This window comes from Triturus cristatus, chromosome 8, assembly GCF_964204655.1.
Source record: "Triturus cristatus chromosome 8, aTriCri1.1, whole genome shotgun sequence".
NCBI classification, from domain to species: Eukaryota; Metazoa; Chordata; class Amphibia; order Caudata; family Salamandridae; genus Triturus; species Triturus cristatus.
Genome location: NC_140591.1, coordinates 57,156,616 through 57,228,123, shown reverse-complemented (window position 1 = coordinate 57,228,123; position 71,508 = coordinate 57,156,616). Strand labels below are relative to the sequence as shown.

At 37.6% G+C, this 71,508-nt stretch overlaps 12 non-coding genes across 12 annotated transcripts; all 12 read right to left on the bottom strand.

Moving 5' to 3' along the window:
• Positions 1 to 2,284: 2,284 nt before the first annotated feature.
• TRNAF-GAA (transfer RNA phenylalanine (anticodon GAA)) lies at positions 2,285 to 2,357 on the bottom strand. The gene has a single exon. It is a non-coding gene; the product is annotated as a tRNA-Phe (tRNA).
• An 8,680-nt stretch (positions 2,358 to 11,037) lies between these two features.
• TRNAF-GAA (transfer RNA phenylalanine (anticodon GAA)) lies at positions 11,038 to 11,110 on the bottom strand. The gene has a single exon. It is a non-coding gene; the product is annotated as a tRNA-Phe (tRNA).
• Positions 11,111 to 12,786: 1,676 nt separating this feature from the next.
• On the bottom strand, positions 12,787 to 12,859 carry TRNAF-GAA (transfer RNA phenylalanine (anticodon GAA)). Its single transcript has one exon. It is a non-coding gene; the product is annotated as a tRNA-Phe (tRNA).
• Positions 12,860 to 16,871: 4,012 nt separating this feature from the next.
• TRNAF-GAA (transfer RNA phenylalanine (anticodon GAA)) lies at positions 16,872 to 16,944 on the bottom strand. Its single transcript has one exon. It is a non-coding gene; the product is annotated as a tRNA-Phe (tRNA).
• Positions 16,945 to 24,455: 7,511 nt separating this feature from the next.
• TRNAF-GAA (transfer RNA phenylalanine (anticodon GAA)) lies at positions 24,456 to 24,528 on the bottom strand. The gene has a single exon. It is a non-coding gene; the product is annotated as a tRNA-Phe (tRNA).
• Positions 24,529 to 36,106: 11,578 nt separating this feature from the next.
• On the bottom strand, positions 36,107 to 36,179 carry TRNAF-GAA (transfer RNA phenylalanine (anticodon GAA)). Its single transcript has one exon. It is a non-coding gene; the product is annotated as a tRNA-Phe (tRNA).
• Positions 36,180 to 50,688: 14,509 nt separating this feature from the next.
• Positions 50,689 to 50,761, bottom strand: TRNAF-GAA (transfer RNA phenylalanine (anticodon GAA)). Its single transcript has one exon. It is a non-coding gene; the product is annotated as a tRNA-Phe (tRNA).
• A 1,095-nt stretch (positions 50,762 to 51,856) lies between these two features.
• On the bottom strand, positions 51,857 to 51,929 carry TRNAF-GAA (transfer RNA phenylalanine (anticodon GAA)). The gene has a single exon. It is a non-coding gene; the product is annotated as a tRNA-Phe (tRNA).
• A 1,676-nt stretch (positions 51,930 to 53,605) lies between these two features.
• On the bottom strand, positions 53,606 to 53,678 carry TRNAF-GAA (transfer RNA phenylalanine (anticodon GAA)). The gene has a single exon. It is a non-coding gene; the product is annotated as a tRNA-Phe (tRNA).
• A 9,208-nt stretch (positions 53,679 to 62,886) lies between these two features.
• TRNAF-GAA (transfer RNA phenylalanine (anticodon GAA)) lies at positions 62,887 to 62,959 on the bottom strand. The gene has a single exon. It is a non-coding gene; the product is annotated as a tRNA-Phe (tRNA).
• Positions 62,960 to 68,118: 5,159 nt separating this feature from the next.
• On the bottom strand, positions 68,119 to 68,191 carry TRNAF-GAA (transfer RNA phenylalanine (anticodon GAA)). The gene has a single exon. It is a non-coding gene; the product is annotated as a tRNA-Phe (tRNA).
• Positions 68,192 to 69,285: 1,094 nt separating this feature from the next.
• TRNAF-GAA (transfer RNA phenylalanine (anticodon GAA)) lies at positions 69,286 to 69,358 on the bottom strand. The gene has a single exon. It is a non-coding gene; the product is annotated as a tRNA-Phe (tRNA).
• Between the last annotated feature and the right edge of the window lie 2,150 nt (positions 69,359 to 71,508).

Here is a 71,508-nt window from a genome sequence, read left to right as displayed (position 1 = left end):
TCTCCCAACTGAGCTATTTCAACCAGCTGGCCATTTTGGCTTTCTGTTGTATTTTTGATAATTGTTAAAGATAAATGCAGACCCTGGTCATTCTATCTGCATGTGCAGTTATGTGTTAAATTGTCCAATATTATTCAGCAGCTAAATTGGTCTGATGGGTGAATTTCCTTTTTAGGAGCCAAGTTAGTTAGAAGATGTTTGTAAACTATGAATGGACTTATACTCAGACACACAGACCTATATGGCGAGGGTAGGCAAACTAGGTCATCTGACTACTAACAGTTTTGTATAAGGGGAACTCGAGGCTGATGCAGGCAAAGCTTTACTTTCAATTAAAGGAAGAATTGGCAAATAAAGCAGGTAAAGTTGAATACAAGAGAGGTGGAAGCAAGTTTGACAGAAAGACAGAATGTAAAAAATATGTTGAAATGGTTGTCTTATCGATCAGCTTGATAAAAGGTTTTGATCATTATAAACAACGTCAATATGAGTTGACTCCAGATAGCATTTGTGGCATGCAAAGCAGAAGTTCAAAATGTGCCTAAACCCGGTATTGAACCAGGGACCTTTAGAACTTCAGTCTACTGCTCTCCCAACTGAGCTATTTCATCCAGCTGGCAATTTCGGCTTTCTGTTGTATTTTTTATAATTGTTAAAGATAAATGCACAACCTGGTCACTCTATCTGCATGTGCAGTTATGTGTTAAATTGTCCAGTATTATTCAGTAGCTAAATTGGTCTGATGGGTGAATTTCCTTTTTAGGAGCCAAGTTAGTTAGATGATGTTTGTAAACTATGAATGGACTTATACTCAGAAACACAGACCTATATGGCGAGGGTCGGCAAGCTAGGTCATCTGACTACTAACAGTTTTGTATAAGGGGAACTGGAGGCTGATGCAGGCAAAGCTTTACTTTCAATTAAAGGAAGAATTGGGAAATAAAGGAGGCAAAGTTGAATACAAGAGAGGTGGAAGCAAGTTTGAAAGAAAGACAGAAAGTAAATAATATGTTGAATTAATTGTATTGTCGATTATCTTGATAAAAGGTTTTGGTCATTATAAACAAAGTCAATATGAGTTGACTCAAAATAGTCTTTGTGGCATGCAAAGCAGAAGTTCAAAATGTGCCGAAAACCGGGATCTTTCGATCTTCAGTCTAACGCTCTCCCAACTGAGCTATTTCGGCCTGCCAGCAGCTATAGTATTCAGCCTCTTTTTTTGAACAATCCCAGAACAGAGATGCAGAACCTGGATTTTCAATCTGAGGTTAGAGCTGTGTTTTAATGTGTCCTGCATTGTTCAGCAGCTAACTGGTGAAATGGGTGAGTAGCGTTTTTGGGATAAATGTTAGGTCGTTTTTCTTTTAAAACTCTGAGTGGACCAGCACTGTATTACACAGACGTATGTTGCCTGAGTAGGTAAGCTATGTCATCTCAATACTGACAACTTTGTTCAAGGAGAAGTGAAAGCTGATGCAGACAAGAGTTTACTTTGAAAAAAGTATAAAATGGGATAAATTCGTCATCAAAGCTGATGGAAAGAGAGGTGGAAGCAAGTTTAGAAGGAGGACAGAAAGACAACTTTTTGTTGAAGTTATCATGTTGTTGATCAGTCGATAAAATATTTTGAGAAATAAAGAAAAAAAAACTAGAGCTGATTTCAAGAAATATTTTGCAAGAATGTAGGATCCCCTCGCACTGTGCTGAAAGTCAGGATTGAATCAGGTACCTTAAGCTCTTCAGTCTAACGATCTCCCAACTGAGATATTTCAGCCAACAAGTCCCTGTGGCCTCCTGATGTATTATTAATAATTGTAGACGAGACATACAGAACCTGGTCATTCTATTTTCGTTTATAGTTATGTGTTAAAGTGTCCAGTATCATTCAGCAGGTAACTTGGTCTGATGAGTGAATATCCTTTTTAGGGGACAAGGTAGGTAGAATATTTTTTTTCTAAACTCTGAATTGACTTATACTCTGAAACACAGACCTATATGGCCAGGGTGTGCAAGCTATGTCATCTGACTACTGACAGTTTTGTATAAGGGGAATTGGAGGCTGATGCAGGCAAAGCTTTACTTTAAAATAAAGCAAGAAGTTGCAAATAAATGAGGCATAGTTGAATACAAGAGAGGTGGAAGCAAGTTTGAAAGGAAGACAGAAAGTAAATAATATGTTGAATTGATTGTGTTGTTGATCAGATTGATAAAAGGTTTTGATAAAGAAGAGCGTTGATTTAACTCCAAACAGCTTTTGTGACATGAAAAGCAGAAGTTGAAATTGTGCCGAAACCCGGGATTGAACCAGGGACCTTTAGATCTTCAGTCTAACGCTCTCCCAACTGAGCTATTTCGGCCTGCTGGTAGTTTGCGTCTTCATCCTTTCTTTTAAACTTCCCAAGAAAATAGATGCTCAACCTCATGCTAGAGCTATGTTTTAAGATGTCCTGTATCATTCATCAGTTAACGGGTGCAATAGGTAAATAGCATTTTTCGGATCCAGGTTAGGTAGCTTTTGTTTTTTACTCTGAATGGACTAGCACCATATTACACAGAGGTATTTGGCCTGAGTAGGTAAGCTATGTCATCTGAATACTGAAATCTGTGTTCAAGGAGAAGTGGAAGCTGATGCAGACAAGAGTTTACTTTAGAAAAAAGCATGAAATAGGAAACATTTGTAGTCGAAGCTGAATGCAAGAGAGGTGGAAGCAAATTTACAAGGAGGACAGAAAGACAATTCTATGTTGAATTGATCATGTTGTCGATCAGTTGATCAAATATTTTGATAAATAAAGAAAGAAAAACTTGAGCTGATACCAAGAAATATTTTGTGAGAAGCAAGAAACCTCTCAGACTTTTCCGAAACCCAGCATTGAACAAGGGACTTTTAGATTTTCAATCTAACACTCTCCCAACTGAGCTATTTCATCCAGCTGGCCATTTTGGCCTTCTGTTGTATTTTTGATAATTGTTAAAGATAAATGCAGACCCTGGTCATTCTATCTGCATGTGCAGTTATGTGTTAAATTGTCCAATATTATTCAGCAGCTAAATTGGTCTGATGGGTGAATTTCCTTTTTAGGAGCCAAGTTAGTTAGAAGATGTTTGTAAACTATGAATGGACTTATACTCAGACACACAGACCTATATGGCGAGGGTAGGCAAACTAGGTCATCTGACTACTAACAGTTTTGTATAAGGGGAACTCGAGGCTGATGCAGGCAAAGCTTTACTTTCAATTAAAGGAAGAATTGGCAAATAAAGCAGGTAAAGTTGAATACAAGAGAGGTGGAAGCAAGTTTGACAGAAAGACAGAATGTAAAAAATATGTTGAAATGGTTGTCTTATCGATCAGCTTGATAAAAGGTTTTGATCATTATAAACAACGTCAATATGAGTTGACTCCAAATAGCATTTGTGGCATGCAAAGCAGAAGTTCAAAATGTGCCTAAACCCGGGATTGAACCAGGGACCTTTAGATCTTCAGTCTACTGATCTCCCAACTGAGCTATTTCATCCAGCTGGCAATTTTGGCTTTCTGTTGTATTTTTTATAATTGTTAAAGATAAATGCAGAACCTGGTCACTCTATCTGCATGTGCAGTTATGTGTTAAATTGTCCAGTATTATTCAGTAGCTAAATTGGTCTGATGGGTGAATTTCCTTTTTAGGAGCCAAGTTAGTTAGATGATGTTTGTAAACTATGAATGGACTTATACTCAGAAACACAGACCTATATGGCGAGGGTCGGCAAGCTAGGTCATCTGACTACTAACAGTTTTGTATAAGGGGAACTGGAGGCTGATGCAGGCAAAGCTTTACTTTCCATTAAAGGAAGAATTGGGAAATAAAGGAGGCAAAGTTGAATACAAGAGAGGTGGAAGCAAGTTTGAAAGAAAGACAGAAAGTAAATAATATGTTGAATTAATTGTATTGTCGATTATCTTGATAAAAGGTTTTGATCATTATAAACAAAGTCAATATGAGTTGACTCAAAATAGTCTTTGTGGCATGCAAAGCAGAAGTTCAAAATGTGCCGAAACCCGGGATCGAACCAGGGACCTTTAGATCTTCAGTCTAACGCTCTCCCAACTGAGCAATTTCGGCCTGCCAGCAGCTATAGTATTCAGCCTCTTTTTTTGAACAATCCCAGAACAGAGATGCAGAACCTGGATTTTCAATCTGAGGTTAGAGCTGTGTTTTAATGTGTCCTGCATTGTTCAGCAGCTAACTGGTGAAATGGGTGAGTAGAGTTTTTGGGATAAATGTTAGGTCGTTTTTCTTTTAAAACTCTGAGTGGACCAGCACTGTATTACACAGACGTATGTCGCCTGAGTAGGTAAGCTATGTCATCTCAATACTGACAACTTTGTTCAAGGAGAAGTGAAAGCTGATGCAGACAAGAGTTTACTTTGAAAAAAGTATAAAATGGGATAAATTCGTCATCAAAGCTGATGGCAAGAGAGGTGGAAGCAAGTTTAGAAGGAGGACAGAAAGACAACTTTTTGTTGAAGTTATCATGTTGTTGATCAGTTGATAAAATATTTTGAGAAATAAAGAAAAAAAAACTAGAGCTGATTTCAAGAAATATTTTGCAAGAATGTAGGATCCCCTCACACTGTGCTGAAAGTCAGGATTGAATCAGGTACCTTAAGCTCTTCAGTCTAACGATCTCCCAACTGAGATATTTAAGCCAACAAGTCCCTGTGGCCTCCTGATGTATTGTTAATAATTGTAGACGATACATACAGAACCTGGTCATTCTATTTTCGTTTATAGTTATGTGTTAAAGTGTCCAGTATCATTCAGCAGGTAACTTGGTCTGATGAGTGAATATCCTTTTTAGGGGACAAGGTAGGTAGAATTTTTTTTTCTAAACTCTGAATTGACTTATACTCTGAAACACAGACCTATATGGCCAGGGTGTACAAGCTATGTCATCTGACTACTGACAGTTTTGTATAAGGGGAATCGGAGGCTGATGCAGGCAAAGCTTTACTTTAAAATAAAGCAAGAAGTTGCAAATAAATGAGGCATAGTTGAATACAAGAGAGGTGGAAGCAAGTTTGAAAGGAAGACAGAAAGTAAATAATATGTTGAATTGATTGTGTTGTTGATCAGATTGATAAAAGGTTTTGATAAAGAAGAGCGTTGATTTAACTCCAAACAGCTTTTGTGACATGAAAAGCAGAAGTTGAAATTGTGCCGAAACCCACGATTGAACCAGGGACCTTTAGATCTTCAGTCTAACGCTCTCCCAACTGAGCTATTTCGGCCTGCTGGTAGTTTGGGTCTTCATCCTTTCTTTTAAACTTCCCAAGAAAATAGATGCTCAACCTCATGCTAGAGCTATGTTTTAAGATGTCCTGTATCATTCATCAGTTAACGGGTGCAATAGGTAAATAGCATTTTTCGGATCCAGGTTAGGTAGCTTTTTTTTTTACTCTGAATGGACTAGCACCATATTACACAGAGGTATTTGGCCTGAGTAGGTAAGCTATGTCATCTGAATACTGAAATCTGTGTTCAAGGAGAAGTGGAAGCTGATGCAGACAAGAGTTTACTTTACAAAAAAGCATGAAATAGGAAACATTTGTAGTCGAAGCTGAATGCAAGAGAGGTGGAAGCAAATTTAGAAGGAGGACAGAAAGACAATTCTATGTTGAATTGATCATGTTGTCGATCAGTTGATCAAATATTTTGATAAATAAAGAAAGAAAAACTTGAGCTGATACCAAGAAATATTTTGTGAGAAGCAAGAAACCTCTCAGACTTTTCCGAAACCCAGCATTGAACAAGGGACTTTTAGATTTTCAATCTAACACTCTCCCAACTGAGCTATTTCATCCAGCTGGCCATTTTGGCTTTCTGTTGTATTTTTGATAAATGTTAAAGATAAATGCAGACCCTGGTCGTTCTATCTGCATGTGCAGTTATGTGTTAAATTGTCCAATATTATTCAGCAGCTAAATCGGTCTGATGGGTGAATTTCCTTTTTAGGAGCCAAGTTAGTTAGAAGATGTTTGTAAACTATGAATGGACTTATACTCAGACACACAGACCTATATGGCGAGGGTAGGCAAACTAGGTCATCTGACTACTAACAGTTTTGTATAAGGGGAATTCGAGGCTGATGCAGGCAAAGCTTTACTTTCAATTAAAGGAAGAATTGGCAAATAAAGCAGGTAAAGTTGAATACAAGAGAGGTGGAAGCAAGTTTGACAGAAAGACAGAATGTAAAAAATATGTTGAAATGGTTGTCTTATCGATCAGCTTGATAAAAGGTTTTGATCATTATAAACAACGTCAATATGAGTTGACTCCAAATAGCATTTGTGGCATGCAAAGCAGAAGTTCAAAATGAGCCTAAACCCGGGATTGAACCAGGGACCTTTAGATCTTCAGTCTACTGCTCTCCCAACTGAGCTATTTCATCCAGCTGGCAATTTCGGCTTTCTGTTGTATTTTTTATAATTGTTAAAGATAAATGCAGAACCTGGTCACTCTATCTGCATGTGCAGTTATGTGTTAAATTGTCCAGTATTATTCAGTAGCTAAATTGGTCTGATGGGTGAATTTCCTTTTTAGGAGCCAAGTTAGTTAGATGATGTTTGTAAACTATGAATGGACTTATACTCAGAAACACAGACCTATATGGCGAGGGTCGGCAAGCTAGGTCATCTGACTACTAACAGTTTTGTATAAGGGGAACTGGAGGCTGATGCAGGCAAAGCTTTACTTTCAATTAAAGGAAGAATTGGGAAATAAAGGAGGCAAAGTTGAATACAAGAGAGGTGGAAGCAAGTTTGAAAGAAAGACAGAAAGTAAATAATATGTTGAATTAATTGTATTGTCGATTATCTTGATAAAAGGTTTTGATCATTATAAACAAAGTCAATATGAGTTGACTCAAAATAGTCTTTGTGGCATGCAAAGCAGAAGTTCAAAATGTGCCGAAACCCGGGATCGAACCAGGGACCTTTAGATCTTCAGTCTAACGGTCTCCCAACTGAGCTATTTCGGCCTGCCAGCAGCTATAGTATTCAGCCTCTTTTTTTGAACAATCCCAGAACAGAGATGCAGAACCTGGATTTTCAATCTGAGGTTAGAGCTGTGTTTTAATGTGTCCTGCATTGTTCAGCAGCTAACTGGTGAAATGGGTGAGTAGCGTTTTTGGGATAAATGTTAGGTCGTTTTTCTTTTAAAACTCTGAGTGGACCAGCACTGTATTACACAGACGTATGTCGCCTGAGTAGGTAAGCTATGTCATCTCAATACTGACAACTTTGTTCAAGGAGAAGTGAAAGCTGATGCAGACAAGAGTTTACTTTGAAAAAAGTATAAAATGGGATAAATTCGTCATCAAAGCTGATGGCAAGAGAGGTGGAAGCAAGTTTAGAAGGAGGACAGAAAGACAACTTTTTGATGAAGTTATCATGTTGTTGATCAGTTGATAAAATATTTTGAGAAATAAAGAAAAAAAAACTAGAGCTGATTTCAAGAAATATTTTGCAAGAATGTAGGATCCCCTCGCACTGTGCTGAAAGTCAGGATTGAATCAGGTACCTTAAGCTCTTCAGTCTAACGATCTCCCAACTGAGATATTTCAGCCAACAAGTCCCTGTGGCCTCCTGATGTATTATTAATAATTGTAGACGATACATACAGAACCTGGTCATTCTATTTTCGTTTATAGTTATGTGTTAAAGTGTCCAGTATCATTCAGCAGGTAACTTGGTCTGATGAGTGAATATCCTTTTTAGGGGACAAGGTAGGTAGAATTTTTTTTTCTAAACTCTGAATTGACTTATACTCTGAAACACAGACCTATATGGCCAGGGTGTACAAGCTATGTCATCTGACTACTGACAGTTTTGTATAAGGGGAATTGGAGGCTGATGCAGGCAAAGCTTTACTTTAAAATAAAGCAAGAAGTTGCAAATAAATGAGGCATAGTTGAATACAAGAGAGGTGGAAGCAAGTTTGAAAGGAAGACAGAAAGTAAATAATATGTTGAATTGATTGTGTTGTTGATCAGATTGATAAAAGGTTTTGATAAAGAAGAGCGTTGATTTAACTCCAAACAGCTTTTGTGACATGAAAAGCAGAAGTTGAAATTGTGCCGAAACCCGGGATTGAAGCAGGGACCTTTAGATCTTCAGTCTAACACTCTCCCAACTGAGCTATTTCGGCCTGCTGGTAGTTTGGGTCTTCATCCTTTCTTTTAAACTTCCCAAGAAAATAGATGCTCAACCTCATGCTAGAGCTATGTTTTAAGATGTCCTGTATCATTCATCAGTTAACGGGTGCAATAGGTAAATAGCATTTTTCGGATCCAGGTTAGGTAGCTTTTGTATTTTACTTTGAATGGACTAGCACCATATTACACAGAGGTATTTGGCCTGAGTAGGTAAGCTATGTCATCTGAATACTGAAATCTGTGTTCAAGGAGAAGTGGAAGCTGATGCAGACAAGAGTTTACTTTACAAAAAAGCATGAAATAGGAAACATTTGTAGTCGAAGCTGAATGCAAGAGAGGTGGAAGCAAATTTAGAAGGAGGACAGAAAGACAATTCTATGTTGAATTGATCATGTTGTCGATCAGTTGATCAAATATTTTTATAAATAAAGAAAGAAAAACTTGAGCTGATACCAAGAAATATTTTGTGAGAAGCAAGAAACCTCTCAGACTTTTCCGAAACCCAGCATTGAACAAGGGACTTTTAGATTTTCAATCTAACACTCTCCCAACTGAGCTATTTCATCCAGCTGGCCATTTTGGCTTTCTGTTGTATTTTTGATAATTGTTAAAGATAAATGCAGACCCTGGTCATTCTATCTGCATGTGCAGTTATGTGTTAAATTGTCCAATAATATTCAGCAGCTAAATTGGTCTGATGGGTGAATTTCCTTTTTAGGAGCCAAGTTAGTTAGAAGATGTTTGTAAACTATGAATGGACTTATACTCATACACACAGACCTATATGGCGAGGGTAGGCAAACTAGGTAATCTGACTACTAACAGTTTTGTATAAGGGGAACTCGAGGCTGATGCAGGCAAAGCTTTACTTTCAATTAAAGGAAGAACTGGCAAATAAAGCAGGTAAAGTTGAATACAAGAGAGGTGGAAGCAAGTTTGACAGAAAGACAGAATGTAAAAAATATGTTGAAATGGTTGTCTTATCGATCAGTCTGATAAAAGCTTTTGATCATTATAAACAACGTCAATATGAGTTGACTCCAAATAGCATTTGTGGCATGCAAAGCAGAAGTTCAAAATGTGCCTAAACCCAGGATTGAACCAGGGACCTTTAGAACTTCAGTCTACTGCTCTCCCAACTGAGCTATTTCATCCAGCTGTCAATTTCGGCTTTCCGTTGTATTTTTTATAATTGTTAAAGATAAATGCAGAACCTGGTCACTCTATCTGCATGTGCAGTTATGTGTTAAATTGTCCAGTATTATTCAGTAGCTAAATTGGTCTGATGGGTGAATTTCCTTTTTAGGAGCCAAGTTAGTTAGATGATGTTTGTAAACTATGAATGGACTTATACTCAGAAACACAGACCTATATGGCGAGGGTCGGCAAGCTAGGTCATCTGACTACTAACAGTTTTGTATAAGGGGAACTGGAGGCTGATGCAGGCAAAGCTTTACTTTCAATTAAAGGAAGAATTGGGAAATAAAGGAGGCAAAGTTGAATACAAGAGAGGTGGAAGCAAGTTTGAAAGAAAGACAGAAAGTAAATAATATGTTGAATTAATTGTATTGTCGATTATCTTGATAAAAGGTTTTGATCATTATAAACAAAGTCAATATGAGTTGACTCAAAATAGTCTTTGTGGCATGCAAAGCAGAAGTTCAAAATGTGCTGAAACCCGGGATCGAACCAGGGACCTTTAGATCTTCAGTCTAACGCTCTCCCAACTGAGCTATTTCGGCCTGCCAGCAGCTATAGTATTCAGCCTCTTTTTTTGAACAATCCCAGAACAGAGATGCAGAACCTGGATTTTCAATCTGAGGTTAGAGCTGTGTTTTAATGTGTCCTGCATTGTTCAGCAGCTAACTGGTGAAATGGGTGAGTAGCGTTTTTGGGATAAATGTTAGGTTGTTTTTCTTTTAAAACTCTGAGTGGACCAGCACTGTATTACACAGACGTTTGTCGCCTGAGTAGGTAAGCTATGTCATCTCAATACTGACAACTTTGTTCAAGGAGAAGTGAAAGCTGATGCAGACAAGAGTTTACTTTGAAAAAAGTATAAAATGGGATAAATTTGTCATCAAAGCTGATGGCAAGAGAGGTGGAAGCAAGTTTAGAAGGAGGACAGAAAGACAACTTTTTGTTGAAGTTATCATGTTGTTGATCAGTTGATAAAATATTTTGAGAAATAAAGAAAAAAAAACTAGAGCTGATTTCAAGAAATATTTTGCAAGAATGTAGGATCCCCTCGCACTGTGCTGAAAGTCAGGATTGAATCAGGTACCTTAAGCTCTTCAGTCTAACGATCTCCCAACTGAGATATTTCAGCCAACAAGTCCCTGTGGCCTCCTGATGTATTATTAATAATTGTAGACGATACATACAGAACCTGGTCATTCTATTTTCGTTTATAGTTATGTGTTAAAGTGTCCAGTATCATTCAGCAGGTAACTTGGTCTGATGAGTGAATATCCTTTTTAGGGGACAAGGTAGGTAGAATTTTTTTTTCTAAACTCGGAATTGACTTATACTCTGAAACACAGACCTATATGGCCAGGGTGTACAAGCTATGTCATCTGACAACTGACAGTTTTGTATAAGGGGAATTGGAGGCTGATGCAGGCAAAGCTTTACTTTAAAATAAAGCAAGAAGTTGCAAATAAATGAGGCATAGTTGAATACAAGAGAGGTGGAAGCAAGTTTGAAAGGAAGACAGAAAGTAAATAATATGTTGAATTGATTGTGTTGTTGATCAGATTGATAAAAGGTTTTGATAAAGAAGAGCGTTGATTTAACTCCAAACAGCTTTTGTGACATGAAAAGCAGAAGTTGAAATTGTGCCGAAACCCGGGATTGAACCAGGGACCTTTAGATCTTCAGTCTAACGCTCTCCCAACTGAGCTATTTTGGCCTACTGGTAGATTGGGTCTTCATCCTTTCTTTTAAACTTCCCAAGAAAATAGATGCTCAACCTCATGCCAGAGCTATGTTTTAAGATGTCCTGTATCATTCATCAGTTAACCGGTGCAATAGGTAAATAGCATTTTTCGGATCCAGGTTAGGTAGCTTTTGTTTTTTACTCTGAATGGACTAGCACCATATTACACAGAGGTATTTGGCCTGAGTAGGTAAGCTATGTCATCTGAATACTGAAATCTGTGTTCAAGGAGAAGTGGAAGCTGATGCAGACAAGAGTTTACTTTACAAAAAAGCATGAAATAGGAAACATTTGTAGTCGAAGCTGAATGCAAGAGAGGTGGAAGCAAATTTAGAAGGAGGACAGAAAGACAATTCTATGTTGAATTGATCATGTTGTCGATCAGTTGATCAAATATTTTGATAAATAAAGAAAGAAAAACTTGAGCTGATACCAAGAAATATTTTGTGAGAAGCAAGAAACCTCTCAGACTTTTCCGAAACCCAGCATTGAACAAGGGACTTTTAGATTTTCAATCTAACACTCTCCCAACTGAGCTATTTCATCCAGCTGGCCATTTTGGCTTTCTGTTGTATTTTTGATAATTGTTAAAGATAAATGCAGACCCTGGTCATTCTATCTGCATGTGCAGTTATGTGTTAAATTGTCCAATATTATTCAGCAGCTAAATTGGTCTGATGGGTGAATTTCCTTTTTAGGAGCCAAGTTAGTTAGAAGATGTTTGTAAACTATGAATGGACTTATACTCAGACACACAGACCTATATGGCGAGGGTAGGCAAACTAGGTCATCTTACTACTAACAGTTTTGTATAAGGGGAACTCGAGGCTGATGCAGGCAAAGCTTTACTTTCAATTAAAGGAAGAATTGGCAAATAAAGCAGGTAAAGTTGAATACAAGAGAGGTGGAAGCAAGTTTGACAGAAAGACAGAATGTAAAAAATATGTTGAAATGGTTGTCTTATCGATCAGCTTGATAAAAGGTTTTGATCATTATAAACAACGTCAATATGAGTTGACTCCAAATAGCATTTGTGGCATGCAAAGCAGAAGTTCAAAATGTGCCTAAACCCAGGATTGAACCAGGGACCTTTAGATCTTCAGTCTACTGCTCTCCCAACTGAGCTATTTCATCCAGCTGGCAATTTCGGCTTTCTGTTGTATTTTTTATAATTGTTAAAGATAAATGCAGAACCTGGTCACTCTATCTGCATGTGCAGTTATGTGTTAAATTGTCCAGTATTATTCAGTAGCTAAATTGGTCTGATGGGTGAATTTCCTTTTTAGGAGCCAAGTTAGTTAGATGATGTTTGTAAACTATGAATGGACTTATACTCAGAAACACAGACCTATATGGCGAGGGTCGGCAAGCTAGGTCATCTGACTACTAACAGTTTTGTATAAGGGGAACTGGAGGCTGATGCAGGCAAAGCTTTACTTTCAATTAAAGGAAGAATTGGGAAATAAAGGAGGCAAAGTTGAATACAAGAGAGGTGGAAGCAAGTTTGAAAGAAAGACAGAAAGTAAATATTATGTTGAATTAATTGTATTGTCGATCATCTTGATAAAAGGTTTTGATCATTATAAACAAAGTCAATATGAGTTGACTCAAAATAGTCTTTGTGGCATGCAAAGCAGAAGTTCAAAATGTGCCGAAACCCGGGATCGAACCAGGGACCTTTAGATCTTCAGTCTAACGCTCTCCCAACTGAGCTATTTCGGCCTGCCAGCAGCTATAGTATTCAGCCTTTTTTTTTAACAATCCCAGAACAGAGATGCAGAACCTGGATTTTCAATCTGAGGTTAGAGCTGTGTTTTAATGTGTCCTGCATTGTTCAGCAGCTAACTGGTGAAATGGGTGAGTAGCGTTTTTGGGATAAATGTTAGGTCGTTTTTCTTTTAAAACTCTGAGTGGACCAGCACTGTATTACACAGACGTATGTCGCCTGAGTAGGTAAGCTATGTCATCTCAATACTGACAACTTTGTTCAAGGAGAAGTGAAAGCTGATGCAGACAAGAGTTTACTTTGAAAAAAGTATAAAATGGGATAAATTCGTCATCAAAGCTGATGGCAAGAGAGGTGGAAGCAAGTTTAGAAGGAGGACAGAAAGACAACTTTTTGTTGAAGTTATCATGTTGTTGATCAGTTGATAAAATATTTTGAGAAATAAAGAAAAAAAAACTAGAGCTGATTTCAAGAAATATTTTGCAAGAATGTAGGATCCCCTCGCACTGTGCTGAAAGTCAGGATTGAATCAGGTACCTTAAGCTCTTCAGTCTAACGATCTCCCAACTGAGATATTTCAGCCAACAAGTCCCTGTGGCCTCCTGATGTATTATTAATAATTGTAGACGATACATACAGAACCTGGTCATTCTATTTTCGTTTATAGTTATGTGTTAAAGTGTCCAGTATCATTCAGCAGGTAACTTGGTCTGATGAGTGAATATCCTTTTTAGGGGACAAGGTAGGTAGAATTTTTTTTTCTAAACTCTGAATTGACTTATACTCTGAAACACAGACCTATATGGCCAGGGTGTACAAGCTATGTCATCTGACTACTGACAGTTTTGTATAAGGGGAATCGGAGGCTGATGCAGGCAAAGCTTTACTTTAAAATAAAGCAAGAAGTTGCAAATAAATGAGGCATAGTTGAATACAAGAGAGGTGGAAGCAAGTTTGAAAGGAAGACAGAAAGTAAATAATATGTTGAATTGATTGTGTTGTTGATCAGATTGATAAAAGGTTTTGATAAAGAAGAGCGTTGATTTAACTCCAAACAGCTTTTGTGACATGAAAAGCAGAAGTTGAAATTGTGCCGAAACCCAGGATTGAACCAGGGACCTTTAGATCTTCAGTCTAACGCTCTCCCAACTGAGCTATTTCGGCCTGCTGGTAGTTTGGGTCTTCATCCTTTCTTTTAAACTTCCCAAGAAAATAGATGCTCAACCTCATGCTAGAGCTATGTTTTAAGATGTCCTGTATCATTCATCAGTTAACGGGTGCAATAGGTAAATAGCATTTTTCGGATCCAGGTTAGGTAGCTTTTTTTTTTACTCTGAAAAGACTAGCACCATATTACACAGAGGTATTTGGCCTGAGTAGGTAAGCTATGTCATCTGAATACTGAAATCTGTGTTCAAGGAGAAGTGGAAGCTGATACAGACAAGAGTTTACTTTACAAAAAAGCATGAAATAGGAAACATTTGTAGTCGAAGCTGAATGCAAGAGAGGTGGAAGCAAATTTAGAAGGAGGACAGAAAGACAATTCTATGTTGAATTGATCATGTTGTCGATCAGTTGATCAAATATTTTGATAAATAAAGAAAGAAAAACTTGAGCTGATACCAAGAAATATTTTGTGAGAAGCAAGAAACCTCTCAGACTTTTCCGAAACCCAGCATTGAACAAGGGACTTTTAGATTTTCAATCTAACACCCTCCCAACTGAGCTATTTCATCCAGCTGGCCATTTTGGCTTTCTGTTGTATTTTTGATAATTGTTAAAGATAAATGCAGACCCTGGTCATTCTATCTGCATGTGCAGTTATGTGTTAAATTGTCCAATATTATTCAGCAGCTAAATTGGTCTGATGGGTGAATTTCCTTTTTAGGAGCCAAGTTAGTTAGAAGATGTTTGTAAACTATGAATGGACTTATACTCAGACACACAGACCTATATGGCGAGGGTAGGCAAACTAGGTCATCTGACTACTAACAGTTTTGTATAAGGGGAACTCGAGGCTGATGCAGGCAAAGCTTTACTTTCAATTAAAGGAAGAATTGGCAAATAAAGCAGGTAAAGTTGAATACAAGAGAGGTGGAAGCAAGTTTGACAGAAAGACAGAATGTAAAAAATATGTTCAAATGGTTGTCTTATCGATCAGCTTGATAAAAGGTTTTGATCATTATAAACAACGTCAATATGAGTTGACTCCAAATAGCATTTGTGGCATGCAAAGCAGAAGTTCAAAATGTGCCTAAACCCGGGATTGAACCAGGGACCTTTAGAACTTCAGTCTACTGCTCTCCCAACTGAGCTATTTCATCCAGCTGGCAATTTCGGCTTTCTGTTGTATTTTTTATAATTGTTAAAGATAAATGCAGAACCTGGTCACTCTATCTGCATGTGCAGTTATGTGTTAAATTGTCCAGTATTATTCAGTAGCTAAATTGGTCTGATGGGTGAATTTCCTTTTTAGGAGCCAAGTTAGTTAGATGATGTTTGTAAACTATGAATGGACTTATACTCAGAAACACAGACCTATATGGCGAGGGTCGGCAAGCTAGGTCATCTGACTACTAACAGTTTTGTATAAGGGGAACTGGAGGCTGATGCAGGCAAAGCTTTACTTTCAATTAAAGGAAGAATTGGGAAATAAAGGAGGCAAAGTTGAATACAAGAGAGGTGGAAGCAAGTTTGAAAGAAAGACAGAAAGTAAATAATATGTTGAATTAATTGTATTGTCGATTATCTTGATAAAAGGTTTTGATCATTATAAACAAAGTCAATATGAGTTGACTCAAAATAGTCTTTGTGGCATGCAAAGCAGAAGTTCAAAATGTGCTGAAACCCGGGATCGAACCAGGGACCTTTAGATCTTCAGTCTAACGCTCTCCCAACTGAGCTATTTCGGCCTGCCAGCAGCTATAGTATTCAGCCTCTTTTTTTGAACAATCCCAGAACAGAGATGCAGAACCTGGATTTTCAATCTGAGGTTAGAGCTGTGTTTTAATGTGTCCTGCATTGTTCAGCAGCTAACTGGTGAAATGGGTGAGTAGCGTTTTTGGGATAAATGTTAGGTCGTTTTTCTTTTAAAACTCTGAGTGGACCAGCACTGTATTACACAGACGTTTGTCGCCTGAGTAGGTAAGCTATGTCATCTCAATACTGACAACTTTGTTCAAGGAGAAGTGAAAGCTGATGCAGACAAGAGTTTACTTTGAAAAAAGTATAAAATGGGATAAATTCGTCATCAAAGCTGATGGCAAGAGAGGTGGAAGCAAGTTTAGAAGGAGGACAGAAAGACAACTTTTTGTTGAAGTTATCATGTTGTTGATCAGTTGATAAAATATTTTGAGAAATAAAGAAAAAAAAACTAGAGCTGATTTCAAGAAATATTTTGCAAGAATGTAGGATCCCCTCGCACTGTGCTGAAAGTCAGGATTGAATCAGGTACCTTAAGCTCTTCAGTCTAACGATCTCCCAACTGAGATATTTCAGCCAACAAGTCCCTGTGGCCTCCTGATGTATTATTAATAATTGTAGACGATACATACAGAACCTGGTCATTCTATTTTCATTTATAGTTATGTGTTAAAGTGTCCAGTATCATTCAGCAGGTAACTTGGTCTGATGAGTGAATATCCTTTTTAGGGGACAAGGTAGGTAGAATTTTTTTTTCTAAACTCGGAATTGACTTATACTCTGAAACACAGACCTATATGGCCAGGGTGTACAAGCTATGTCATCTGACTACTGACAGTTTTGTATAAGGGGAATTGGAGGCTGATGCAGGCAAAGCTTTACTTTAAAATAAAGCAAGAAGTTGCAAATAAATGAGGCATAGTTGAATACAAGAGAGGTGGAAGCAAGTTTGAAAGGAAGACAGAAAGTAAATAATATGTTGAATTGATTGTGTTGTTGATCAGATTGATAAAAGGTTTTGATAAAGAAGAGCGTTGATTTAACTCCAAACAGCTTTTGTGACATGAAAAGCAGAAGTTGAAATTGTGCCGAAACCCGGGATTGAACCAGGGACCTTTAGATCTTCAGTCTAACGCTCTCCCAACTGAGCTATTTTGGCCAACTGGTAGATTGGGTCTTCATCCTTTCTTTTAAACTTCCCAAGAAAATAGATGCTCAACCTCATGCCAGAGCTATGTTTTAAGATGTCCTGTATCATTCATCAGTTAACCGGTGCAATAGGTAAATAGCATTTTTCGGATCCAGGTTAGGTAGCTTTTGTTTTTTACTCTGAATGGACTAGCACCATATTACACAGAGGTATTTGGCCTGAGTAGGTAAGCTATGTCATCTGAATACTGAAATCTGTGTTCAAGGAGAAGTGGAAGCTGATGCAGACAAGAGTTTACTTTACAAAAAAGCATGAAATAGGAAACATTTGTAGTCGAAGCTGAATGCAAGAGAGGTGGAAGCAAATTTAGAAGGAGGACAGAAAGACAATTCTATGTTGAATTGATCATGTTGTCGATCAGTTGATCAAATATTTTGATAAATAAAGAAAGAAAAACTTGAGCTGATACCAAGAAATATTTTGTGAGAAGCAAGAAACCTCTCAGACTTTTCCGAAACCCAGCATTGAACAAGGGACTTTTAGATTTTCAATCTAACACTCTCCCAACTGAGCTATTTCATCCAGCTGGCCATTTTGGCTTTCTGTTGTATTTTTGATAATTGTTAAAGATAAATGCAGACCCTGGTCATTCTATCTGCATGTGCAGTTATGTGTTAAATTGTCCAATATTATTCAGCAGCTAAATTGGTCTGATGGGTGAATTTCCTTTTTAGGAGCCAAGTTAGTTAGAAGATGTTTGTAAACTATGAATGGACTTATACTCAGACACACAGACCTATATGGCGAGGGTAGGCAAACTTGGTCATCTTACTACTAACAGTTTTGTATAAGGGGAACTCGAGGCTGATGCAGGCAAAGCTTTACTTTCAATTAAAGGAAGAATTGGCAAATAAAGCAGGTAAAGTTGAATACAAGAGAGGTGGAAGCAAGTTTGACAGAAAGACAGAATGTAAAAAATATGTTGAAATGGTTGTCTTATCGATCAGCTTGATAAAAGGTTTTGATCATTATAAACAACGTCAATATGAGTTGACACCAAATAGCATTTGTGGCATGCAAAGCAGAAGTTCAAAATGTGCCTAAACCCGGAATTGAACCAGGGACCTTTAGAACTTCAGTCTACTGCTCTCCCAACTGAGCTATTTCATCCAGCTGGCAATTTTGGCTTTCTGTTGTATTTTTTATAATTGTTAAAGATAAATGCAGAACCTGGTCACTCTATCTGCATGTGCAGTTATGTGTTAAATTGTCCAGTATTATTCAGTAGCTAAATTGGTCTGATGGGTGAATTTCCTTTTTAGGAGCCAAGTTAGTTAGATGATGTTTGTAAACTATGAATGGACTTATACTCAGAAACACAGACCTATATGGCGAGGGTCGGCAAGCTAGGTCATCTGACTACTAACAGTTTTGTATAAGGGGAACTGGAGGCTGATGCAGGCAAAGCTTTACTTTCAATTAAAGGAAGAATTGGGAAATAAAGGAGGCAAAGTTGAATACAAGAGAGGTGGAAGCAAGTTTGAAAGAAAGACAGAAAGTAAATAATATGTTGAATTAATTGTATTGTCGATTATCTTGATAAAAGGTTTTGGTCATTATAAACAAAGTCAATATGAGTTGACTCAAAATAGTCTTTGTGGCATGCAAAGCAGAAGTTCAAAATGTGCCGAAAACCGGGATCGAACCAGGGACCTTTAGATCTTCAGTCTAACGCTCTCCCAACTGAGCTATTTCGGCCTGCCAGCAGCTATAGAATTCAGCCTCTTTTTTTGAACAATCCCAGAACAGAGATGCAGAACCTGGATTTTCAATCTGAGGTTAGAGCTGTGTTTTAATGTGTCCTGCATTGTTCAGCAGCTAACTGGTGAAATGGGTGAGTAGCGTTTTTGGGATAAATGTTAGGTTGTTTTTCTTTTAAAACTCTGAGTGGACCAGCACTGTATTACACAGACGTATGTTGCCTGAGTAGGTAAACTATGTCATCTCAATACTGACAACTTTGTTCAAGGAGAAGTGAAAGCTGATGCAGACAAGAGTTTACTTTGAAAAAAGTATAAAATGGGATAAATTCGTCATCAAAGCTGATGGCAAGAGAGGTGGAAGCAAGTTTAGAAGGACGACAGAAAGACAACTTTTTGTTGAAGTTATCATGTTGTTGATCAGTTGATAAAATATTTTGAGAAATAAAGAAAAAAAAACTAGAGCTGATTTCAAGAAATATTTTGCAAGAATGTAGGATCCCCTCGCACTGTGCTGAAAGTCAGGATTGAATCAGGTACCTTAAGCTCTTCAGTCTAACAATCTCCCAACTGAGATATTTCAGCCAACAAGTCCCTGTGGCCTCCTGATGTATTATTAATAATTGTAGACGATACATACAGAACCTGGTCATTCTATTTTCGTTTATAGTTATGTGTTAAAGTGTCCAGTATCATTCAGCAGGTAACTTGGTCTGATGAGTGAATATCCTTTTTAGGGGACAAGGTAGGTAGAATTTTTTTTTCTAAACTCTGAATTGACTTATACTCTGAAACACAGACCTATATGGCCAGGGTGTACAAGCTATGTCATCTGACTACTGACAGTTTTGTATAAGGGGAATTGGAGGCTGATGCAGGCAAAGCTTTACTTTAAAATAAAGCAAGAAGTTGCAAATAAATGAGGCATAGTTGAATACAAGAGAGGTGGAAGCAAGTTTGAAAGGAAGACAGAAAGTAAATAATATGTTGAATTGATTGTGTTGTTGATCAGATTGATAAAAGGTTTTGATAAAGAAGAGCGTTGATTTAACTCCAAACAGCTTTTGTGACATGAAAAGCAGAAATTGAAATTGTGCCGAAACACGGGATTGAACCAGGGACCTTTAGATCTTCAGTCAAACGCTCTCCCAACTGAGCTATTTCGGCCTGCTGGTAGTTTGGGTCTTCATCCTTTCTTTTAAACTTCCCAAGAAAATAGATGCTCAACCTCATGCTAGAGCTATGTTTTAAGATGTCCTGTATCATTCATCAGTTAACGGGTGCAATAGGTAAATAGCATTTTTCGGATCCAGGTTAGGTAGCTTTTGTTTTTTACTCTGAATGGACTAGCACCATATTACACAGAGGTATTTGGCCTGAGTAGGTAAGCTATGTCATCTGAATACTGAAATCTGTGTTCAAGGAGAAGTGGAAGCTGATGCAGACAAGAGTTTACTTTAGAAAAAAGCATGAAATAGGAAACATTTGTAGTCGAAGCTGAATGCAAGAGAGGTGGAAGCAAATTTAGAAGGAGGACAGAAAGACAATTCTATGTTGAATTGATCATGTTGTCGATCAGTTGATCAAATATTTTGATAAATAAAGAAAGAAAAACTTGAGCTGATACCAAAAAATATGATGTGAGAAGCAAGAAACCTCTCAGACTTTTCCGAAACCCAGCATTGAACAAGGGACTTTTAGATTTTCAATCTAACACTCTCCCAACTGAGCTATTTCAGCCAGCTGGCCATTTTGGCTTTCTGTTGTATTTTTGATAATTGTTAAAGATAAATGCAGACCCTGGTCATTCTATCTGCATGTGCAGTTATGTGTTAAATTGTCCAATATTATTCAGCAGCTAAATTGGTCTGATGGGTGAATTTCCTTTTTAGGAGCCAAGTTAGTTAGAAGATGTTTGTAAACTATGAATGGACTTATACTCAGACACACAGACCTATATGGCGAGGGTAGGCAAACTAGGTCATCTGACTACTAACAGTTTTGTATAAGGGGAACTCGAGGCTGATGCAGGCAAAGCTTTACTTTCAATTAAAGGAAGAATTGGCAAATAAAGCAGGTAAAGTTGAATACAAGAGAGGTGGAAACAAGTTTGACAGAAAGACAGAATGTAAAAAATATGTTGAAATGGTTGTCTTATCGATCAGCTTGATAAAAGGTTTTGATCATTATAAACAACGTCAATATGAGTTTACTCCAAATAGCATTTGTGGCATGCAAAGCAGAAGTTCAAAATGTGCCTAAACCCAGGATTGAACCAGGGACCTTTAGATCTTCAGTCTACTGCTCTCCCAACTGAGCTATTTCATCCAGCTGGCAATTTCGGCTTTCTGTTGTTTTTTTTATAATTGGTAAAGATAAATGCAGAACCTGGTCACTCTATCTGCATGTGCAGTTATGTGTTAAATTGTCCAGTATTATTCAGTAGCTAAATTGGTCTGATGGGTGAATTTCCTTTTTAGGAGCCAAGTTAGTTAGATGATGTTTGTAAACTATGAATGGACTTATACTCAGAAACACAGACCTATATGGCGAGGGTCGGCAAGCTAGGTCATCTGACTACTAACAGTTTTGTATAAGGGGAACTGGAGGCTGATGCAGGCAAAGCTTTACTTTCAATTAAAGGAAGAATTGGGAAATAAAGGAGGCAAAGTTGAATACAAGAGAGGTGGAAGCAAGTTTGAAAGAAAGACAGAAAGTAAATAATATGTTGAATTAATTGTATTGTCGATTATCTTGATAAAAGGTTTTGATCATTATAAACAAAGTCAATATGAGTTGACTCAAAATAGTCTTTGTGGCATGCAAAGCAGAAGTTCAAAATGTGCCGAAACCCGGGATCGAATCAGGGACCTTTAGATCTTCAGTCTAACGCTCTCCCAACTGAGCTATTTCGGCCTGCCAGCAGCTATAGTATTCAGCCTTTTTTTTTAACAATCCCAGAACAGAGATGCAGAACCTGGATTTTCAATCTGAGGTTAGAGCTGTGTTTTAATGTGTCCTGCATTGTTCAGCAGCTAACTGGTGAAATGGGTGAGTAGCGTTTTTGGGATAAATGTTAGGTCGTTTTTCTTTTAAAACTCTGAGTGGACCAGCACTGTATTACACAGACGTATGTCGCCTGAGTAGGTAAGCTATGTCATCTCAATACTGACAACTTTGTTCAAGGAGAAGTGAAAGCTGATGCAGACAAGAGTTTACTTTGAAAAAAGTTTAAAATGGGATAAATTCGTCATCAAAGCTGATGGCAAGAGAGGTGGAAGCAAGTTTAGAAGGAGGACAGAAAGACAACTTTTTGTTGAAGTTATCATGTTGTTGATCAGTTGATAAAATATTTTGAGAAATAAAGAAAAAAAAACTAGAGCTGATTTCAAGAAATATTTTGCAAGAATGTAGGATCCCCTCGCACTGTGCTGAAAGTCAGGATTGAATCAGGTACCTTAAGCTCTTCAGTCTAACGATCTCCCAACTGAGATATTTCAGCCAACAAGTCCCTGTGGCCTCCTGATGTATTATTAATAATTGTAGACGATACATACAGAACCTGGTCATTCTATTTTCGTTTATAGTTATGTGTTAAAGTGTCCAGTATCATTCAGCAGGTAACTTGGTCTGATGAGTGAATATCCTTTTTAGGGGACAAGGTAGGTAGAATTTTTTTTTCTAAACTCTGAATTGACTTATACTCTGAAACACAGACCTATATGGCCAGGGTGTACAAGCTATGTCATCTGACTACTGACAGTTTTGTATAAGGGGAATTGGAGGCTGATGCAGGCAAAGCTTTACTTTAAAATAAAGCAAGAAGTTGCAAATAAATGAGGCATAGTTGAATACAAGAGAGGTGGAAGCAAGTTTGAAAGGAAGACAGAAAGTAAATAATATGTTGAATTGATTGTGTTGTTGATCAGATTGATAAAAGGTTTTGATAAAGAAGAGCGTTGATTTAACTCCAAACAGCTTTTGTGACATGAAAAGCAGAAATTGAAATTGTGCCGAAACACGGGATTGAACCAGGGACCTTTAGATCTTCAGTCAAACGCTCTCCCAACTGAGCTATTTCGGCCTGCTGGTAGTTTGGGTCTTCATCCTTTCTTTTAAACTTCCCAAGAAAATAGATGCTCAACCTCATGCTAGAGCTATGTTTTAAGATGTCCTGTATCATTCATCAGTTAACGGGTGCAATAGGTAAATAGCATTTTTCGGATCCAGGTTAGGTAGCTTTTGTTTTTTACTCTGAATGGACTAGCACCATATTACACAGAGGTATTTGGCCTGAGTAGGTAAGCTATGTCATCTGAATACTGAAATCTGTGTTCAAGGAGAAGTGGAAGCTGATGCAGACAAGAGTTTACTTTAGAAAAAAGCATGAAATAGGAAACATTTGTAGTCGAAGCTGAATGCAAGAGAGGTGGAAGCAAATTTAGAAGGAGGACAGAAAGACAATTCTATGTTGAATTGATCATGTTGTCGATCAGTTGATCAAATATTTTGATAAATAAAGAAAGAAAAACTTGAGCTGATACCAAGAAATATTTTGTGAGAAGCAAGAAACCTCTCAGACTTTTCCGAAACCCAGCATTGAACAAGGGACTTTTAGATTTTCAATCTAACACTCTCCCAACTGAGCTATTTCAGCCAGCTGGCCATTTTGGCTTTCTGTTGTATTTTTGATAATTGTTAAAGATAAATGCAGACCCTGGTCATTCTATCTGCATGTGCAGTTATGTGTTAAATTGTCCAATATTATTCAGCAGCTAAATTGGTCTGATGGGTGAATTTCCTTTTTAGGAGCCAAGTTAGTTAGAAGATGTTTGTAAACTATGAATGGACTTATACTCAGACACACAGACCTATATGGCGAGGGTAGGCAAACTAGGTCATCTGACTACTAACAGTTTTGTATAAGGGGAACTCGAGGCTGATGCAGGCAAAGCTTTACTTTCAATTAAAGGAAGAATTGGCAAATAAAGCAGGTAAAGTTGAATACAAGAGAGGTGGAAACAAGTTTGAAAGAAAGACAGAATGTAAAAAATATGTTGAAATGGTTGTCTTATCGATCAGCTTGATAAAAGGTTTTGATCATTATAAACAACGTCAATATGAGTTTACTCCAAATAGCATTTGTGGCATGCAAAGCAGAAGTTCAAAATGTGCCTAAACCCAGGATTGAACCAGGGACCTTTAGATCTTCAGTCTACTGCTCTCCCAACTGAGCTATTTCATCCAGCTGGCAATTTCGGCTTTCTGTTGTATTTTTTATAATTGTTAAAGATAAATGCAGAACCTGGTCACTCTATCTGCATGTGCAGTTATGTGTTAAATTGTCCAGTATTATTCAGTAGCTAAATTGGTCTGATGGGTGAATTTCCTTTTTAGGAGCCAAGTTAGTTAGATGATGTTTGTAAACTATGAATGGACTTATACTCAGAAACACAGACCTATATGGCGAGGGTCGGCAAGCTAGGTCATCTGACTACTAACAGTTTTGTATAAGGGGAACTGGAGGCTGATGCAGGCAAAGCTTTACTTTCAATTAAAGGAAGAATTGGGAAATAAAGGAGGCAAAGTTGAATACAAGAGAGGTGGAAGCAAGTTTGAAAGAAAGACAGAAAGTAAATAATATGTTGAATTAATTGTATTGTCGATTATCTTGATAAAAGGTTTTGATCATTATAAACAAAGTCAATATGAGTTGACTCAAAATAGTCTTTGTGGCATGCAAAGCAGAAGTTCAGAATGTGCCGAAACCCGGGATCGAACCAGGGACCTTTAGATCTTCAGTCTAACGCTCTCCCAACTGAGCTATTTCGGCCTGCCAGCAGCTATAGTATTCAGCCTTTTTTTTTAACAATCCCAGAACAGAGATGCAGAACCTGGATTTTCAATCTGAGGTTAGAGCTGTGTTTTAATGTGTCCTGCATTGTTCAGCAGCTAACTGGTGAAATGGGTGAGTAGCGTTTTTGGGATAAATGTTAGGTCGTTTTTCTTTTAAAACTCTGAGTGGACCAGCACTGTATTACACAGACGTATGTCGCCTGAGTAGGTAAGCTATGTCATCTCAATACTGACAACTTTGTTCAAGGAGAAGTGAAAGCTGATGCAGACAAGAGTTTACTTTGAAAAAAGTATAAAATGGGATAAATTCGTCATCAAAGCTGATGGCAAGAGAGGTGGAAGCAAGTTTAGAAGGAGGACAGAAAGACAACTTTTTGTTGAAGTTATCATGTTGTTGATCAGTTGATAAAATATTTTGAGAAATAAAGAAAAACAAACTAGAGCTGATTTCAAGAAATATTTTGCAAGAATGTAGGATCCCCTCGCACTGTGCTGAAAGTCAGGATTGAATCAGGTACCTTAAGCTCTTCAGTCTAACGATCTCCCAACTGAGATATTTCAGCCAACAAGTCCCTGTGGCCTCCTGATGTATTATTAATAATTGTAGACGATACATACAGAACCTGGTCATTCTATTTTCGTTTATAGTTATGTGTTAAAGTGTCCAGTATCATTCAGCAGGTAACTTGGTCTGATGAGTGAATATCCTTTTTAGGGGACAAGGTAGGTAGAATTTTTTTTTCTAAACTCTGACTTGACTTTTACTCTGAAACACAGACCTATATGGCCAGGGTGTACAAGCTATGTCATCTGACTACTGACAGTTTTGTATAAGGGGAATTGGAGGCTGATGCAGGCAAAGCTTTACTTTAAAATAAAGCAAGAAGTTGCAAATAAATGAGGCATAGTTGAATACAAGAGAGGTGGAAGCAAGTTTGAAAGGAAGACAGAAAGTAAATAATATGTTGAATTGATTGTGTTGTTGATCAAATTGATAAAAGGTTTTGATAAAGAAGAGCGTTGATTTAACTCCAAACAGCTTTTGTGACATGAAAAGCAGAAATTGAAACTGTGCCGAAACCCGGGATTGAACCAGGGACCATTAGATCTTCAGTCTATCGCTCTCCCAACTGAGCTATTTCGGCCTGCTGGTAGTTTGGGTCTTCATCCTTTCTTTTAAACTTCCCAAGAAAATAGATGCTCAACCTCATGCTAGAGCTATGTTTTAAGATGTCCTGTATCATTCATCAGTTAACGGGTGCAATAGGTAAATAGCATTTTTCGGATCCAGGTTAGGTAGCTTTTGTTTTTTACTCTGAATGGACTAGCACCATATTACACAGAGGTATTTGGCCTGAGTAGGTAAGCTATGTCATCTGAATACTGAAATCTGTGTTCAAGGAGAAGTGGAAGCTGATGCAGACAAGAGTTTACTTTACAAAAAAGCATGAAATAGGAAACATTTGTAGTCGAAGCTGAATGCAAGAGAGGTGGAAGCAAATTTAGAAGGAGGACAGAAAGACAATTCTATGTTGAATTGATCATGTTGTCGATCAGTTGATCAAATATTTTGATAAATAAAGAAAGAAAAACTTGAGCTGATACCAAGAAATATTTTGTGAGAAGCAAGAAACCTCTCAGACTTTTCCGAAACCCAGCATTGAACAAGGAACTTTTAGATTTTCAATCTAACACTCTCCCAACTGAGCTATTTCATCCAGCTGGCCATTTTGGCTTTCTGTTGTATTTTTGATAATTGTTAAAGATAAATGCAGACCCTGGTCATTCTATCTGCATGTGCAGTTATGTGTTAAATTGTCCAATATTATTCAGCAGCTAAATTGGTCTGATGGGTGAATTTCCTTTTTAGGAGCCAAGTTAGTTAGAAGATGTTTGTAAACTATGAATGGACTTATACTCAGACACACAGACCTATATGGCGAGGGTAGGCAAACTAGGTCATCTGACTACTAACAGTTTTGTATAAGGGGAACTCGAGGCTGATGCAGGCAAAGCTTTACTTTCAATTAAAGGAAGAATTGGCAAATAAAGCAGGTAAAGTTGAATACAAGAGAGGTGGAAGCAAGTTTGACAGAAAGACAGAATGTAAAAAATATGTTGAAATGGTTGTCTTATCGATCAGCTTGATAAAAGGTTTTGATCATTATAAACAACGTCAATATGAGTTGACTCCAAATAGCATTTGTGGCATGCAAATCAGAAGTTCAAAATGTGCCTAAACCCGGGATTGAACCAGGGACCTTTAGATCTTCAGTCTACTGCTCTCCCAACTGAGCTATTTCATCCAGCTGGCAATTTCGGCTTTCTGTTGTATTTTTTATAATTGTTAAAGATAAATGCAGAACCTGGTCACTCTATCTGCATGTGCAGTTATGTGTTAAATTGTCCAGTATTATTCAGTAGCTAAATTGGTCTGATGGGTGAATTTCCTTTTTAGGAGCCAAGTTAGTTAGATGATGTTTGTAAACTATGAATGGACTTATACTCTGAAACACAGACCTATATGGCGAGGGTCGGCAAGCTAGGTCATCTGACTACTAACAGTTTTGTATAAGGGGAACTGGAGGCTGATGCAGGCAAAGCTTTACTTTCAATTAAAGGAAGAATTGGGAAATAAAGGAGGCAAAGTTGAATACAAGAGAGGTGGAAGCAAGTTTGAAAGAAAGACAGAAAGTAAATAATATGTTGAATTAATTGTATTGTCGATTATCTTGATAAAAGGTTTTGATCATTATAAACAAAGTCAATATGAGTTGACTCAAAATAGTCTTTGTGGCATGCAAAGCAGAAGTTCAAAATGTGCCGAAACCCGGGATCTTTAGATCTTCAGTCTAACGCTCTCCCAACTGAGCTACTTCGGCCTGCCAGCAGCTATAGTATTCAGCCTCTTTTTTTGAACAATCCCAGAACAGAGATGCAGAACCTGGATTTTCAATCTGAGGTTAGAGCTGTGTTTTAATGTGTCCTGCATTGTTCAGCAGCTAACTGGTGAAATGGGTGAGTAGCGTTTTTGGGATAAATGTTAGGTCGTTTTTCTTTTAAAACTCTGAGTGGACCAGCACTGTATTACACAGACGTATGTCGCCTGAGTAGGTAAGCTATGTCATCTCAATACTGACAACTTTGTTCAAGGAGAAGTGAAAGCTGATGCAGACAAGAGTTTACTTTGAAAAAAGTATAAAATGGGATAAATTCGTCATCAAAGCTGATGGCAAGAGAGGTGGAAGCAAGTTTAGAAGGAGGACAGAAAGACAACTTTTTGTTGAAGTTATCATGTTGTTGATCAGTTGATAAAATATTTTGAGAAATAAAGAAAAAAAAACTAGAGCTGATTTCAAGAAATATTTTGCAAGAATGTAGGATCCCTCGCACTGTGCTGAAAGTCAGGATTGAATCAGGTACCTTAAGCTCTTCAGTCTAACGATCTCCCAACTGAGATATTTCAGCCAACAAGTCCCTGTGGCCTCCTGATGTATTATTAATAATTGTAGACGATACATACAGAACCTGGTCATTCTATTTTCGTTTATAGTTATGTGTTAAAGTGTCCAGTATCATTCAGCAGGTAACTTGGTCTGATGAGTGAATATCCTTTTTAGGGGACAAGGTAGGTAGAATTTTTTTTTCTAAACTCTGAATTGACTTATACTCTGAAACACAGACCTATATGGCCAGGGTGTACAAGCTATGTCATCTGACTACTGACAGTTTTGTATAAGGGGAATTGGAGGCTGATGCAGGCAAAGCTTTACTTTAAAATAAAGCAAGAAGTTGCAAATAAATGAGGCATAGTTGAATACAAGAGAGGTGGAAGCACGTTTGAAAGGAAGACAGAAAGTAAATAATATGTTGAATTGATTGTGTTGTTGATCAGATTGATAAAAGGTTTTGATAAAGAAGAGCGTTGATTTAACTCCAAACAGCTTTTGTGACATGAAAAGCAGAATTTGAAATTGTGCCGAAACCCGGGATTGAACCAGGGACCTTTAGATCTTCAGTCTAACGCTCTCCCAACTGAGCTATTTCAGCCTGCTGGTAGTTTGGGTCTTCATCCTTTCTTTTAAACTTCCCAAGAAAATAGATGCTCAACCTCATGCTAGAGCTATGTTTTAAGATGTCCTGTATCATTCATCAGTTAACGGGTGCAATAGGTAAATAGCATTTTTCGGATCCAGGTTAGGTAGCTTTTGTTTTTTACTCTGAATGGACTAGCACCATATTACACAGAGGTATTTGGCCTGAGTAGGTAAGCTATGTCATCTGAATACTGAAATCTGTGTTCAAGGAGAAGTGGAAGCTGATGCAGACAAGAGTTTACTTTACAAAAAAGCATGAAATAGGAAACATTTGTAGTCGAAGCTGAATGCAAGAGAGGTGGAAGCAAATTTAGAAGGAGGACAGAAAGACAATTCTATGTTGAATTGATCATGTTGTCGATCAGTTGATCAAATATTTTGATAAATAAAGAAAGAAAAACTTGAGCTGATACCAAGAAATATTTTGTGAGAAGCAAGAAACCTCTCAGACTTTTCCGAAACCCAGCATTGAACAAGGGACTTTTAGATTTTCAATCTAACACTCTCCCAACTGAGCTATTTCATCCAGCTGGCCATTTTGGCTTTCTGTTGTATTTTTGATAATTGTTAAAGATAAATGCAGACCCTGGTCATTCTATCTGCATGTGCAGTTATGTGTTAAATTGTCCAATATTATTCAGCAGCTAAATTGGTCTGATGGGTGAATTTCCTTTTTAGGAGCCAAGTTAGTTAGAAGATGTTTGTAAACTATGAATGGACTTATACTCAGACACACAGACCTATATGGCGAGGGTAGGCAAACTAGGTCATCTGACTACTAACAGTTTTGTATAAGGGGAACTCGAGGCTGATGCAGGCAAAGCTTTACTTTCAATTAAAGGAAGAATTGGCAAATAAAGCAGGTAAAGTTGAATACAAGAGAGGTGGAAGCAAGTTTGACAGAAAGACAGAATGTAAAAAATATGTTGAAATGGTTGTCTTATCGATCAGCTTGATAAAAGGTTTTGATCATTATAAACAACGTCAATATGAGTTGACTCCAAATAGCATTTGTGGCATGCAAAGCAGAAGTTCAAAATGTGCCTAAACCCGGGATTGAACCAGGGACCTTTAGATCTTCAGTCTACTGCTCTCCCAACTGAGCTATTTCATCCAGCTGGCAATTTCGGCGTTCTGTTGTATTTTTTATAATTGTTAAAGATAAATGCAGAACCTGGTCACTCTATCTGCATGTGCAGTTATGTGTTAAATTGTCCAGTATTATTCAGTAGCTAAATTGGTCTGATGGGTGAATTTCCTTTTTAGGAGCCAAGTTAGTTAGATGATGTTTGTAAACTATGAATGGACTTATACTCAGAAACACAGACCTATATGGCGAGGGTCGGCAAGCTAGGTCATCTGACTACTAACAGTTTTGTATAAGGGGAACTCGAGGCTGATGCAGGCAAAGCTTTACTTTCAATTAAAGGAAGAATTGGGAAATAAAGGAGGCAAAGTTGAATACAAGAGAGGTGGAAGCAAGTTTGAAAGAAAGACAGAAAGTAAATAATATGTTGAATTAATTGTATTGTCGATTATCTTGATAAAAGGTTTTGATCATTATAAACAAAGTCAATATGAGTTGACTCAAAATAGTCTTTGTGGCATGCGAAGCAGAAGTTCAAAATGTGCCGAAACCCGGGATCGAACCAGGGACCTTTAGATCTTCAGTCTAACACTCTCCCAACTGAGCAATTTCGGCCTGCCAGGAGCTATAGTATTCAGCCTCTTTTTTTGAACAATCCCAGAACAGAGATGCAGAACCTGGATTTTCAATCTGAGGTTAGAGCTGTGTTTTAATGTGTCCTGCATTGTTCAGCAGCTAACTGGTGAAATGGGTGAGTAGCGTTTTTGGGATAAATGTTAGGTCGTTTTTCTTTTAAAACTCTGAGTGGACCAGCACTGTATTACACAGACGTATGTCGCCTGAGTAGGTAAGCTATGTCATCTCAATACTGACAACTTTGTTCAAGGAGAAGTGAAAGCTGATGCAGACAAGAGTTTACTTTGAAAAAAGTATAAAATGGGATAAATTCGTCATCAAAGCTGATGGCAAGAGAGGTGGAAGCAAGTTTAGAAGGAGGACAGAAAGACAACTTTTTGTTGAAGTTATCATGTTGTTGATCAGTTGATAAAATATTTTGAGAAATAAAGAAAAAAAAACTAGAGCTGATTTCAAGAAATATTTTGCAAGAATGTAGGATCCCTCGCACTGTGCTGAAAGTCAGGATTGAATCAGGTACCTTAAGCTCTTCAGTCTAACGATCTCCCAACTGAGATATTTCAGCCAACAAGTCCCTGTGGCCTCCTGATGTATTATTAATAATTGTAGACGATACATACAGAACCTGGTCATTCTATTTTCGTTTATAGTTATGTGTTAAAGTGTCCAGTATCATTCAGCAGGTAACTTGGTCTGATGAGTGAATATCCTTTTTAGGGGACAAGGTAGGTAGAATTTTTTTTTCTAAACTCTGAATTGACTTATACTCTGAAACACAGACCTATATGGCCAGGGTGTACAAGCTATGTCATCTGACTACTGACAGTTTTGTATAAGGGGAATTGGAGGCTGATGCAGGCAAAGCTTTACTTTAAAATAAAGCAAGAAGTTGCAAATAAATGAGGCATAGTTGAATACAAGAGAGGTGGAAGCACGTTTGAAAGGAAGACAGAAAGTAAATAATATGTTGAATTGATTGTGTTGTTGATCAGATTGATAAAAGGTTTTGATAAAGAAGAGCGTTGATTTAACTCCAAACAGCTTTTGTGACATGAAAAGCAGAATTTGAAATTGTGCCGAAACCCGGGATTGAACCTGGGACCTTTAGATCTTCAGTCTAACGCTCTCCCAACTGAGCTATTTCAGCCTGCTGGTAGTTTGGGTCTTCATCCTTTCTTTTAAACTTCCCAAGAAAATAGATGCTCAACCTCATGCTAGAGCTATGTTTTAAGATGTCCTGTATCATTCATCAGTTAACGGGTGCAATAGGTAAATAGCATTTTTCGGATCCAGGTTAGGTAGCTTTTGTTTTTTACTCTGAATGGACTAGCACCATATTACACAGAGGTATTTGGCCTGAGTAGGTAAGCTATGTCATCTGAATACTGAAATCTGTGTTCAAGGAGAAGTGGAAGCTGATGCAGACAAGAGTTTACTTTACAAAAAAGCATGAAATAGGAAACATTTGTACTCGAAGCAGAATGCAAGAGAGGTGGAAGCAAATTTAGAAGGAGGACAGAAAGACAATTCTATGTTGAATTGATCATGTTGTCGATCAGTTGATCAAATATTTTGATAAATAAAGAAAGAAAAACTTGAGCTGATACCAAGAAATATTTTGTGAGAAGCAAGAAACCTCTCAGACTTTTCCGAAACCCAGCATTGAACAAGGGACTTTTAGATTTTCAATCTAACACTCTCCCAACTGAGCTATTTCATCCAGCTGGCCATTTTGGCTTTCTGTTGTATTTTTGATAATTGTTAAAGATAAATGCAGACCCTGGTCATTCTATCTGCATGTGCAGTTATGTGTTAAATTGTCCAATATTATTCAGCAGCTAAATTGGTCTGATGGGTGAATTTCCTTTTTAGGAGCCAAGTTAGTTAGAAGATGTTTGTAAACTATGAATGGACTTATACTCAGACACACAGACCTATATGGCGAGGGTAGGCAAACTAGGTCATCTGACTACTAACAGTTTTGTATAAGGGGAACTCGAGGCTGATGCAGGCAAAGCTTTACTTTCAATTAAAGGAAGAATTGGCAAATAAAGCAGGTAAAGTTGAATACAAGAGAGGTGGAAGCAAGTTTGACAGAAAGACAGAATGTAAAAAATATGTTGAAATGGTTGTCTTATCGATCAGCTTGATAAAAGGTTTTGATCATTATAAACAACGTCAATATGAGTTGACTCCAAATAGCATTTGTGGCATGCAAAGCAGAAGTTCAAAATGTGCCTAAACCCGGGATTGAACCAGGGACCTCTAGATCTTCAGTCTACTGCTCTCCCAACTGAGCTATTTCATCCAGCTGGCAATTTCGGCTTTCTGTTGTATTTTTTATAATTGTTAAAGATAAATGCAGAACCTGGTCACTCTATCTGCATGTGCAGTTATGTGTTAAATTGTCCAGTATTATTCAGTAGCTAAATTGGTCTGATGGGTGAATTTCCTTTTTAGGAGCCAAGTTAGTTAGATGATGTTTGTAAACTATGAATGGACTTATACTCAGAAACACAGACCTATATGGCGAGGGTCGGCAAGCTAGGTCATCTGACTACTAACAGTTTTGTATAAGGGGAACTGGAGGCTGATGCAGGCAAAGCTTTACTTTCAATTAAAGGAAGAATTGGGAAATAAAGGAGGCAAAGTTGAATACAAGAGAGGTGGAAGCAAGTTTGAAAGAAAGACAGAAAGTAAATATTATGTTGAATTAATTGTATTGTCGATTATCTTGATAAAAGGTTTTGATCATTATAAACAAAGTCAATATGAGTTGACTCAAAATAGTCTTTGTGGCATGCGAAGCAAAAATGTGCCGAAACCCGGGATCGAACCAGGGACCTTTAGATCTTCAGTCTAACGCTCTCCCAACTGAGCAATTTCGGCCTGCCAGCAGCTATAGTATTCAGCCTCTTTTTTTGAACAATCCCAGAACAGAGATGCAGAACCTGGATTTTCAATCTGAGGTTAGAGCTGTGTTTTAATGTGTCCTGCATTGTTCAGCAGCTAACTGGTGAAATGGGTGAGTAGCGTTTTTGGGATAAATGTTAGGTCGTTTTTCTTTTAAAACTCTGAGTGGACCAGCACTGTATTACACAGACGCATGTCGCCTGAGTAGGTAAGCTATGTCATCACAATACTGACAACTTTGTTCAAGGAGAAGTGAAAGCTGATGCAGACAAGAGTTTACTTTGAAAAAAGTATAAAATGGCATAAATTCGTCATCAAAGCTGATGGCAAGAGAGGTGGAAGCAAGTTTAGAAGGAGGACAGAAAGACAACTTTTTGTTGAAGTTATCATGTTGTTGATCAGTTGATAAAATATTTTGAGAAATAAAGAAAAAAAAACTAGAGCTGATTTCAAGAAATATTTTGCAAGAATGTAGGATCCCCTCGCACTGTGCTGAAAGTCAGGATTGAATCAGGTACCTTAAGCTCTTCAGTCTAACGATCTCCTAACTGAGATATTTCAGCCAACAAGTCCCTGTGGCCTCCTGATGTATTATTAATAATTGTAGACGATACATACAGAACCTGGTCATTCTATTTTCGTTTATAGTTATGTGTTAAAGTGTCCAGTATCATTCAGCAGATAACTTGGTCTGATGAGTGAATATCCTTTTTAGGGGACAAGGTAGGTAGAATATTTTTTTTCTAAACTCTGAATTGACTTATACTCTGAAACACAGACCTATATGGCCAGGGTGTGCAAGCTATGTCATCTGACTACTGACAGTTTTGTATAAGGGGAATTGGAGGCTGATGCAGGCAAAGCTTTACTTTAAAATAAAGCAAGAAGTTGCAAATAAATGAGGCATAGTTGAATACAAGAGAGGTGGAAGCACGTTTGAAAGGAAGACAGAAAGTAAATAATATGTTGAATTGATTGTGTTGTTGATCAGATTGATAAAAGGTTTTGATAAAGAAGAGCGTTGATTTAACTCCAAACAGCTTTTGTGACATGAAAAGCAGAAGTTGAAATTGTGCAGAAACCCAGGATTGAACCAGGGACCTTTAGATCTTCAGTCTAACGCTCTCCCAACTGAGCTATTTCGGCCTGCTGGTAGTTTGCGTCTTCATCCTTTCTTTTAAACTTCCCAAGAAAATAGATGCTCAACCTCATGCTAGAGCTATGTTTTAAGATGTCCTGTATCATTCATCAGTTAACGGGTGCAATAGGTAAATAGCATTTTTCGGATCCAGGTTAGGTAGCTTTTGTTTTTTACTCTGAATGGACTAGCACCATATTACACAGACGTATTTGGCCTGAGTAGGTAAGCTATGTCATCTGAATACTGAAATCTGTGTTCAAGGAGAAGTGGAAGCTGATGCAGACAAGAGTTTACTTTACAAAAAAGCATGAAATAGGAAACATTTGTAGTCGAAGCTGAATGCAAGAGAGGTGGAAGCAAATTTAGAAGGAGGACAGAAAGACAATTCTATGTTGAATTGATCATGTTGTCGATCAGTTGATCAAATATTTTGATAAATAAAGAAAGAAAAACTTGAGCTGATACCAAGAAATATTTTGTGAGAAGCAAGAAACCTCTCAGACTTTTCCGAAACCCAGCATTGAACAAGGGACTTTTAGATTTTCAATCTAACACTCTCCCAACTGAGCTATTTCATCCAGCTGGCCATTTTGGCTTTCTGTTGTATTTTTGATAATTGTTAAAGATAAATGCAGACCCTGGTCATTCTATCTGCATGTGCAGTTATGTGTTAAATTGTCCAATATTATTCAGCAGCTAAATTGGTCTGATGGGTGAATTTCCTTTTTAGGAGCCAAGTTAGTTAGAAGATGTTTGTAAACTATGAATGGACTTATACTCAGGCACACAGACCTATATGGCGAGGGTAGGCAAACTAGGTCATCTGACTACTAACAGTTTTGTATAAGGGGAACTCGAGGCTGATGCAGGCAAAGCTTTACTTTCAATTAAAGGAAGAATTGGCAAATAAAGCAGGTAAAGTTGAATACAAGAGAGGTGGAAGCAAGTTTGACAGAAAGACAGAATGTAAAAAATATGTTGAAATGGTTGTCTTATCGATCAGCTTGATAAAAGGTTTTGATCATTATAAACAACGTCAATATGAGTTGACTCCAAATAGCATTTGTGGCATGCAAAGCAGAAGTTCAAAATGTGCCTAAACCCGGGATTGAACCAGGGACCTTTAGATCTTCAGTCTACTGCTCTCCCAACTGAGCTATTTCATCCAGCTGGCAATTTCGGCTTTCTGTTGTATTTTTTATAATTGTTAAAGATAAATGCAGAACCTGGTCACTCTATCTGCATGTGCAGTTATGTGTTAAATTGTCCAGTATTATTCAGTAGCTAAATTGGTCTGATGGGTGAATTTCCTTTTTAGGAGCCAAGTTAGTTAGATGATGTTTGTAAACTATGAATGGACTTATACTCAGAAACACAGGCCTATATGGCGAGGGTCGGCAAGCTAGGTCATCTGACTACTAACAGTTTTGTATAAGGGGAACTGGAGGCTGATGCAGGCAAAGCTTTACTTTCAATTAAAGGAAGAATTGGGAAATAAAGGAGGCAAAGTTGAATACAAGAGAGGTGGAAGCAAGTTTGAAAGAAAGACAGAAAGTAAATAATATGTTGAATTAATTGTATTGTCGATTATCTTGATAAAAGGTTTTGATCATTATAAACAAAGTCAATATGAGTTGACTCAAAATAGTCTTTGTGGCATGCAAAGCAGAAGTTCAAAATGTGCCGAAACCCGGGATCGAACCAGGGACCTTTAGATCTTCAGTCTAACGCTCTCCCAACTGAGCTATTTCGGCCTGCCAGCAGCTATAGTATTCAGCCTCTTTTTTTGAACAATCCCAGAACAGAGAGGCAGAACCTGGATTTTCAATCTGAGGTTAGAGCTGTGTTTTAATGTGTCCTGCATTGTTCAGCAGCTAACTGGTGAAATGGGTGAGTAGCGTTTTTGGGATAAATGTTAGGTCGTTTTTCTTTTAAAACTCTGAGTGGACCAGCACTGTATTACACAGACGTATGTCGCCTGAGTAGGTAAGCTATGTCATCTGAATACTGAAATCTGTGTTCAAGGAGAAGTGGAAGCTGATGCAGACAAGAGTTTACTTTACAAAAAAGCATGAAATAGGAAACATTTGTAGTCGAAGCTGAATGCAAGAGAGGTGGAAGCAAATTTAGAAGGAGGACAGAAAGACAATTCTATGTTGAATTGATCATGTTGTCGATCAGTTGATCAAATATTTTGATAAATAAAGAAAGAAAAACTTGAGCTGATACCAAGAAATATTTTGTGAGAAGCAAGAAACCTCTCAGACTTTTCCGAAACCCAGCATTGAACAAGGGACTTTTAGATTTTCAATCTAACACTCTCCCAACTGAGCTATTTCATCCAGCTGGCCATTTTGGCTTTCTGTTGTATTTTTGATAATTGTTAAAGATAAATGCAGACTCTGGTCATTCTATCTGCATGTGCAGTTATGTGTTAAATTGTCCAATATTATTCAGCAGCTAAATTGGTCTGATGGGTGAATTTCCTTTTTAGGAGCCAAGTTAGTTAGAAGATGTTTGTAAACTATGAATGGACTTATACTCAGACACACAGACCTATATGGCGAGGGTAGGCAAACTAGGTCATCTGACTACTAACAGTTTTGTATAAGGGGAACTCGAGGCTGATGCAGGCAAAGCTTTACTTTCAATTAAAGGAAGAATTGGCAAATAAAGCAGGTAAAGTTGAATACAAGAGAGGTGGAAGCACGTTTGAAAGGAAGACAGAAAGTAAATAATATGTTGAATTGATTGTGTTGTTGATCAGATTGATAAAAGGTTTTGATAAAGAAGAGCGTTGATTTAACTCCAAACAGCTTTTGTGACATGAAAAGCAGAAGTTGAAATTGTGCCGAAACCCGGGATTGAACCAGGGACCTTTAGATCTTCAGTCTAACGCTCTCCCAACTGAGCTATTTCAGCCTGCTGGTAGTTTGGGTCTTCATCCTTTCTTTTAAACTTCCCAAGAAAATAGATGCTCAACCTCATGCTAGAGCTATGTTTTAAGATGTCCTGTATCATTCATCAGTTAACGGGTGCAATAGGTAAATAGCATTTTTCGGATCCAGGTTAGGTAGCTTTTGTTTTTTACTCTGAATGGACTAGCACCATATTACACAGAGGTATTTGGCCTGAGTAGGTAAGCTATGTCATCTGAATACTGAAATCTGTGTTCAAGGAGAAGTGGAAGCTGATGCAGACAAGAGTTTACTTTACAAAAAAGCATGAAATAGGAAACATTTGTAGTCGAAGCTGAATGCAAGAGAGGTGGAAGCAAATTTAGAAGGAGGACAGAAAGACAATTCTATGTTGAATTGATCATGTTGTCGATCAGTTGATCAAATATTTTGATAAATAAAGAAAGAAAAACTTGAGCTGATACCAAGAAATACTTTGTGAGAAGCAAGAAACCTCTCAGACTTTTCCGAAACCCAGCATTGAACAAGGGACTTTTAGATTTTCAATCTAACACTCTCCCAACTGAGCTATTTCATCCAGCTGGCCATTTTGGCTTTCTGTTGTATTTTTGATAATTGTTAAAGATAAATGCAGACCCTGGTCATTCTATCTGCATGTGCAGTTATGTGTTAAATTGTCCAATATTATTCAGCAGCTAAATTGGTCTGATGGGTGAATTTCCTTTTTAGGAGCCAAGTTAGTTAGAAGATGTTTGTAAACTATGAATGGACTTATACTCAGACACACAGACCTATATGGCGAGGGTAGGCAAACTAGGTCATCTGACTACTAACAGTTTTGTATAAGGGGAACTCGAGGCTGATGTAGGCAAAGCTTTACTTTCAATTAAAGGAAGAATTGGCAAATAAAGCAGGTAAAGTTGAATACAAGAGAGGTGGAAGCAAGTTTGACAGAAAGACAGAATGTAAAAAATATGTTGAAATGGTTGTCTTATCGATCAGCTTGATAAAAGGTTTTGATCATTATAAACAACGTCAATATGAGTTGACTCCAAATAGCATTTGTGGCATGCAAAGCAGAAGTTCAAAATGTGCCTAAACCCGGGATTGAACCAGGGACCTTTAGAACTTCAGTCTACTGCTCTCCCAACTGAGCTATTTCATCCAGCTGGCAATTTCGGCTTTCTGTTGTATTTTTTATAATTGTTAAAGATAAATGCAGAACCTGGTCACTCTATCTGCATGTGCAGTTATGTGTTAAATTGTCCAGTATTATTCAGTAGCTAAATTGGTCTGATGGGTGAATTTCCTTTTTAGGAGCCAAGTTAGTTAGATGATGTTTGTAAACTATGAATGGACTTATACTCAGAAACACAGACCTATATGGCGAGGGTCGGCAAGCTAGGTCATCTGACTACTAACAGTTTTGTATAAGGGGAACTGGAGGCTGATGCAGGCAAAGCTTTACTTTCAATTAAAGGAAGAATTGGGAAATAAAGGAGGCAAAGTTGAATACAAGAGAGGTGGAAGCAAGTTTGAAAGAAAGACAGAAAGTAAATAATATGTTGAATTAATTGAATTGTCGATTATCTTGATAAAAGGTTTTGGTCATTATAAACAAAGTCAATATGAGTTGACTCAAAATAGTCTTTGTGGCATGCAAAGCAGAAGTTCAAAATGTGCCGAAATCCGGGATCGAACCAGGGACCTTTAGATCTTCAGTCTAACGCTCTCCCAACTGAGCTATTTCGGCCTGCTAGCAGCTGTAGTATTCAGCCTCTTTTTTTGAACAATCCCAGAACAGAGATGCAGAACCTGGATTTTCAATCTGAGGTTAGAGCTGTGTTTTAATGTGTCCTGCATTGTTCAGCAGCTAACTGGTGAAATGGGTGAGTAGCGTTTTTGAGATAAATGTTAGGTCGTTTTTCTTTTAAAACTCTGAGTGGACCAGCACTGTATTACACAAACGTATGTTGCCTGAGTAGGTAAGCTATGTCATCTCAATACTGACAACTTTGTTCAAGGAGAAGTGAAAGCTGATGCAGACAAGAGTTTACTTTGAAAAAAGTATAAAATGGGATAAATTCGTCATCAAAGCTGATGGCAAGAGAGGTGGAAGCAAGTTTAGAAGGAGGACAGAAAGACAACTTTTTGTTGAAGTTATCATGTTGTTGATCAGTTGATAAAATATTTTGAGAAATAAAGAAAAAAAAACTAGAGCTGATTTCAAGAAATATTTAGCAAGAATGTAGGATCCCTCGCACTGTGCTGAAAGTCAGGATTGAATCAGGTACCTTAAGCTCTTCAGTCTAACGATCTCCCAACTGAGATATTTCAGCCAACAAGTCCCTGTGGCCTCCTGATGTATTATTAATAATTGTAGACGATACATACAGAACCTGGTCATTCTATTTTCGTTTATAGTTATGTGTTAAAGTGTCCAGTATCATTCAGCAGGTAACTTGGTCTGATGAGTGAATATCCTTTTTAGGGGACAAGGTAGGTAGAATTTTTTTTTCTAAACTCTGAATTGACTTATACTCTGAAACACAGACCTATATGGCCAGGGTGTACAAGCTATGTCATCTGACTACTGACAGTTTTGTATAAGGGGAATTGGAGGCTGATGCAGGCAAAGCTTTACTTTAAAATAAAGCAAGAAGTTGCAAATAAATGAGGCATAGTTGAATACAAGAGAGGTGGAAGCAAGTTTGAAAGGAAGACAGAAAGTAAATAATATGTTGAATTGATTGTGTTGTTGATCAGATTGATAAAAGGTTTTGCTAAAGAAGAGCGTTGATTTAACTCCAAACAGCTTTTGTGACATGAAAAGCAGAAGTTGAAATTGTGCCGAAACCCGGGATTGAACCAGGGACCTTTAGATCTTCAGTCTAACACTCTCCCAGCTGAGCTATTTCGGCCTGCCGGTAGTTTGGGTCTTCATCCTTTCTTTTAAACTTCCCAAGAAAATAGATGCTCAACCTCATGCTAGAGCTATGTTTTAAGATGTCCTGTATCATTCATCAGTTAACGGGTGCAATAGGTAAATAGCATTTTTCGGATCCAGGTTAGGTAGCTTTTTTTTTTACTCTGAATGGACTAGCACCATATTACACAGAGGTATTTGGCCTGAGTAGGTAAGCTATGTCATCTGAATACTGAAATCTGTGTTCAAGGAGAAGTGGAAGCTGATGCAGACAAGAGTTTACTTTACAAAAAAGCATGAAATAGGAAACATTTGTAGTCGAAGCTGAATGCAAGAGAGGTGGAAGCAAATTTAGAAGGAGGACAGAAAGACAATTCTATGTTGAATTGATCATGTTGTCGATCAGTTGATCAAATATTTTGATAAATAAAGAAAGAAAAACTTGAGCTGATACCAAGAAATATTTTGTGAGAAGCAAGAAACCTCTCAGACTTTTCCGAAACCCAGCATTGAACAAGGGACTTTTAGATTTTCAATCTAACACTCTCCCAACTGAGCTATTTCATCCAGCTGGCCATTTTGGCTTTCTGTTGTATTTTTGATAAATGTTAAAGATAAATGCAGACCCTGGTCGTTCTATCTGCATGTGCAGTTATGTGTTAAATTGTCCAATATTATTCAGCAGCTAAATCGGTCTGATGGGTGAATTTCCTTTTTAGGAGCCAAGTTAGTTAGAAGATGTTTGTAAACTATGAATGGACTTATACTCAGACACACAGACCTATATGGCGAGGGTAGGCAAACTAGGTCATCTGACTACTAACAGTTTTGTATAAGGGGAACTCGAGGCTGATGCAGGCAAAGCTTTACTTTCAATTAAAGGAAGAATTGGCAAATAAAGCAGGTAAAGTTGAATACAAGAGAGGTGGAAGCAAGTTAGACAGAAAGACAGAATGTAAAAAATATGTTGAAATGGTTGTCTTATCGATCAGCTTGATAAAAGGTTTTGATCATTATAAACAACGTCAATATGAGATGACTCCAAATAGCATTTGTGGCATGCAAAGCAGAAGTTCAAAATGAGCCTAAACCCAGGATTGAACCAGGGACCTTTAGATCTTCAGTCTACTGCTCTCCCAACTGAGCTATTTCATCCAGCTGGCAATTTCGGCTTTCTGTTGTATTTTTTATAATTGTTAAAGATAAATGCAGAACCTGGTCACTCTATCTGCATGTGCAGTTATGTGTTAAATTGTCCAGTATTATTCAGTAGCTAAATTGGTCTGATGGGTGAATTTCCTTTTTAGGAGCCAAGTTAGTTAGATGATGTTTGTAAACTATGAATGGACTTATACTCAGAAACACAGACCTATATGGCGAGGGTCGGCAAGCTAGGTCATCTGACTATTAACAGTTTTGTATAAGGGGAACTGGAGGCTGATGCAGGCAAAGCTTTACTTTCAATTAAAGGAAGAATTGGGAAATAAAGGAGGCAAAGTTGAATACAAGAGAGGTGGAAGCAAGTTTGAAAGAAAGACAGAAAGTAAATAATATGTTGAATTAATTGAATTGTCGATTATCTTGATAAAAGGTTTTGGTCATTATAAACAAAGTCAATATGAGTTGACTCAAAATAGTCTTTGTGGCATGCAAAGCAGAAGTTCAAAATGTGCCGAAATCCGGGATCGAACCAGGGACCTTTAGATCTTCAGTCTAACGGTCTCCCAACTGAGATATTTCCGCCTGCCAGCAGCTATAGTATTCAGCCTCTTTTTTTGAACAATCCCAGAACAGAGATGCAGAACCTGGATTTTCAATCTGAGGTTAGAGCTGTGTTTTAATGTGTCCTGCATTGTTCAGCAGCTAACTGGTGAAATGGGTGAGTAGCGTTTTTGAGATAAATGTTAGGTCGTTTTTCTTTTAAAACTCTGAGTGGACCAGCACTGTATTACACAAACGTATGTTGCCTGAGTAGGTAAGCTATGTCATCTCAATACTGACAACTTTGTTCAAGGAGAAGTGAAAGCTGATGCAGACAAGAGTTTACTTTGAAAAAAGTATAAAATGGGATAAATTCGTCATCAAAGCTGATGGCAAGAGAGGTGGAAGCAAGTTTAGAAGGAGGACAGAAAGACAACTTTTTGTTGAAGTTATCATGTTGTTGATCAGTTGATAAAATATTTTGAGAAATAAAGAAAAAAAAACTAGAGCTGATTTCAAGAAATATTTAGCAAGAATGTAGGATCCCTCGCACTGTGCTGAAAGTCAGGATTGAATCAGGTACCTTAAGCTCTTCAGTCTAACGATCTCCCAACTGAGATATTTCAGCCAACAAGTCCCTGTGGCCTCCTGATGTATTATTAATAATTGTAGACGATACATACAGAACCTGGTCATTCTATTTTCGTTTATAGTTATGTGTTAAAGTGTCCAGTATCATTCAGCAGGTAACTTGGTCTGATGAGTGAATATCCTTTTTAGGGGACAAGGTAGGTAGATTTTTTTTTTCTAAACTCTGAATTGACTTATACTCTGAAACACAGACCTATATGGCCAGGGTGTGCAAGCTATGTCATCTGACTACTGACAGTTTTGTATAAGGGGAATTGGAGGCTGATGCAGGCAAAGCTTTACTTTAAAATAAAGCAAGAAGTTGCAAATAAATGAGGCATAGTTGAATACAAGAGAGGTGGAAGCAAGTTTGAAAGGAAGACAGAAAGTAAATAATATGTTGAATTGATTGTGTTGTTGATCAGATTGATAAAAGGTTTTGATAAAGAAGAGCGTTGATTTAACTCCAAACATCTTTTGTGACATGAAAAGCAGAAGTTGAAATTGTGCAGAAACCCGGGATTGAAGCAAGGACCTTTAGATCTTCAGTCTAACGCTCTCCCAACTGAGCTATTTCGGCCTGCTTGTAGTTTGTGTCTTCATCCTTTCTTTTAAACTTCTCAAGAAAATAGATGCTCAACCTCATGCTAGAGCTATGTTTTAAGATGTCCTGTATCATTCATCAGTTAACGGGTGCAATAGGTAAATAGCATTTTTCGGATCCAGGTTAGGTAGCTTTTGTTTTTTACTCTGAATGGACTAGCACCATATTACACAGAGGTATTTGGCCTGAGTAGGTAAGCTATGTCATCTGAATACTGAAATCTGTGTTCAAGGAGAAGTGGAAGCTGATGCAGACAAGAGTTTACTTTAGAAAAAAGCATGAAATAGGAAACATTTGTAGTCGAAGCTGAATGCAAGAGAGGTGGAAGCAAATTTAGAAGGAGGACAGAAAGACAATTCTATGTTGAATTGATCATGTTGTCGATCAGTTGATCAAATATTTTGATAAATAAAGAAAGAAAAACTTGAGCTGATACCAAGAAATATTTTGTGAGAAGCAAGAAACCTCTCAGACTTTTCCGAAACCCAGCATTGAACAAGGGACTTTTAGATTTTCAATCTAACACTCTCCCAACTGAGCTATTTCATCCAGCTGGCCATTTTGGCTTTCTGTTGTATTTTTGATAATTGTTAAAGATAAATGCAGACCCTGGTCATTCTATCTGCATGTGCAGTTATGTGTTAAATTGTCCAATATTATTCAGCAGCTAAATTGGTCTGATGGGTGAATTTCCTTTTTAGGAGCCAAGTTAGTTAGAAGATGTTTGTAAACTATGAATGGACTTATACTCAGACACACAGACCTATATGGCGAGGGTAGGCAAACTAGGTCATCTGACTACTAACAGTTTTGTATAAGGAGAACTCGAGGCTGATGTAGGCAAAGCTTTACTTTCAATTAAAGGAAGAATTGGCAAATAAAGCAGGTAAAGTTGAATACAAGAGAGGTGGAAGCAAGTTTGACAGAAAGACAGAATGTAAAAAATATGTTGAAATGGTTGTCTTATCGATCAGCTTGATAAAAGGTTTTGATCATTATAAACAACGACAATATGAGTTGACTCCAAATAGCATTTGTGGCATGCAAAGCAGAAGTTCAAAATGTGCCTAAACCCGGGATTGAACCAGGGACCTTTAGAACTTCAGTCTACTGCTCTCCCAACTGAGCTATTTCATCCAGCTGGCAATTTCGGCTTTCTGTTGTATTTTTTATAATTGTTAAAGATAAATGCAGAACCTGGTCACTCTATCTGCATGTGCAGTTATGTGTTAAATTGTCCAGTATTATTCAGTAGCTAAATTGGTCTGATGGGTGAATTTCCTTTTTAGGAGCCAAGTTAGTTAGATGATGTTTGTAAACTATGAATGGACTTATACTCAGAAACACAGACCTATATGGCGAGGGTCGGCAAGCTAGGTCATCTGACTACTAACAGTTTTGTATAAGGGGAACTGGAGGCTGATGCAGGCAAAGCTTTACTTTCAATTAAAGGAAGAATTGGGAAATAAAGGAGGCAAAGTTGAATACAAGAGAGGTGGAAGCAAGTTTGAAAGAAAGACAGAAAGTAAATAATATGTTGAATTAATTGAATTGTCGATTATCTTGATAAAAGGTTTTGGTCATTATAAACAAAGTCAATATGAGTTGACTCAAAATAGTCTTTGTGGCATGCAAAGCAGAAGTTCAAAATGTGCCGAAATCCGGGATCGAACCAGGGACCTTTAGATCTTCAGTCTAACGCTCTCCCAACTGAGCTATTTCGGCCTGCCAGCAGCTATAGTATTCAGCCTCTTTTTTTGAACAATCCCAGAACAGAGATGCAGAACCTGGATTTTCAATCTGAGGTTAGAGCTGTGTTTTAATGTGTCCTGCATTGTTCAGCAGCTAACTGGTGAAATGGGTGAGTAGCGTTTTTGAGATAAATGTTAGGTCGTTTTTCTTTTAAAACTCTGAGTGGACCAGCACTGTATTACACAAACGTATGTTGCCTGAGTAGGTAAGCTATGTCATCTCAATACTGACAACTTTGTTCAAGGAGAAGTGAAAGCTGATGCAGACAAGAGTTTACTTTGAAAAAAGTATAAAATGGGATAAATTCGTCATCAAAGCTGATGGCAAGAGAGGTGGAAGCAAGTTTAGAAGGAGGACAGAAAGACAACTTTTTGTTGAAGTTATCATGTTGTTGATCAGTTGATAAAATATTTTGAGAAATAAAGAAAAAAAAACTAGAGCTGATTTCAAGAAATATTTTGCAAGAATGTAGGATCCCTCGCACTGTGCTGAAAGTCAGGATTGAATCAGGTACCTTAAGCTCTTCAGTCTAACGATCTCCCAACTGAGATATTTCAGCCAACAAGTCCCTGTGGCCTCCTGATGTATTATTAATAATTGTAGACGATACATACAGAACCTGGTCATTCTATTTTCGTTTATAGTTATGTGTTAAAGTGTCCAGTATCATTCAGCAGGTAACTTGGTCTGATGAGTGAATATCCTTTTTAGGGGACAAGGTAGGTAGAATTTTTTTTTCTAAACTCTGAATTGACTTATACTCTGAAACACAGACCTATATGGCCAGGGTGTACAAGCTATGTCATCTGACTACTGACAGTTTTGTATAAGGGGAATTGGAGGCTGATGCAGGCAAAGCTTTACTTTAAAATAAAGCAAGAAGTTGCAAATAAATGAGGCATAGTTGAATACAAGAGAGGTGGAAGCAAGTTTGAAAGGAAGACAGAAAGTAAATAATATGTTGAATTGATTGTGTTGTTGATCAGATTGATAAAAGGTTTTGCTAAAGAAGAGCGTTGATTTAACTCCAAACAGCTTTTGTGACATGAAAAGCAGAAGTTGAAATTGTGCCGAAACCCGGGATTGAACCAGAGACCTTTAGATCTTCAGTCTAACACTCTCCCAGCTGAGCTATTTCGGCCTGCTGGTAGTTTGGGTCTTCATCCTTTCTTTTAAACTTCCCAAGAAAATAGATGCTCAACCTCATGCTAGAGCTATGTTTTAAGATGTCCTGTATCATTCATCAGTTAACGGGTGCAATAGGTAAATAGCATTTTTCGGATCCAGGTTAGGTAGCTTTTGTTTTTTACTCTGAATGGACTAGCACCATATTACACAGAGGTATTTGGCCTGAGTAGGTAAGCTATGTCATCTGAATACTGAAATCTGTGTTCAAGGAGAAGTGGAAGCTGATGCAGACAAGAGTTTACTTTACAAAAAAGCATGAAATAGGAAACATTTGTAGTCAAAGCTGAATGCAAGAGAGGTGGAAGCAAATTTAGAAGGAGGACAGAAAGACAATTCTATGTTGAATTGATCATGTTGTCGATCAGTTGATCAAATATTTTGATAAATAAAGAAAGAAAAACTTGAGCTGATACCAAGAAATATTTTGTGAGAAGCAAGAAACCTCTCAGACTTTTCCGAAACCCAGCATTGAACAAGGGACTTTTAGATTTTCAATCTAACACTCTCCCAACTGAGCTATTTCATCCAGCTGGCCATTTTGGCTTTCTGTTGTATTTTTGATAAATGTTAAAGATAAATGCAGACCCTGGTCGTTCTATCTGCATGTGCAGTTATGTGTTAAATTGTCCAATATTATTCAGCAGCTAAATCGGTCTGATGGGTGAATTTCCTTTTTAGGAGCCAAGTTAGTTAGAAGATGTTTGTAAACTATGAATGGACTTATACTCAGACACACAGACCTATATGGCGAGGGTAGGCAAACTAGGTCATCTGACTACTAACAGTTTTGTATAAGGGGAACTCGAGGCTGATGCAGGCAAAGCTTTACTTTCAATTAAAGGAAGAATTGGCAAATAAAGCAGGTAAAGTTGAATACAAGAGAGGTGGAAGCAAGTTAGACAGAAAGACAGAATGTAAAAAATATGTTGAAATGGTTGTCTTATCGATCAGCTTGATAAAAGGTTTTGATCATTATAAACAACGTCAATATGAGATGACTCCAAATAGCATTTGTGGCATGCAAAGCAGAAGTTCAAAATGAGCCTAAACCCAGGATTGAACCAGGGACCTTTAGATCTTCAGTCTACTGCTCTCCCAACTGAGCTATTTCATCCAGCTGGCAATTTCGGCTTTCTGTTGTATTTTTTATAATTGTTAAAGATAAATGCAGAACCTGGTCACTCTATCTGCATGTGCAGTTATGTGTTAAATTGTCCAGTATTATTCAGTAGATAAATTGGTCTGATGGGTGAATTTCCTTTTTAGGAGCCAAGTTAGTTAGATGATGTTTGTAAACTATGAATGGACTTATACTCAGAAACACAGACCTATATGGCGAGGGTCGGCAAGCTAGGTCATCTGACTACTAACAGTTTTGTATAAGGGGAACTGGAGGCTGATGCAGGCAAAGCTTTACTTTCAATTAAAGGAAGAATTGGGAAATAAAGGAGGCAAAGTTGAATACAAGAGAGGTGGAAGCAAGTTTGAAAGAAAGACAGAAAGTAAATAATATGTTGAATTAATTGAATTGTCGATTATCTTGATAAAAGGTTTTGGTCATTATAAACAAAGTCAATATGAGTTGACTCAAAATAGTCTTTGTGGCATGCAAAGCAGAAGTTCAAAATGTGCCGAAATCCGGGATCGAACCAGGGACCTTTAGATCTTCAGTCTAACGGTCTCCCAACTGAGATATTTCGGCCTGCCAGCAGCTATAGTATTCAGCCTCTTTTTTTGAACAATCCCAGAACAGAGATGCAGAACCTGGATTTTTAATCTGAGGTTAGAGCTGTGTTTTAATGTGTCCTGCATTGTTCAGCAGCTAACTGGTGAAATGGGTGAGTAGCGTTTTTGAGATAAATGTTAGGTCGTTTTTCTTTTAAAACTCTGAGTGGACCAGCACTGTATTACACAAACGTATGTTGCCTGAGTAGGTAAGCTATGTCATCTCAATACTGACAACTTTGTTCAAGGAGAAGTGAAAGCTGATGCAGACAAGAGTTTACTTTGAAAAAAGTATAAAATGGGATAAATTCGTCATCAAAGCTGATGGCAAGAGAGGTGGAAGCAAGTTTAGAAGGAGGACAGAAAGACAACTTTTTGTTGAAGTTATCATGTTGTTGATCAGTTGATAAAATATTTTGAGAAATAAAGAAAAAAAAACTAGAGCTGATTTCAAGAAATATTTAGCAAGAATGTAGGATCCCTCGCACTGTGCTGAAAGTCAGGATTGAATCAGGTACCTTAAGCTCTTCAGTCTAACGATCTCCCAACTGAGATATTTCAGCCAACAAGTCCCTGTGGCCTCCTGATGTATTATTAATAATTGTAGACGATACATACAGAACCTGGTCATTCTATTTTCGTTTATAGTTATGTGTTAAAGTGTCCAGTATCATTCAGCAGGTAACTTGGTCTGATGAGTGAATATCCTTTTTAGGGGACAAGGTAGGTAGAATTTTTTTTCTAAACTCTGAATTGACTTATACTCTGAAACACAGACCTATATGGCCAGGGTGTACAAGCTATGTCATCTGACTACTGACAGTTTTGTATAAGGGGAATTGGAGGCTGATGCAGGCAAAGCTTTACTTTAAAATAAAGCAAGAAGTTGCAAATAAATGAGGCATAGTTGAATACAAGAGAGGTGGAAGCAAGTTTGAAAGGAAGACAGAAAGTAAATAATATGTTGAATTGATTGTGTTGTTGATCAGATTGATAAAAGGTTTTGCTAAAGAAGAGCGTTGATTTAACTCCAAACAGCTTTTGTGACATGAAAAGCAGAAGTTGAAATTGTGCCGAAACCCGGGATTGAACCAGGGACCTTTAGATCTTCAGTCTAACACTCTCCCAGCTGAGCTATTTCGGCCTGCCGGTAGTTTGGGTCTTCATCCTTTCTTTTAAACTTCCCAAGAAAATAGATGCTCAACCTCATGCTAGAGCTATGTTTTAAGATGTCCTGTATCATTCATCAGTTAACGGGTGCAATAGGTAAATAGCATTTTTCGGATCCAGGTTAGGTAGCTTTTTTTTTTACTCTGAATGGACTAGCACCATATTACACAGAGGTATTTGGCCTGAGTAGGTAAGCTATGTCATCTGAATACTGAAATCTGTGTTCAAGGAGAAGTGGAAGCTGATGCAGACAAGAGTTTACTTTACAAAAAAGCATGAAATAGGAAACATTTGTAGTCGAAGCTGAATGCAAGAGAGGTGGAAGCAAATTTAGAAGGAGGACAGAAAGACAATTCTATGTTGAATTGATCATGTTGTCGATCAGTTGATCAAATATTTTGATAAATAAAGAAAGAAAAACTTGAGCTGATACCAAGAAATATTTTGTGAGAAGCAAGAAACCTCTCAGACTTTTCCGAAACCCAGCATTGAACAAGGGACTTTTAGATTTTCAATCTAACACTCTCCCAACTGAGCTATTTCATCCAGCTGGCCATTTTGGCTTTCTGTTGTATTTTTGATAAATGTTAAAGATAAATGCAGACCCTGGTCGTTCTATCTGCATGTGCAGTTATGTGTTAAATTGTCCAATATTATTCAGCAGCTAAATCGGTCTGATGGGTGAATTTCCTTTTTAGGAGCCAAGTTAGTTAGAAGATGTTTGTAAACTATGAATGGACTTATACTCAGACACACAGACCTATATGGCGAGGGTAGGCAAACTAGGTCATCTGACTACTAACAGTTTTGTATAAGGGGAACTCGAGGCTGATGCAGGCAAAGCTTTACTTTCAATTAAAGGAAGAATTGGCAAATAAAGAAGGTAAAGTTGAATACAAGAGAGGTGGAAGCAAGTTAGACAGAAAGACAGAATGTAAAAAATATGTTGAAATGGTTGTCTTATCGATCAGCTTGATAAAAGGTTTTGATCATTATAAACAACGTCAATATGAGATGACTCCAAATAGCATTTGTGGCATGCAAAGCAGAAGTTCAAAATGAGCCTAAACCCAGGATTGAACCAGGGACCTTTAGATCTTCAGTCTACTGCTCTCCCAACTGAGCTATTTCATCCAGCTGGCAATTTCGGCTTTCTGTTGTATTTTTTATAATTGTTAAAGATAAATGCAGAACCTGGTCACTCTATCTGCAAGTGCAGTTATGTGTTAAATTGTCCAGTATTATTCAGTAGCTAAATTGGTCTGATGGGTGAATTTCCTTTTTAGGAGCCAAGTTAGTTAGATGATGTTTGTAAACTATGAATGGACTTATACTCAGAAACACAGACCTATATGGCGAGGGTCGGCAAGCTAGGTCATCTGACTATTAACAGTTTTGTATAAGGGGAACTGGAGGCTGATGCAGGCAAAGCTTTACTTTCAATTAAAGGAAGAATTGGGAAATAAAGGAGGCAAAGTTGAATACAAGAGAGGTGGAAGCAAGTTTGAAAGAAAGACAGAAAGTAAATAATATGTTGAATTAATTGTATGGTCGATTATCTTGATAAAAGGTTTTGATCATTATAAACAAAGTCAATATGAGTTGACTCAAAATAGTCTTTGTGGCATGCAAAGCAGAAGTTCAAAATATGCCGAAACCCGGGATCGAACCAGGGACCATTAGATCTTCAGTCTAACACTCTCCCAACTGAGCTATTTCGGCCTGCCAGCAGCTATAGTATTCAGCCTCTTTTTTTGAACAATCCCAGAACAGAGATGCAGAACCTGGATTTTCAATCTGAGGTTAGAGCTGTGTTTTAATGTGTCCTGCATTGTTCAGCAGCTAACTGGTGAAATGGGTGAGTAGCGTTTTTGGGATAAATGTTAGGTCGTTTTTCTTTTAAAACTCTGAGTGGACCAGCACTGTATTACACAGACGTATGTCGCCTGAGTAGGTAAGCTATGTCATCTCAATACTGACAACTTTGTTCAAGGAGAAGTGAAAGCTGATGCAGACAAGAGTTTACTTTGAAAAAAGTATAAAATGGGATAAATTCGTCATCAAAGCTGATGGCAAGAGAGGTGGAAGCAAGTTTAGAAGGAGGACAGAAAGACAACTTTTTGTTGAAGTTATCATGTTGTTGATCAGTTCATAAAATATTTTGAGAAATAAAGAAAAAAAAACTAGAGCTGATTTCAAGAAATATTTTGCAAGAATGTAGGATCCCTCGCACTGTGCTGAAAGTCAGGATTGAATCAGGTACCTTAAGCTCTTCAGTCTAACGATCTCCCAACTGAGATATTTCAGCCAACAAGTCCCTGTGGCCTCCTGATGTATTATTAATAATTGTAGACGATACATACAGAACCTGGTCATTCTATTTTCGTTTATAGTTATGTGTTAAAGTGTCCAGTATCATTCAGCAGGTAACTTGGTCTGATGAGTGAATATCCTTTTTAGGGGACAAGGTAGGTAGAATTTTTTTTTCTAAACTCTGAATTGACTTATACTCTGAAACACAGACCTATATGGCCAGGGTGTACAAGCTATGTCATCTGACTACTGACAGTTTTGTATAAGGGGAATTGGAGGCTGATGCAGGCAAAGCTTTACTTTAAAATAAAGCAAGAAGTTGCAAATAAATGAGGCATAGTTGAATACAAGAGAGGTGGAAGCACGTTTGAAAGGAAGACAGAAAGTAAATAATATGTTGAATTGATTGTGTTGTTGATCAGATTGATAAAAGGTTTTGCTAAAGAAGAGCGTTGATTTAACTCCAAACAGCTTTTGTGACATGAAAAGCAGAAGTTGAAATTGTGCCGAAACCCGGGATTGAACCAGGGACCTTTAGATCTTCAGTCTAACGCTCTCCCAACTGAGCTATTTCGGCCTGCTGGTAGTTTGGGTCTTCATCCTTTCTTTTAAACTTCCCAAGAAAATAGATGCTCAACCTCATGCTAGAGCTATGTTTTAAGATGTCCTGTATCATTCATCAGTTAACGGGTGCAATAGGTAAATAGCATTTTTCGGATCCAGGTTAGGTAGCTTTTGTTTTTTACTCTGAATGTACTAGCACCATATTACACAGAGGTATTTGGCCTGAGTAGGTAAGCTATGTCATCTGAATACTGAAATCTGTGTTCAAGGAGAAGTGGAAGCTGATGCAGACACGAGTTTACTTTACAAAAAAGCATGAAATAGGAAACATTTGTAGTCGAAGCTGAATGCAAGAGAGGTGGAAGCAAATTTAGAAGGAGGACAGAAAGACAATTCTATGTTGAATTGATCATGTTGTCGATCAGTTGATCAAATATTTTGATAAATAAAGAAAGAAAAACTTGAGCTGATACCAAGAAATATTTTGTGAGAAGCAAGAAACCTCTCAGACTTTTCCGAAACCCAGCATTGAACAAGGGACTTTTAGATTTTCAATCTAACACTCTCCCAACTGAGCTATTTCATCCAGCTGGCCATTTTGGCTTTCTGTTGTATTTTTGATAATTGTTAAAGATAAATGCAGACCCTGGTCATTCTATCTGCATGTGCAGTTATGTGTTAAATTGTCCAATATTATTCAGCAGCTAAATTGGTCTGATGGGTGAATTTCCTTTTTAGGAGCCAAGTTAGTTAGAAGATGTTTGTAAACTATGAATGGACTTATACTCAGACACACAGATCTATATGGCGAGGGTAGGCAAACTAGGTCATCTGACTACTAACAGTTTTGTATAAGGGGAACTCGAGGCTGATGCAGGCAAAGCTTTACTTTCAATTAAAGGAAGAATTGGCAAATAAAGCAGGTAAAGTTGAATACAAGAGAGGTGGAAGCAAGTTTGACAGAAAGACAGAATGTAAAAAATATGTTGAAATGGTTGTCTTATCGATCAGCTTGATAAAAGGTTTTGATCATTATAAACAACGTCAATATGAGTTGACTCCAAATAGCATTTGTGGCATGCAAAGCAGAAGTTCAAAATGTGCCTAAACCCGGGATTGAACCAGGGACCTTTAGAACTTCAGTCTACTGCTCTCCCAACTGAGCTATTTCATCCAGCTGGCAATTTCGGCTTTCTGTTGTATTTTTTATAATTGTTAAAGATAAATGCAGAACCTGGTCACTCTATCTGCATGTGCAGTTATGTGTTAAATTGTCCAGTATTATTCAGTAGCTAAATTGGTCTGATGGGTGAATTTCCTTTTTAGGAGCCAAGTTAGTTAGATGATGTTTTTAAACTATGAATGGACTTATACTCAGAAACACAGACCTATATGGCGAGGGTCGGCAAGCTAGGTCATCTGACTACTAACAGTTTTGTATAAGGGGAACTGGAGGCTGATGCAGGCAAAGCTTTACTTTCAATTAAAGGAAGAATTGGGAAATAAAGGAGGCAAAGTTGAATACAAGAGAGGTGGAAGCAAGTTTGAAAGAAAGACAGAAAGTAAATAATATGTTGAATTAATTGTATTGTCGATTATCTTGATAAAAGGTTTTGATCATTATAAAAAAAGTCAATATGAGTTGACTCAAAATAGTCTTTGTGGCATGCAAAGCAGAAGTTCAAAATGTGCCGAAACCCGGGATCGAACCAGGGACCTTTAGATCTTCAGTCTAACGCTCTCCCAACTGAGCTATTTCGGCCTGCCAGCAGCTATAGTATTCAGCCTCTTTTTTTGAACAATCCCAGAACAGAGATGCAGAACCTGGATTTTCAATCTGAGGTTAGAGCTGTGTTTTAATGTGTCCTGCATTGTTCAGCAGCTAACTGGTGAAATGGGTGAGTAGCGTTTTTGGGATAAATGTTAGGTCGTTTTTCTTTTAAAACTCTGAGTGGACCAGCACTGTATTACACAGACGTATGTCGCCTGAGTAGGTAAGCTATGTCATCTCAATACTGACAACTTTGTTCAAGGAGAAGTGAAAGCTGATGCAGACAAGAGTTTACTTTGAAAAAAGTATAAAATGGGATAAATTCGTCATCAAAGCTGATGGCAAGAGAGGTGGAAGCAAGTTTAGAAGGAGGACAGAAAGACAACTTTTTGTTGAAGTTATCATGTTGTTGATCAGTTGATAAAATATTTTGAGAAATAAAGAAAAAAAAACTAGAGCTGATTTCAAGAAATATTTTGCAAGAATGTAGGATCCCTTGCACTGTGCTGAAAGTCAGGATTGAATCAGGTACCTTAAGCTCTTCAGTCTAACGATCTCCCAACTGAGATATTTCAGCCAACAAGTCCCTGTGGCCTCCTGATTTATTATTAATAATTGTAGACGATACATACAGAACCTGGTCATTCTATTTTCGTTTATAGTTATGTGTTAAAGTGTCCAGTATCATTCAGCAGGTAACTTGGTCTGATGAGTGAATATCCTTTTTAGGGGACAAGGTAGGTAGAATTTTTTTTTCTAAACTCTGAATTGACTTATACTCTGAAACACAGACCTATATGGCCAGGGTGTACAAGCTATGTCATCTGACTACTGACAGTTTTGTATAAGGGGAATTGGAGGCTGATGCAGGCAAAGCTTTACTTTAAAATAAAGCAAGAAGTTGCAAATAAATGAGTCATAGTTGAATACAAGAGAGGTGGAAGCAAGTTTGAAAGGAAGACAGAAAGTAAATAATATGTTGAATTGATTGTGTTGTTGATCAGATTGATAAAAGGTTTTGATAAAGAAGAGCGTTGATTTAACTCCAAACAGCTTTTGTGACATGAAAAGCAGAAGTTGAAATTGTGCCGAAACTCAGGATTGAACCAGGGACCTTTAGATCTTCAGTCTAACGCTCTCCCAACTGAGCTATTTCGGCCTGCTGGTAGTTTGGGTCTTCATCCTTTCTTTTAAACTTCCCAAGAAAATAGATGCTCAACCTCATGCTAGAGCTATGTTTTAAGATGTCCTGTATCATTCATCAGTTAACGGGTGCAATAGGTAAATAGCATTTTTCGGATCCAGGTTAGGTAGCTTTTGTTTTTTACTCTGAATGGACTAGCACCATATTACACAGAGGTATTTGGCCTGAGTAGGTAAGCTATGTCATCTGAATACTGAAATCTGTGTTCAAGGAGAAGTGGAAGCTGATGCAGACAAGAGTTTACTTTAGAAAAAAGCATGAAATAGGAAACATTTGTAGTCGAAGCTGAATGCAAGAGAGGTGGAAGCAAATTTACAAGGAGGACAGAAAGACAATTCTATGTTGAATTGATCATGTTGTCGATCAGTTGATCAAATATTTTGATAAATAAAGAAAGAAAAACTTGAGCTGATACCAAGAAATATTTTGTGAGAAGCAAGAAACCTCTCAGACTTTTCCGAAACCCAGCATTGAACAAGGGACTTTTAGATTTTCAATCTAACACTCTCCCAACTGAGCTATTTCATCCAGCTGGCCATTTTGGCTTTCTGTTGTATTTTTGATAATTGTTAAAGATAAATGCAGACCCTGGTCATTCTATCTGCATGTGCAGTTATGTGTTAAATTGTCCAATATTATTCAGCAGCTAAATTGGTCTGATGGGTGAATTTCCTTTTTAGGAGCCAAGTTAGTTAGAAGATGTTTGTAAACTATGAATGGACTTATACTCAGACACACAGACCTATATGGCGAGGGTAGGCAAACTAGGTCATCTGACTACTAACAGTTTTGTATAAGGGGAACTCGAGGCTGATGCAGGCAAAGCTTTACTTTCAATTAAAGGAAGAATTGGCAAATAAAGCAGGTAAAGTTGAATACAAGAGAGGTGGAAGCACGTTTGAAAGGAAGACAGAAAGTAAATAATATGTTGAATTGATTGTGTTGTTGATCAGATTGATAAAAGGTTTTGATAAAGAAGAGCGTTGATTTAACTCCAAACAGCTTTTGTGACATGAAAAGCAGAAGTTGAAATTGTGCCGAAACCCGGGACCTTTAGATCTTCAGTCTAACGCTCTCCCAACTGAGCTATTTCAGCCTGCTGGTAGTTTGGGTCTTCATCCTTTCTTTTAAACTTCCCAAGAAAATAGATGCTCAACCTCATGCTAGAGCTATGTTTTAAGATGTCCTGTATCATTCATCAGTTAACGGGTGCAATAGGTAAATAGCATTTTTCGGATCCAGGTTAGGTAGCTTTTGTTTTTTACTCTGAATGGACTAGCACCATATTACACAGAGGTATTTGGCCTGAGTAGGTAAGCTATGTCATCTGAATACTGAAATCTGTGTTCAAGGAGAAGTGGAAGCTGATGCAGACAAGAGTTTACTTTACAAAAAAGCATGAAATAGGAAACATTTGTAGTCGAAGCTGAATGCAAGAGAGGTGGAAGCAAATTTAGAAGGAGGACAGAAAGACAATTCTATGTTGAATTGATCATGTTGTCGATCAGTTGATCAAATATTTTGATAAATAAAGAAAGAAAAACTTGAGCTGATACCAAGAAATACTTTGTGAGAAGCAAGAAACCTCTCAGACTTTTCCGAAACCCAGCATTGAACAAGGGACTTTTAGATTTTCAATCTAACACTCTCCCAACTGAGCTATTTCATCCGGCTGGCCATTTTGGCTTTCTGTTGTATTTTTGATAATTGTTAAAGATAAATGCAGACCCTGGTCATTCTATCTGCATGTGCAGTTATGTGTTAAATTGTCCAATATTATTCAGCAGCTAAATTGGTCTGATGGGTGAATTTCCTTTTTAGGAGCCAAGTTAGTTAGAAGATGTTTGTAAACTATGAATGGACTTATACTCAGACACACAGACCTATATGGCGCGGGTAGGCAAACTAGGTCATCTGACTACTAACAGTTTTGTATAAGGGGAACTCGAGGCTGATGTAGGCAAAGCTTTACTTTCAATTAAAGGAAGAATTGGCAAATAAAGCAGGTAAAGTTGAATACAAGAGAGGTGGAAGCAAGTTTGACAGAAAGACAGAATGTAAAAAATATGTTGAAATGGTTGTCTTATCGATCAGCTTGATAAAAGGTTTTGATCATTATAAACAACGTCAATATGAGTTGACTCCAAATAGCATTTGTGGCATGCAAAGCAGAAGTTCAAAATGTGCCTAAACCCGGGATTGAACCAGGGACCTTTAGAACTTCAGTCTACTGCTCTCCCAACTGAGCTATTTCATCCAGCTGGCAATTTCGGCTTTCTGTTGTATTTTTTATAATTGTTAAAGATAAATGCAGAACCTGGTCACTCTATCTGCATGTGCAGTTATGTGTTAAATTGTCCAGTATTATTCAGTAGCTAAATTGGTCTGATGGGTGAATTTCCTTTTTAGGAGCCAAGTTAGTTAGATGATGTTTGTAAACTATGAATGGACTTATACTCAGAAACACAGACCTATATGGCGAGGGTCGGCAAGCTAGGTCATCTGACTACTAACAGTTTTGTATAAGGGGAACTGGAGGCTGATGCAGGCAAAGCTTTACTTTCAATTAAAGGAAGAATTTGGAAATAAAGGAGGCAAAGTTGAATACAAGAGAGGTGGAAGCAAGTTTGAAAGAAAGACAGAAAGTAAATAATATGTTGAATTAATTGAATTGTCGATTATCTTGATAAAAGGTTTTGGTCATTATAAACAAAGTCAATATGAGTTGACTCAAAATAGTCTTTGTGGCATGCAAAGCAGAAGTTCAAAATGTGCCGAAATCCGGGATCGAACCAGGGACCTTTAGATCTTCAGTCTAACGCTCTCCCAACTGAGCTATTTCGGCCTGCTGGTAGTTTGGGTCTTCATCCTTTCTTTTAAACTTCCCAAGAAAATAGATGCTCAACCTCATGCTAGAGCTATGTTTTAAGATGTCCTGTATCATTCATCAGTTAACGGGTGCAATAGGTAAATAGCATTTTTCGGATCCAGGTTAGGTAGCTTTTTTTTTTACTCTGAATGGACTAGCACCATATTACACAGAGGTATTTGGCCTGAGTAGGTAAGCTATGTCATCTGAATACTGAAATCTGTGTTCAAGGAGAAGTGGAAGCTGATGCAGACAAGAGTTTACTTTACAAAAAAGCATGAAATAGGAAACATTTGTAGTCGAAGCTGAATGCAAGAGAGGTGGAAGCAAATTTAGAAGGAGGACAGAAAGACAATTCTATGTTGAATTGATCATGTTGTCGATCAGTTGATCAAATATTTTGATAAATAAAGAAAGAAAAACTTGAGCTGATACCAAGAAATATTTTGTGAGAAGCAAGAAACCTCTCAGACTTTTCCGAAACCTAGCATTGAACAAGGGACTTTTAGATTTTCAATCTAACACTCTCCCAACTGAGCTATTTCATCCAGCTGGCCATTTTGGCTTTCTGTTGTATTTTTGTTATTTGTTAAAGATAAATGCAGACCCTGGTCATTCTATCTGCATGTGCAGTTATGTGTTAAATTGTCCAATATTATTCAGCAGCTAAATTGGTCTGATGGGTGAATTTCCTTTTTAGGAGCCAAGTTAGTTAGAAGATGTTTGTAAACTATGAATGGACTTATACTCAGACACACAGACCTATATGGCGAGGGTAGGCAAACTAGGTCATCTGACTACTAACAGTTTTGTATAAGGGGAACTCGAGGCTGATGCAGGCAAAGCTTTACTTTCAATTAAAGGAAGAATTGGCAAATAAAGCAGGTAAAGTTGAATACAAGAGAGGTGGAAGCACGTTTGAAAGGAAGACAGAAAGTAAATAATATGTTGAATTGATTGTGTTGTTGATCAGATTGATAAAAGGTTTTGATAAAGAAGAGCGTTGATTTAACTCCAAACAGCTTTTGTGACATGAAAAGCAGAAGTTGAAATTGTTCCGAAACCCGGGATTGAACCAGGGACCTTTAGATCTTCAGTCTAACGCTCTCCCAACTGAGCTATTTCATCCAGCTGGCAATTTTGGCTTTCTGTTGTATTTTTGATAAATGTTAAAGATAAATGCAGAACCTGGTCACTCTATCTGCATGTGCAGTTATGTGTTAAATTGTCCAGTATTATTCAGTAGCTAAATTGGTCTGATGGGTGAATTTCCTTTTTAGGAGCCAAGTTAGTTAGATGATGTTTGTAAACTATGAATGGACTTATACTCAGAAACACAGACCTATATGGCGAGGGTCGGCAAGCTAGGTCATCTGACTACTAACAGTTTTGTATAAGGGGAACTGGAGGCTGATGCAGGCAAAGCTTTACTTTCAATTAAAGGAAGACTTGGGAAATAAAGGAGGCAAAGTTGAATACAAGAGAGGTGGAAGCAAGTTTGAAAGAAAGACAGAAAGTAAATAATATGTTGAATTAATTGTATTGTCGATTATCTTGATAAAAGGTTTTGATCATTATAAACAAAGTCAATATGAGTTGACTCAAAATAGTCTTTGTGGCATGCAAAGCAGAAGTTCAAAATGTGCCGAAACCCGGGATCAAAACAGGGACCTTTAGATCTTCAGTCTAACACTCTCCCAACTGAGCTATTTCGGCCTGCCAGCAGCTATAGTATTCAGCCTCTTTTTTTGAACAATCCCAGAACAGAGATGCAGAACCTGGATTTTCAATCTGAGGTTAGAGCTGTGTTTTAATGTGTCCTGCATTGTTCAGCAGCTAACTGGTGAAATGGGTGAGTAGCGTTTTTGGGATAAATGTTAGGTCGTTTTTCTTTTAAAACTCTGAGTGGACCAGCACTGTATTACACAGACGTATGTCGCCTGAGTAGGTAAGCTATGTCATCTCAATACTGACAACTTTGTTCAAGGAGAAGTGAAAGCTGATGCAGACAAGAGTTTACTTTGAAAAAAGTATAAAATGGCATAAATTCGTCATCAAAGCTGATGGCAAGAGAGGTGGAAGCAAGTTTAGAAGGAGGACAGAAAGACAACTTTTTGTTGAAGTTTTCATGTTGTTGATCAGTTCATAAAATATTTTGAGAAATAAAGAAAAAAAAACTAGAGCTGATTTCAAGAAATATTTTGCAAGAATGTAGGATCCCCTCGCACTGTGCTGAAAGTCAGGATTGAATCAGGTACCTTAAGCTCTTCAGTCTAACGATCTCCCAACTGAGATATTTCAGCCAACAAGTCCCTGTGGCCTCCTGATGTATTATTAATAATTGTAGATGATACATACAGAACCTGGTCATTCTATTTTCGTTTATAGTTATGTGTTAAAGTGTCCAGTATCATTCAGCAGGTAACTTGGTCTGATGAGTGAATATCCTTTTTAGGGGACAAGGTAGGTAGAATTTTTTTTTCTAAACTCTGAATTGACTTATACTCTGAAACACAGACCTATATGGCCAGGGTGTACAAGCTATGTCATCTGACTACTGACAGTTTTGTATAAGGGGAATTGGAGGCTGATGCAGGCAAAGCTTTACTTTAAAATAAAGCAAGAAGTTGCAAATAAATGAGGCATAGTTGAATACAAGAGAGGTGGAAGCACGTTTGAAAGGAAGACAGAAAGTAAATAATATGTTGAATTGATTGTGTTGTTGATCAGATTGATAAAAGGTTTTGATAAAGAAGAGCGTTGATTTAACTCCAAACAGCTTTTGTGACATGAAAAGCAGAAGTTGAAATTGTGCCGATACCCGGGATTGAACCAGGGACCTTTAGATCTTCAGTCTAACGCTCTCCCAACTGAGCTATTTCGGCCTGCTGGTAGTTTGGGTCTTCATCCTTTCTTTTAAACTTCCCAAGAAAATAGATGCTCAACCTCATGCTAGAGCTATGTTTTAAGATGTCCTGTATCATTCATCAGTTAACGGGTGCAATAGGTAAATAGCATTTTTCGGATCCAGGTTAGGTAGCTTTTGTTTTTTACTCTGAATGGACTAGCACCATATTACACAGAGGTATTTGGCCTGAGTAGGTAAGCTATGTCATCTGAATACTGAAATCTGTGTTCAAGGAGAAGTGGAAGCTGATGCAGACAAGAGTTTACTTTACAAAAAAGCATGAAATAGGAAACATTTGTAGTCGAAGCTGAATGCAAGAGAGGTGGAAGCAAATTTAGAAGGAGGACAGAAAGACAATTCTATGTTGAATTGATCATGTTGTCGATCAGTTGATCAAATATTTTGATAAATAAAGAAAGAAAAACTTGAGCTGATACCAAGAAATATTTTGTGAGAAGCAAGAAACCTCTCAGACTTTTCCGAAACCCAGCATTGAACAAGGGACTTTTAGATTTTCAATCTAACACTCTCCCAACTGAGCTATTTCATCCAGCTGGCCATTTTGGCTTTCTGTTGTATTTTTGATAATTGTTAAAGATAAATGCAGACCCTGGTCATTCTATCTGCATGTGCAGTTATGTGTTAAATTGTCCAATATTGTTCAGCAGCTAAATTGGTCTGATGGGTGAATTTCCTTTTTAGGAGCCAAGTTAGTTAGAAGATGTTTGTAAACTATGAATGGACTTATACTCAGACACACAGACCTATATGGCGAGGGTAGGCAAACTAGGTCATCTGACTACTAACAGTTTTGTATAAGGGGAACTCGAGGCTGATGCAGGCAAAGCTTTACTTTCAATTAAAGGAAGAATTGGCAAATAAAGCAGGTAAAGTTGAATACAAGAGAGGTGGAAGCACGTTTGAAAGGAAGACAGAAAGTAAATAATATGTTGAATTGATTGTGTTGTTGATCAGATTGATAAAAGGTTTTGATAAAGAAGAGCGTTGATTTAACTCCAAACAGCTTTTGTGAAATGAAAAGCAGAAATTGAAATTGTGCCGAAACCCGGGATTGAACCAGGGACCTTTAGATCTTCGGTCTAACACTCTCCCAACTGAGCTATTTTGGCCTGCTGGTAATTTGGGTCTTCATCCTTTCTTTTAAACTTCCCAAGAAAATAGATGCTCAACCTCATGCTAGAGCTATGTTTTAAGATGTCCTGTATCATTCATCAGTTAACGGGTGCAATAGGTAAATAGCATTTTTCGGATCCAGGTTAGGTAGCTTTTGTTTTTTACTCTGAATGGACTAGCACCATATTACACAGAGGTATTTGGCCTGAGTAGGTAAGCTATGTCATCTGAATACTGAAATCTGTGTTCAAGGAGAAGTGGAAGCTGATGCAGACAAGAGTTTACTTTACAAAAAAGCATGAAATAGGAAACATTTGTAGTCGAAGCTGAATGCAAGAGAGGTGGAAGCAAATTTAGAAGGAGGACAGAAAGACAATTCTATGTTGAATTGATCATGTTGTCGATCAGTTGATCAAATATTTTGATAAATAAAGAAAGAAAAACTTGAGCTGATACCAAGAAATATTTTGTGAGAAGCAAGAAACCTCTCAGACTTTTCCGAAACCCAGCATTGAACAAGGGACTTTTAGATTTTCAATCTAACACTATCCCAACTGAGCTATTTCATCCAGCTGGCCATTTTGGCTTTCTATTGTATTTTTGATAATTGTTAAAGATAAATGCAGACCCTGGTCATTCTATCTGCATGTGCAGTTATGTGTTAAATTGTCCAATATTATTCAGCAGCTAAATTGGTCTGATGGGTGAATTTCCTTTTTAGGAGCCAAGTTAGTTAGAAGATGTTTGTAAACTATGAATGGACTTATACTCAGACACACAGACCTATATGGCGAGGGTAGGCAAACTAGGTCATCTGACTACTAACAGTTTTGTATAAGGGGAACTCGAGGCTGATGCAGGCAAAGCTTTACTTTCAATTAAAGGAAGAATTGGCAAATAAAGCAGGTAAAGTTGAATACAAGAGAGGTGGAAGCAAGTTTGAAAGAAAGACAGGAAGTAAATAATATGTTGAATTAATTGTATTGTCGATTATCTTGATAGAAGGTTTTGATCATTATAAACAAAGTCAATATGAGTTGACTCAAAATAGTCTTTGTGGCATGCAAAGCAGAAGTTCAAAATGTGCCGAAACCCGGGATCGAACCAGGGACCTTTAGATCTTCAGTCTAACGCTCTCCCAACTGAGCTATTTCGGCCTGCCAGCAGCTATAGTATTCAGCCTCTTTTTTTGAACAATCCCAGAACAGAGATGCAGAACCTGGATTTTCAATCTGAGGTTAGAGCTGTGTTTTAATGTGTCCTGCATTGTTCAGCAGCTAACTGGTGAAATGGGTGAGTAGCGTTTTTGGGATAAATGTTAGGTCGTTTTTTTTTAAAACTCTGAGTGGACCAGCACTGTATTACACAGACGTATGTCGCCTGAGTAGGTAAGCTATGTCATCTCAATACTGACAACTTTGTTCAAGGAGAAGTGAAAGCTGATGCAGACAAGAGTTTACTTTGAAAAAAGTATAAAATGGGATAAATTCGTCATCAAAGCTGATGGCAAGAGAGGTGGAAGCAAGTTTAGAAGGAGGACAGAAAGACAACTTTTTGTTGAAGTTATCATGTTGTTGATCAGTTGATAAAATATTTTGAGAAATAAAGAAAAAAAAACTAGAGCTGATTTCAAGAAATATTTTGCAAGAATGTAGGATCCCCTCGCACTGTGCTGAAAGTCAGGATTGAATCAGGTACCTTAAGCTCTTCAGTCTAACGATCTCCCAACTGAGATATTTCAGCCAACAAGTCCCTGTGGCCTCCTGATGTATTATTAATAATTGTAGACGATACATACAGAACCTGGTCATTCTATTTTCGTTTATAGTTATGTGTTAAAGTGTCCAGTATCATTCAGCAGGTAACTTGGTCTAATGAGTGAATATCCTTTTTAGGGGACAAGGTAGGTAGAATTTTCTTTCTAAACTCTGAATTGACTTATACTCTGAAACACAGACCTATATGGCCAGGGTGTACAAGCTATGTCATCTGACTACTGACAGTTTTGTATAAGGGGAATTGGAGGCTGATGCAGGCAAAGCTTTACTTTAAAATAAAGCAAGAAGTTGCAAATAAATGAGGCATAGTTGAATACAAGAGAGGTGGAAGCAAGTTTGAAAGGAAGACAGAAAGTAAATAATATGTTGAATTGATTGTGTTGTTGATCAGATTGATAAAGGGTTTTGATAAAGAAGAGCGTTGATTTAACTCCAAACAGCTTTTGTGAAATGAAAAGCAGAAATTGAAATTGTGCCGAAACCCAGGATTTAACCAGGGACCTTTAGATCTTCAGTCTAACGCTCTCCCAACTGAGCTATTTCGGCCTGCTGGTAGTTTGGGTCTTCATCCTTTCTTTTAAACTTCCCAAGAAAATAGATGCTCAACCTCATGCTAGAGCTATGTTTTAACATGTCCTGTATCATTCATCAGTTAACGGGTGCAATAGGTAAATAGCATTTTTCGGATCCAGGATAGGTAGCTTTTGTTTTTTACTCTGAATGGACTAGCACCATATTACACAGAGGTATTTGGCCTGAGTAGGTAAGCTATATCATCTGATTACTGAAATCTGTGTTCAAGGAGAAGTGGAAGCTGATGCAGACAAGAGTTTACTTTACAAAAAAGCATGAAATAGGAAACATTTGTAGTCGAAGCTGAATGCAAGAGAGGTGGAAGCAAATTTAGAAGGAGGACAGAAAGACAATTCTATGTTGAATTGATCATGTTGTCGATCAGTTGATCAAATATTTTGATAAATAAAGAAAGAAAAACTTGAGCTGATACCAAGAAATATTTTGTGAGAAGCAAGAAACCTCTCCGACTTTTCCGAAACCCAGCATTGAACAAGGGACTTTTAGATTTTCAATCTAACACTCTCCCAACTGAGCTATTTCATCCAGCTGGCCATTTTGGCTTTCTGTTGTATTTTTGATAATTGTTAAAGATAAATGCAGACCCTGGTCATTCTATCTGCATGTGCAGTTATGTGTTAAATTGTCCAATATTATTCAGCAGCTAAATTGGTCTGATGGGTGAATTTCCTTTTTAGGAGCCAAGTTAGTTAGAAGATGTTTGTAAACTATGAATGGACTTATACTCAGACACACAGACCTATATGGCGAGGGTAGGCAAACTAGGTCATCTGACTACTAACAGTTTTGTATAAGGGGAACTCGAGGCTGATGCAGGCAAAGCTTTACTTTCAATTAAAGGAAGAATTGGCAAATAAAGCAGGTAAAGTTGAATACAAGAGAGGTGGAAACAAGTTTGACAGAAAGACAGAATGTAAAAAATATGTTGAAATGGTTGTCTTATCGATCAGCTTGATAAAAGGTTTTGATCATTATAAACAACGTCAATATGAGTTGACTCCAAATAGCATTTGTGGCATGCAAAGCAGAAGTTCAAAATGTGCCTAAACCCGGGATTGAACCAGGGACCTTTAGATCTTCAGTCTACTGCTCTCCCAACTGAGCTATTTCATCCAGCTGGCAATTTCGGCTTTCTGTTGTATTTTTTATAATTGTTAAAGATAAATGCAGAACCTGGTCACTCTATCTGCATGTGCAGTTATGTGTTAAATTGTCCAGTATTATTCAGTAGCTAAATTGGTCTGATGGGTGAATTTCCTTTTTAGGAGCCAAGTTAGTTAGATGATGTTTGTAAACTATGAATGGACTTATACTCAGAAACACAGACCTATATGGCGAGGGTCGGCAAGCTAGGTCATCTGACTACTGACAGTTTTGTATAAGGGGAACTGGAGGCTGATGCAGGCAAAGCTTTACTTTCAATTAAAGGAAGAATTGGGAAATAAAGGAGGCAAAGTTGAATACAAGAGAGGTGGAAGCAAGTTTGAAAGAAAGACAGAAAGTAAATAATATGTTGAATTAATTGTATTGTCGATTATCTTGATAGAAGGTTTTGATCATTATAAACAAAGTCAATATGAGTTGACTCAAAATAGTCTTTGTGGCATGCAAAGCAGAAGTTCAAAATGTGCCGAAACCCGGGACCTTTAGATCTTCAGTCTACCGCTCTCCCAACTGAGCTATTTCGGCCTGCCAGCAGCTATAGTATTCAGCCTCTTTTTTTGAACAATCCCAGAACAGAGATGCAGAACCTGGATTTTCAATCTGAGGTTAGAGCTGTGTTTTAATGTGTCCTGCATTGTTCAGCAGCTAACTGGTGAAATGGGTGAGTAGCGTTTTTGGGATAAATGTTAGGTTGTTTTTTTTTAAAACTCTGAGTGGACCAGCACTGTATTACACAGACGTATGTCGCCTGAGTAGGTAAGCTATGTCATCTCAATACTGACAACTTTGTTCAAGGAGAAGTGAAAGCTGATGCAGACAAGAGTTTACTTTGAAAAAAGTATAAAATGGGATAAATTTGTCATCAAAGCTGATGGCAAGAGAGGTGGAAGCAAGTTTAGAAGGAGGACAGAAAGACAACTTTTTGTTGAAGTTATCATGTTGTTGATCAGTTGATAAAATATTTTGAGAAATAAAGAAAAAAAAACTAGAGCTGATTTCAAGAAATATTTTGCAAGAATGTAGGATCCCCTCGCACTGTGCTGAAAGTCAGGATTGAATCAGGTACCTTAAGCTCTTCAGTCTAACGATCTCCCAACTGAGATATTTCAGCCAACAAGTCCCTGTGGCCTCCTGATGTATTATTAATAATTGTAGACGATACATACAGAACCTGGTCATTCTATTTTCGTTTATAGTTATGTGTTAAAGTGTCCAGTATCATTCAGCAGGTAACTTGGTCTGATGAGTGAATATCCTTTTTAGGGGACAAGGTAGGTAGAATTTTCTTTCTAAACTCTGAATTGACTTATACTCTGAAACACAGACCTATATGGCCAGGGTGTACAAGCTATGTCATCTGACAACTAACAGTTTTGTATAAGGGGAATTGGAGGCTGATGCAGGCAAAGCTTTACTTTAAAATAAAGCAAGAAGTTGCAAATAAATGAGGCATAGTTGAATACAAGAGAGGTGGAAACAAGTTTGAAAGGAAGACAGAAAGTAAATAATATGTTGAATTGATTGTGTTGTTGATCAGATTGATAAAAGGTTTTGATAAAGAAGAGCGTTGATTTAACTCCAAACAGCTTTTGTAAAATGAAAAGCAGAAATTGAAATTGTGCCGAAACCCGGGATTGAACCAGGGACCTTTAGATCTTCGGTCTAACACTCTCCCAACTGAGCTATTTCAGCCTGCTGGTAATTTGGGTCTTCATCCTTTCTTTTAAACTTCCCAAGAAAATAGATGCTAAACCTCATGCTAGAGCTATGTTTTAAGATGTCCTGTATCATTCATCAGTTAACGGGTGCAATAGGTAAATAGCATTTTTCGGATCCAGGTTAGGTAGCTTTTGTTTTTTACTCTGAATGGACTAGCACCATATTACACAGAGGTATTTGGCCTGAGTAGGTAAGCTATGTCATCTGAATACTGAAATCTGTGTTCAAGGAGAAGTGGAAGCTGATGCAGACAAGAGTTTACTTTACAAAAAAGCATGAAATAGGAAACATTTGTAGTCGAAGCTCAATGCAAGAGAGGTGGAAGCAAATTTAGAAGGAGGACAGAAAGACAATTCTATGTTGAATTGATCATGTTGTCGATCAGTTGATCAAATATTTTGATAAATAAAGAAAGAAAAACTTGAGCTGATACCAAGAAATATTTTGTGAGAAGCAAGAAACCTCTCAGACTTTTCCGAAACCCAGCTTTGAACAAGGGACTTTTAGATTTTCAATCTAACACTCTCCCAACTGAGCTATTTCATCCAGCTGGCCATTTTGGCGTTCTATTGTATTTTTGATAATTGTTAAAGATAAATGCAGACCCTGGTCATTCTATCTGCATGTGCAGTTATGTGTTAAATTGTCCAATATTATTCAGCAGCTAAATTGGTCTGATGGGTGAATTTCCTTTTTAGGAGCCAAGTTAGTTAGAAGATGTTTGTAAACTATGAATGGACTTATACTCAGACACACAGACCTATATGGCGAGGGTAGGCAAACTAGGTCATCTGACTACTAACAGTTTTGTATAAGGGGAACTCGAGGCTGATGCAGGCAAAGCTTTACTTTCAATTAAAGGAAGAATTGGCAAATAAAGCAGGTAAAGTTGAAAACAAGAGAGGTGGAAGCAAGTTTGAAAGAAAGACAGGAAGTAAATAATATGTTGAATTAATTGTATTGTCGATTATCTTGATAGAAGGTTTTGATCATTATAAACAAAGTCAATATGAGTTGACTCAAAATAGTCTTTGTGGCATGCAAAGCAGAAGTTCAAAATGTGCCGAAACCCGGGATCGAACCAGGGACCTTTAGATCTTCAGTCTAACGCTCTCCCAACTGAGCTATTTCGGCCTGCCAGCAGCTATAGTATTCAGCCTCTTTTTTTGAACAATCCCAGAACAGAGATGCAGAACCTGGATTTTCAATCTGAGGTTAGAGCTGTGTTTTAATGTGTCCTGCATTGTTCAGCAGCTAACTGGTGAAATGGGTGAGTAGCGTTTTTGGGATAAATGTTAGGTCGTTTTTTTTAAAACTCTGAGTGGACCAGCACTGTATTACACAGACGTATGTCGCCTGAGTAGGTAAGCTATGTCATCTCAATACTGACAACTTTGTTCAAGGAGAAGTGAAAGCTGATGCAGACAAGAGTTTACTTTGAAAAAAGTATAAAATGGGATAAATTCGTCATCAAAGCTGATGGCAAGAGAGGTGGAAGCAAGTTTAGAAGGAGGACAGAAAGACAACTTTTTGTTGAAGTTATCATGTTGTTGATCAGTTGATAAAATATTTTGAGAAATAAAGAAAAAAAAACTAGAGCTGATTTCAAGAAATATTTTGCAAGAATGTAGGATCACCTCGCACTGTGCTGAAAGTCAGGATTGAATCAGGTACCTTAAGCTCTTCAGTCTAACGATCTCCCAACTGAGATATTTCAGCCAACAAGTCCCTGAGGCCTCCTGATGTATTATTAATAATTGTAGACGATACATACAGAACCTGGTCATTCTATTTTAGTTTATAGTTATGTGTTAAAGTGTCCAGTATCATTCAGCAGGTAACTTGGTCTGATGAGTGAATATCCTTTTTAGGGGACAAGGTAGGTAGAATTTTTTTTTCTAAACTCTGAATTGACTTATACTCTGAAACACAGACCTATATGGCCAGGGTGTGCAAGCTATGTCATCTGACTACTGACAGTTTTGTATAAGGGGAATTGGAGGCTGATGCAGGCAAAGCTTTACTTTAAAATAAAGCAAGAAGTTGCAAATAAATGAGGCATAGTTGAATACAAGAGAGGTGGAAGCAAGTTTGAAAGGAAGACAGAAAGTAAATAATATGTTGAATTGATTGTGTTGTTGATCAGATTGATAAAAGGTTTTGATAAAGAAGAGCGTTGATTTAACTCCAAACAGCTTTTGTGACATGAAAAGCAGAAGTTGAAATTGTGCCGAAACCCGGGATTGAACCAGGGACCTTTAGAACTTCAGTCTAACGCTCTCCCAACTGAGCTATTTCGGCCTGCTGGTAGTTTGGGTCTTCATCCTTTCTTTTAAACTTCCCAAGAAAATAGATGCTCAACCTCATGCTAGAGCTATGTTTTAAGATGTCCTGTATCATTCATCAGTTAACGGGTGCAATAGGTAAATAGCATTTTTCGGATCCAGGTTAGGTAGCTTTTGTTTTTTACTCTGAATGGACTAGCACCATATTACACAGAGGTATTTGGCCTGAGTAGGTAAGCTATGTCATCTGAATACTGAAATCTGTGTTCAAGGAGAAGTGGAAGCTGATGCAGACAAGAGTTTACTTTACAAAAAAGCATGAAATAGGAAACATTTGTAGTCGAAGCTGAATGCAAGAGAGGTGGAAGCAAATTTAGAAGGAGGACAGAAAGACAATTCTATGTTGAATTGATCATGTTGTCGATCAGTTGATCAAATATTTTGATAAATAAAGAAAGAAAAACTTGAGCTGATACCAAGAAATATTTTGTGAGAAGCAAGAAACCTCTCAGACTTTTCCGAAACCCAGCATTGAACAAGGGACTTTTAGATTTTCAATCTAACACTCTCCCAACTGAGCTATTTCATCCAGCTGGCCATTTTGGCTTTCTGTTGTATTTTTGATAATTGTTAAAGATAAATGCAGACCCTGGTCATTCTATCTGCATGTGCAGTTATGTGTTAAATTGTCCAATATTATTCAGCAGCTAAATTGGTCTGATGGGTGAATTTCCTTTTTAGGAGCCAAGTTAGTTAGAAGATGTTTGTAAACTATGAATGGACTTATACTCAGAAACACAGACCTATATGGCGAGGGTCGGCAAGCTAGGTCATCTGACTACTAACAGTTTTGTATAAGGGGAACTGGAGGCTGATGCACGCAAAGCTTTACTTTCAATTAAAGGAAGAATTGGGAAATAAAGGAGGCAAAGTTGAATACAAGAGAGGTGGAAGCAAGTTTGAAAGAAAGACAGAAAGTAAATAATATGTTGAATTAATTGTATTGTCGATTATCTTGATAGAAGGTTTTGATCATTATAAACAAAGTCAATATGAGTTGACTCAAAATAGTCTTTGTGGCATGCAAAGCAGAAGTTCAAAATGTGCCGAAACCCGGGACCTTTAGATCTTCAGTCTACCGCTCTCCCAACTGAGCTATTTCGGCCTGCCAGCAGCTATAGTATTCAGCCTCTTTTTTTGAACAATCCCAGAACAGAGATGCAGAACCTGGATTTTCAATCTGAGGTTAGAGCTGTGTTTTAATGTGTCCTGCATTGTTCAGCAGCTAACTGGTGGAATGGGTGAGTAGCGTTTTTGGGATAAATGTTAGGTTGTTTTTTTTTAAAACTCTGAGTGGACCAGCACTGTATTACACAGACGTATGTCGCCTGAGTAGGTAAGCTATGTCATCTCAATACTGACAACTTTGTTCAAGGAGAAGTGAAAGCTGATGCAGACAAGAGTTTACTTTGAAAAAAGTATAAAATGGGATAAATTTGTCATCAAAGCTGATGGCAAGAGAGGTGGAAGCAAGTTTAGAAGGAGGACAGAAAGACAACTTTTTGTTGAAGTTATCATGTTGTTGATCAGTTGATAACATATTTTGAGAAATAAAGAAAAAAAAACTAGAGCTGATTTCAAGAAATATTTTGTAAGAATGTAGGATCCCCTCGCACTGTGCTGAAAGTCAGGATTGAATCAGGTACCTTAAGCTCTTCAGTCTAACGATCTCCCAACTGAGATATTTCAGCCAACAAGTCCCTGTGGCCTCCTGATGTATTATTAATAATTGTAGACGATACATACAGAACCTGGTCATTCTATTTTCGTTTATAGTTATGTGTTAAAGTGTCCAGTATCATTCAGCAGGTAACTTGGTCTGATGAGTGAATATCCTTTTTAGGGGACAAGGTAGGTAGAATTTTCTTTCTAAACTCTGAATTGACTTATACTCTGAAACACAGACCTATATGGCCAGGGTGTACAAGCTATGTCATCTGACAACTAACAGTTTTGTATAAGGGGAATTGGAGGCTGATGCAGGCAAAGCTTTACTTTAAAATAAAGCAAGAAGTTGCAAATAAATGAGGCATAGTTGAATACAAGAGAGGTGGAAACAAGTTTGAAAGGAAGACAGAAAGTAAATAATATGTTGAATTGATTGTG